Here is a 72,089-nt window from a genome sequence, read left to right on the forward strand (position 1 = left end):
ACCGGACTCGGAGGGGAACCAGAATTTGATCTCAGGAGTCTGACTCCACACATCAAGCATATCCACAGTGCCAGAGAGCAAGTTGTTCCTGTAAGTGGCTGGGTAGTAAATCTGTTCTGCTTTGCAGTCTCTGTCGCAGCTATTCAATTCTGCTCTTGTAGTGCAAAAGACAATATATAAAAGAATAAGGCTCTGTTCCAATAAAACTTTATTTCCAAAAACAGGCAGTGGGTCAGATTGAGCCCTTGGGTTGTATTTTGCCAACATCTGCTACAGATGTTTAGTTATTTTTATAATAAATAACATCTGCTATTTGATTATTGAGCAGGGCTGGAACTAGGGTGAGGCAAGGGAGGTGCCTAGGACACACAATTTAAGGAGACACTTCTATGACCCTGAAAGCGAGTGCCTTCTTAAATTTTGTGCCCTAAGTGCCTTTCTTGCCCCACCCTGGACCTGGCCCTATTACTGAGTCATCTGAACCAGATTTATGGATGTATTGATCAGAGTTCAGTTGTTCAAAACTGAACCCTTAAGCAGAAAGGAATTTAACACATGGAATCAAGAGCTTGCAAAATTGTTGGAAGGACTAAAGAGGCAGGCGAGGCAAGACAGCCAGTCTACCAGAGGATCTTCTACATGTGCCTCACTCAAGAATGTGGGGAATCAGTTGGGAGGCTGTCCATGGAACTATTGAGTTCAAAGATGCAGTGTCATAGGCATGACCCAGGATCAGAGCCACCAACACTGCGACTCTACCCCCAAGAAGTTAGTGAAGGGCACTAGAACACTGCTGCAAACAAACCCAACATCTTCAGGCTCATGCTTGCCAGAAGCAACAGCTGAAGCCACAGGATGATGCCCCTGCCTTTCTCCCTTCCACCTTCCAAACAGCACTTGTGTGGACCTGTGTGAACTAATTTTCTTCCAGAACCATAGCTGCAAAAGAGTCTGGGAATCATAGATTTTAGCTACCCAATTGATGACACTAGAAGAAGAATGAAACATGCTAAGTGACAGCTGACCGAATCCACCATAGCGGGTATCCTAGGAAACGCCTTATTTGATGAGAGCTTAAGGGGACCCACCCAACAGGCATGAGACTTCCCCACCATAATTCTGATCCCAACCAGATGTTCCTGCTGGTAAGGGAAACACAATTCCTGCCCCTCTCCACACACACAAACCTAGGATGGGATTGGTGAAAGGGATCAGAAGATTATAGCTGAGGCCTAGAGGATGAAGGTGTAAGATGCAGGGGCAGAATTGCAGCAAGGGTAAAGAATTAGATCAAGGAAAACCAGGAGGGCTCACAGCCAGTAGGAGAAGGAATAAAACTAGGAGTCCTACAGGACGATAGAAGGTTGGCAGTTGCTAAGGGGTGGATGCAAAGGGAAGGCTGAGAAAATGTCTTACGTGGGCCCTTCATCTTAAGGGAACCGTTGCTGTGTGGCCGCCATATCTATTACTCATGGAGGAAAAATACTGGCGTCATTCCCTGAGGTCGGAGATGTGTGCAATTAAGTAATACTAAGCGTGTTACAAATACACAGTGCTCCACGGACTGCAATTCGTAATCATTTCCATGGAAAAACAAAATTATGAGTCAATAAAAATGGAGTTATTTCTTTTTAAAAAACGTTTTGTGTTATGATATACATATATACAAACATATGTTACATATCTGTAATTATGAATTATAATAATGAAATACTCTTGAATCCACCATGTCACTTACGGCTACAGCTGAAGCTGCCTGTGTGTGCTTCCCCTGATATTTCTGACTCCTCCTCTTTCATCATCCCAAAGTTTATGATTTTTATCCCTTGCTTTAAAAAATATACTGTTTAATCACATATATATGCAACCTGAAATAATTTCAAGTTTGCACTCTTCAATTTATTTCTAATTGATAGAAATTAATGTTATTGTTAAGAAATGTTTTTCAAAACCTATTTATCAGAATTAGAAAATGAATGAAGTCTTGGGCAGTTCCAAAAGGATGGAAAAAAGAAAAGCTGCTATCTTCCATGAACACTTAATTCACCTTGTAATTTGAGCAAGTTTTCAATAGGAAAAAAATAGTTTAATCATAAAATACTTTTAGACTGCTAGCTCACTAAAACAGTGGCTAATTTTTTAACTGTTTTTCACAATGGTGAGCCAGTCGCAGAGTTAATGAAATTAAGCTTCCTTCATTTCTCTCAAATTCCCCCTACAAAGACGAACTGTAACGTACAAAATGCAGCATAAATACATGGCTGGTTTTCAGGACTTGAGCCACCACTGATTTGTCACACAGCCTCTTAACAACATATTTATATTTTGCAAAATGTGTAATTTTTTCTAGCCCCTGAACAAATATATTTACATAACTGTGTCTAACGAGAAATTACATTTAACTTCTCAGAAATGACAATAACTAAAACCTGAACTGCCAATTCCACTTCATTAGTGTGGTAGAAATGCATTCCAAATGTTAATAAAAATTCCAACATGCTGATAAATTAGAGCTTCTAAGGAGCATGTGACACCTTGGTTAATATATTCAACCTCAATTATATTTCTCTTCAGCACCCTGTTATCTGGAACCTTTGCTGGCAATCAGAGGTGCTGTTTTTCAGCGGCCAATTTTCTAGATAATGTAGCTTATCAACACTGTGGGTAAACTTGCCAATGGAATCAGGCGGCACTGAACCACACACACGCTAATTGCATCCCTTTTTTATGCATATTTACAGACTGTCACTTCAAAGAAATCAGTGGCCCATTGAGGCACCCAGTTAGCTGGAAGAATTGCCTCTTGCAAATGAAAATTAGCAAACAAGCTAGTGATAAATATGAAATGAACAAAGTATAAAAATACTGTTTTGTTCCGAAACTTCCTTGTCATCCCAATTTATACTCCCAAATAGAAGGAGTTTTGAACATAGGATGTGCCTTTTGTTTCAAATGAAGACAGAAAGAATTCTTCCTTAAACCCACTAACTAGGTAAAAGCCTATTAGCTCTTCCCTCTTCTCCCACGCCACCCCCACCCCAAATTTCTATTCACATAAACAGGTTATTAAATCCCATATTAGATTTGCTTTAGAGTTTGAATAGACAAATGACATGTTAACACTTCAGAAACAATTAACCCTGGGAACTTAATTAAGTTCTTCTGACTTTAAGGAAGCACATTTCAAAATAATGTGTCTAAACTCTCCAAGTTTGCTCAAGAATAGAAATGCTTTCCTTCTCTAAAGTATTCATAAGTTCTACTTAACAGCGGAAAGCTTTGCCTGGCTATATAAGGGTAAAGGTTATGGTGTTATGAGCCTGCTGTAATTTGACTCAGAGTGACTATTAAAAAAAAAGACAAGCATCAAAAAATAACAATAACTGAAAAAAAAATTTCCCCAAAGCCCCAAACACTGGCCATATATAAAAGGGAGAACAATGTGTGAGTAGGTCTTAGGAGAGCCACACAAGCAAACATACTGAGATATGGGCAGTGTGTTTGTCTGAAAGCCTTTCTTTGCTTTTTAGAAGAACATTTTGATATGTTTCACCACTACAACAATGTTTTTAAGGTAACATTAGGTTTTGGAAAGCAGGTCATTTTACTATAATTTAAAATAAACCACATACCAATTAAACTATAAATACTTTGAAAAGTCTGTGCCAAACTGAGCAATTTAAAGTGGCAAAATTCAACAAATAAATGTCACTGAAAGTCTTAGCTTACAGCTAAGGTTCAGTGATTATTTGATTTGGGGTACTGAGCATCATTCCTGTCGTCTGTCACAGTTTCAACAGACTCCTCAATTCCTCCCACTAACATTAGATATACAATATCATCTGAGAATTTTTGTTGTTGTTTTTTTTTAACAGAGCACAAGCAACAACATAAATATTGATACAAACACTGGGAAAACATTGCTATTTTAAGAAACACACTACACCTACATGCCGACTGCTCGTTTCTTACATGAGAAAAGCAGGGTTCTTTGTAAATTAGCGCTCATCTGTGTGCACTAATTTAGACAATTGTTTTATATCACTTTCCAGATTGAAATATAATTGCGTGTTTATATGTCTGTCTCCCTGCTCGGACTGGGAACTCCTTGAAGACAGGAAAACAGTTTCCTGGGAAGATGAATAAGACATAGATTCCACCATAAAGGAGTTCATGGTGAACGGGGGGCGGGGGGAGGGGAGAGACACTTACTTATGCAGCATCCTGTAGCAGGGAGAGGAACAAAGAGCTACGGGATCCAAAGGAAAGACCTGTTCAATCTGCCCAGGGGGATTGAGAAAGAAATCACACAGTCATTGACATTGGAATCAGATCTCGAAAGATAAGTAACATTTCAACCCGTCAGGGAACGGCATTTCAGGCACATTGAACCATGCAAGCAAAACAGAAGGCAGGAGAGTCAATGGACCATTCATGGAAGAGAGATTTTTTTGGTGATGCTAAATCTTAGGCTGTTGGGGGCAGAGAGCACTTTTCTTTTTCACTTCTGAAATAGAAAAGTGCTCATGAAGACTGACCAAAAGACATCCTGATTAAGGAGAAATGACTGACAATTTTAATTTGAAAGTTCACCTGCAGTGCTTTCAAATTATAGAAATATATGTTCACACAGCTCCTATATGGGGTTTGTCTATAATACTGTAAGACTGATTTCATGAAACACAAGAAAATCTCATCATGTTACTCCACATGGGGACACTGAGTAATGTGTCTCAGTTACTCCTGAATCAAGGTAAATGTTAACAAATGTCCCTGTCTCCTAAAGGGGCTAATTGAAATTGGGCTCAATCTTTAGTCCTCAAAATACTCAGAGGAAAAGACAGCAACTGTATCTATTGTGGCAGAGCCTTTAAGTGGTTGTCTAAAAACCTAGTTTATCAGAAATGGTTTTTAATTTTAACATCCAAAAACCCTGCTTTTGTGAATGGGCAAAAATAAACTAACGAAAGATAAGGAGTTACGTAATATCAAAGCTAGTAGGTTGTTTTTAGAGAAAATTTTTCAGTTAATTTATACAGCGTTCACTATTTCCTAGCTATTTTATAATATAGACGTTGCTCCTAGAACATAAAAGAAAAATAATAATAGTAGTAACAATGATAATATAGTAGCAGGCAACAATTTTAGCACAGTCACTCTCTGCCAGGAACGGAGCCAGCGACTTGACTTACAGTATGCCATCTAATCTTTAGAACATTCCTGTGAAGTAAGTATTTTTAGCCCTGTTTTTTTTTTTATAAAAGAAGAAACTGAGGTAATTCCTCTTGGCCATGGTTGTAAACTAGCTAATGGCAGAGCCAGGATTCTGCTCCGGGCCACCCTGCCAAGCCAATGGCTCTAACCACTGTGCTATGCTGCCTCTTCCTAAATAATGTTAGACTGTTTCTCTGTTTAAAATGATCGGGACTGAATTCTTGTTGGAAAAGAAAGATTGAGAGGGAAGGAGTAGAACAAAGAAGGAAGAAAAGGAGGAAAGAGAGAAGAAAGAGAAACAGAGAGAAGCGAGGAAACGGAGTGAGACTGGGAAAAGCCAACTAAAGCAAGAACCTCATTTTTTTTTTTGGTGCTCCTGTAACACTCACTACGCCCCTTTCATCACACTATCTTATTACTTTTTTTCCTGGGTCCATCTTTCTGCTAGATTGTAAGCTCCATGAGGGCAGGAACCATGTCTTGCCTAGTATATAGATATACTATCTATAGTATTATAGACAAGCCCTATATAGTGCTGCCTTGTGTATCCCCCATGGCTAGCACGGAAGCAGCAAATAAATGAGTACATGAAATACGACAATAGATTTTCTTTCTCCTCATGGCTTGAATATTTCACTTTTCAACTAGCTGTTTTCTTGCTCTCTGTGGCCTCTAAAAGAAATGTACAAACGCCTAAGACTACGAGGACACAACAACCTGCACATTTACAGTCACAAATTGTTTAGGTCTAAATAATATGATCTTGCGGTTGCCATTGTCATGGGCCTCATAACTATGACCACTGGAGTCCCGTACTCTAACGCTGTCCTAATTTTTTATTCATCTCCCACTCTGAAAATTTAAAATAAAGGATAGAGTTCTTCTGCCTTTTTGAACTTCAATAGGCTATTGCCTCATTTCATACTACCAATCAAGAAATCATGGGTTTCAACACATTAACATTTGCTCCACATTCAAATTTGTAGAAATACGTATTTCTTTCACAAATTAAAATAACCTGGCAGTTAAAAAGTGTGTCAAGTATGTGGCCTTTATATGCTGAGTTTATTTTGCCTATATACTTCATCAGATACCTGCTTTGTCCTGAAATCTTTATTAAAAGTTTTTTTATTTTTTTCTATTTTCACCTTTGCAGTTCTTTTTTTTTTTTTTTTTCCTTTCCTCTCTTTTCCCAAGCCCTTTGCTTTTTTGATTAAAGCTGAAATTTTTGTCCTTATTCTCAGATTCCTCTTTCTCTCACTGGTCAGAAAGAGAGTTTTCCTTTGTGCTAGAATTATTCTCGGGACCCACGGAATGAAGGCTCAGCACAAAATAAACTCCAGTTCAGAAAAAAAAACGTGTTGTTTGAAGAGGATAGCTTTGGAAAGTTCACTGAGCTCAGGACGGAATAAACAGAACTGGAACTAACTTGGAAGCAAGAATATTCTCAGAGCGAGCAGCCAAGCTGGTAGCCGGAGCAAAACAGAACGTCCTGAACATCTATTTTGTTTTCATTTCAGGAATTAAGAACACCTTAGTCCTCACTGATTGTTTTGATCTGGGTAGTCCGTTTGGAGTTTTGCTAAACCCAGAGAAAATTGGGACAACTTGGATAAAATGTGAAATGCAAAGAGTTTACTTAATATTTAAAAGAAAGAATAAAACAGAAAGAGGAGAGGAAAAGAGAGAGGTAGAGAAGAGAGAGGTAACTTTGAAAGTTTTAAAAAATCAGATAAAATGCAATTTATTCTGAATATTTTTGACACTAGTCACCCTATAATTGCCATTGCTGCAAGGTGTCTCAATTACGATAGTACAATGTGGCTGTTTAAATGCCTCTACATTTGTCTGAAGAGGAAAAAAAGCCACAACATTGTCTATTAAGTGTCAAAAAGCCTTTTCTTTAACTATAGAGGGCTTGGACAGAACTCAGGAAATACTTCAGCTGGAAAAGAAATGTTAAAAGCTACCCTTCAAGCTATTGGAAAACCTATTATCAAATGTTAAAGCCCTTAAAAAAAAATCCATGAGTGTCCCTAACATGATTACATATCTTTGTTTAGCAAAGGTTGATCATCATTGATAACCAAAGATGAAATAACAATGGATGCAATCTAACTGCTAATTAGGAACCACGATGCTTAAATTAAGAAACTCAAGGAGAGCAGGTATCTGATTACATCCGTTCTCTCCAGGCTGGAACCACATTTACTTACAGAAAATGCAGTACATGTTGCTCTTTATCACATCTCTAAGTCGTAATGTCAGCACTTTGGACGCTGGTAGCTGTCACTGTGTGTGAGAACCTAAGAAGGAGGGGGAAAAACAGCATAACTTTCCTTCAGAAGAAAAACAGTGTTGAAAATATACATAGTGTATATGCATATGTAGACAACCTTTCACTTATTTCTCTCGGTTCATAGGACATAATGAGAATTAATTAGCACATTCCTAAATCATTAGCCCCAATTTCCTCTCTAATGTGTGCATCTACGCATAACTGAAGATTTTGTAAAGAAAGGAGACAGAAACCAGAGCGCTGGGGTCAGAGGCAAATGCACAGATGTACATATAAATGGATGTTCTGTGATTGTGTCTCTTTGTGATGTATAATCACAAATGATTTTGATTCAACCCCTTCACTAGGAGCTATCCCTTTTTTTTTTCTGTTCTAAATACAGTAACTGCAAGCCCCCTAAATTCATCTCTTACAGACTTTGAAGATTTAAAAATTTCTCCAAAATGCCACATGTCAGTCAAAAAAGAAAATGATTGGCTTTTAAAATTATAATTTAAAGCACATTGACTAGAAGGTATGTTTTCATTAAAATTTAACCCCTTTTAAGCTCATGCCTCTGGGGTTTTGGGGAACATACTGAAAACTTGGGTTTTTACCTGCATATCCTTCTGAGAAAAAAGAGCTACAAAATAAAAAGCACGGAATTACAATGAACAGTAGCCCACGTTAATGTAAGGCCACGTCCTTCAGTACACACCTCAATATGGTAGTGACTGCTCATTGCATTTGAAATACACAGAAAAGTCAAGAGTTTGTCATTTCCCTCTGTAAATGTTTAGAAATGAAATCTAACAGGTAAGCTTTTAAGTCCTACGTGTATGGGAACCTTATTTTTTTTGATGGAATAATTTTATAACCTCTGAGGGGAGTCATTTTCCATATAGTGTAACTTTTTTGTACTATGGAAAAATCATTCTTGCATCATGGTAATATGCCATTAAAGCATGAATTATTTTAAAAGAGTTGACTATTCGGCAAAGTAATCCCCAAATATAACAATGCCAAACAACAAAGCAATTGATTGTTCAAAACATTTTACTTTCCTTTTTCTTTATACCAGCATGAAAAAGAGCTACCTTTAGGTGGTCACACAAATTCATAGATGTGATAAAATTTCACAGAACTATACACAACAGTAGTATGCATCTGAAAACTGATGAAATCCATGTAAGGACTATAGTCCTGCTAATAGTATTTTGTGAAAGTCAGTTTCCCACTTTAGATCTGCACTGTTACATAAAATGTTACCATTGCGGGAAGCTGGGTTAAGGGTATAGGGTACCTCTCGACTGTTCTTACAGCTTCTTATATATCCACAATTATTTCAAAAAAAAGTAAAAAAGGACACAAAAAACTTCTAAATGAGTTTTGTAAGTCTGAATTCCCAGACACTGTGTTGAATTTTCACAATGCAAGGAATCGAACAGATTCTCACTAAAATTCGGATCTACGACTTTTAGAAAAATTTCTGAAAGGTTCAAAACACATCCTTCAACTGACTCAGATTAAAGTCTGACATAAGCATTATCATTCTCAAAGTCCTCAACAAGACCATTTCTCTAACTTTCTTGGATGGCCTTATACACCTTCTTTGCCCCAATCTTTATAGCTACCCACCACTCCAGGGAGAAACAATGTCTTCTTCATATCATAGCATAGAGTTTAGTGGTTAAGAGCCTATGTTCAAATTGCTGCTCTGACACAACCTACGAGAACTTAGTCAAGGTGCTTAACCTCTCAGAGCCTCAGTTTGCTAATCTGCAAAATAGGCATAATATTATAACAGTATTTACTGCATTGGTTTACTGTGAGGATTAAGTGAAGCAATGGGTGCTAAGTGCCTGGCACATGGTAAGCACTGTATCAATGTCAGTTGTGACCTAGGGTAGTGCTTTGTACATACTTCTACCAGAGTGAGTGAGTGAAGTGTGAGGATGGAAGCCAGAACCACACAGACCTCCCTTTAAAGGCTGGCCCCTCCTCTTGTTAACTACACGATCTGACCTTTCTCCAAGCCACGGTTTCCTTGTCTATAAAAAAGAATATTGATGTAGTGCCTGGCATATGGTAAGCGACCAGCACCAGGCAATTTCATTAATGTTGCATTTACCACATCATAAATATTTCTGATAACTCTCTCTGTTTTGCTGCACTGTGAGATCCTGAAAGGCAGAAATCAAGTATTATGCCATTTCTCTATCTCCTCCACAGAAGAGATGCTCTGCAAACATTTGTTAAACTGTAATTTTCAAAAAGTTAATGAATGAAAAATAAAACATTAAAACTAACAGTTTGAACCACATCACAAAGGCCCGTTGGAGTGTAAGTGACATTACAGAGCCACGCTGTTGCTGAGAATTTTCCTTTTTCGATTGTGGGGTCTCTTTTAAGTAGTCAGAAATTGAATTTGTAACAGTAACCCTCAAGGAGAGTTGTAAGATTCTGGGTTCCTAAGCAGAGGAGACATTCTTCACTAATCCTTGCTGTGAAAACCCAAATACTGGAGTGACTAAGTAGGTGCGAGATATGCCTGTGAAGGACACCACAAATAAATAGCAATGCCTTACTTGTCTTTATTAACATATTCCAATGTGCTTTCGGTTAAATATAACAGATGCCCACAGTAATAGCCTTGGATGCTGCAGTCCTCTATGACAACCCTTATTCCTGTGCTCTCACCTCAGCGTCATAAAGGGGTCTTGCCATAATCCTGAAGGCATTTCAAGGACTGCAATATAGTATTCAGGAAATAGTTGGTTTTCTATCCTAAGTACTTATTGACTGTGACTTGAGAAACCCTCATCCCGGTAAATCTAGCACCATAATAATTCAATATTTTTTCTCCAAAACAAAACCATTAGCATTTTATTAGAAGAAATATTTCATCTCTCTCTCTCTCTCTATTTAAACACGCCACAGATGTAGCACTCTGCGTGGGTTGTTAGAAAGTCAAAGAATATAATTTCTTGATTAATTGCCATACACAGGATCCAAGTTATGCACAATTTTGGTAGTTAACCCCACCACCTCCCACAAGCAGTTACTGCTAAACCTTCCAAATAAGCACATTTATGATAAATCACTTGGAGCCGTTTAAGTGGATCAGGCCTTAAGTTATTCCTTGGGATGGATCCTGTCATTTTCAATGTGCACGAACTACAGGAGAGAAATTCCACTGTAAACCTCGGCCGCAGTATCTGCGTTTCCCTCGCAGGCTTCAGGGAGTCTCAGTCAATATTTCTTATCTTATTTTTAAATATCTTGTGGTCTCAGAAATGGTTGGTGATTCAGAAATTACATCAAGAGTCTAAAGATAGACTCCGGGCTTATGACTTCAATAAATGCAGCAGTTCTATAACAGGAAAAGAAAACGCCTGTTGGTTTTAAGACTATTGGGAATCAAAGAAGTATTCCGAGTTGGGCCGGTTTGAGTGGCTCTCTCCAAAACCAGGTTACCTCCTCTCCTCAACCATCCATCTACTTAAGTGGGTGCATGAATATAAATCACAAGGACCCCTAGATATTGATACGATGCTGAATTCTAAGCGATGGAGACCTTTTTAGAGGCTTCTTTTCCCCACCACAAAATTGTTTTGTGACACAGTTTCCATATTGGGTATTTCACCAATGAAGTAACTGATTTGCCCAAGACAACGGGCTGACAGCAGCAAAGGCAGGGGGACAAGGTCAGTCTCACGTGCCTCTGGAAGATTCTCCTTTCTGCCGTCCTACCTCAATGAGTTACTCATCCCACGTTTTTATAAGGCAGTCTTTGGCACGAACATTCTTTGCAGGTGACCCAATATTTCTCCACCATGCTCCTCCCTTTCCAGTACAAGCAAAACTATAAAAAGCATCTCATCTTATTTCACACAAGATTAGGCCACCAATGTATAAAAGTTCCCTCTCGCCTTTAGGGCCAATTCAGACCCACAGACATCTTCATTTCTCTGAAAGTTTATCTTTTAAGATTAGAGATGTGTTTCCCTAAAACTGAATTTATTTGGGACTTATCCAGATAACTCTCCCTTCTTTAGTTCCAAAAGCGTGAGGAGATACGAGAATTCTGTTGTGAATGGCAGTCAATTAATCGTGACTTTCTAGAAAAGAAAAAACAACACTCATTGTTACCCTTATCTTGAATCTTACACCCTTGTAATTTAGGGTCAATATCAGCTCATTTAAAATGAATAAAATTATATTTATTTTTAATATTTTCCTTAGTTTATATTATCTAAATGTCCTGTACTAAGCATGTAGCGCTTCTGCAATTAAAAATGTACTTTAAAATGAATTTGATGAAATGCTATATATATATATTTTCTTTTTAAAATAGAAAATACCATAAGGACGTCTCCCAAAAGCCTGTGCCAACTTTTGTTTGCTTTGATTTTTTTGTTTGTCTTTTTAGGTTTTGTTTTTGTTTTTTAAGTTTCCCCAACCACCTTGGTTTGTCTTATTACTAGACTACAATCCATTCAATAACTGACTACTGAAAACGGTTTCAGTGAATACACAAAATGAGAATGAAGGAGGAAAAAAAACATGAACAAAACTGTCCTCTAAGTTTTCCTACACATATCCTATAATTTTCCAGTTGGCTTAACCACTCAACATATTTAAATAACCAACCAACATATTTATTTAACATTCGGCAGATGGACATGATAGCAACATCATGATTTTCAGATGTATTTATAACGGCAAGGTTTTCGTCGTGCCAGGATCACAACAGGTTCGTAAGGTAAAGCTGCCCGTACCTGCTGTTTCTTCAGTGTGGGAGCAACGCTCCACCTAAACGTGTCCACTCAGATTAACTTAAATCCCTGACATTACAGTGGAAATCAAATCATTCTCTTCAATCTATTTTTTACCCACAGCCTAAAAGAGACTGTTTTACATGTTAATAGTAATCTGATGTGCTTGTGTAAATCTGATATAAATCTGATACTCTGTTTGGAAATGATGCTAATTTAGTTTAAAATGGAGATTACATTTCAACTTGTAAAAGAGCAGGAGGAATATTAGCATTCATGGCTGTTATATCATTTCCCCTTACACTACGCAAGTGTTACTCAAAATCTTTTCTGAGCCTCTTTGTCCAAAGATTTCCCATTCTTCCTATAAGAAAAAGGACTCCTCTATTTAACTACAAGTTAAGCAGGTGGTACAGACCCTTGAAAAAAGATTAACAACAACATTATAAATGCATTTTTGAAGAAACATTTAAAGTTACAATGTAATAAACTGAACAGAATGTCATAAGAATGTCAAACTGGGCACAGTAAAAATAAATGTTATTCCCAAGGAAAATAAAAAGTCTGTGTATTTATGTAACATTCAGCAGATGGACGTGATATTAATATAGGGTTTTCAGTTGTACTTTTATAGCTACTAGATTTTCTTGCCTAACTTGGCAACCAGAGCAACCATTTGAGTTTTGGATTTGGACAATACTGCAACAGATGTCCAGACCAATAAAATAAATTCCTTAAGGGCTATGCTTAATTTGTGTAATTGATCAATTTTGGTTACATAGGCCTCAGCTCACCAGCATGCAACTGCCTTCCACAAAAGCTTTGCTGTTGGGATTTCATTCCATATGTTCCAAGGGTTTATGGACTCTCTCTCTGACAGCACTGCAGATACATCAGGGCCTGTGGTGACACCTGTTGGCAACTAGCGGTGAAAAACAACAACTGGTAAAGTGGATGGTTCTGGGGCAGAGTTTCTGAATGTCAGCACTGTTGACATTTTGGGCCAATTCTGTGCTGTAGGGAGACTGTCCTGGGTATTGTAGGATGTTTAGCAGCATCCCTGGCCTCTACCCACTAGATACCAATAGCGTTCTCTTCCCAACCCCTAGTTGTGACAACCAAAATCTCTCTAGATGGTGCCAATGTCCCCTGGGTGACAACATCAGCCCAGGTGAGAACGGCAATGGAGCTGCAGTGGAGTGGATGCTTCTGGAAGAGCCACATATCGGAATGGCTTAAGATTTCTCACATTTTTTTTAAAGCAAAACACAAAACCCTTTTTAGCTCCTTGCCTTGAAGTCTCTCAATCGAATAATACTTTCACAGACTACTCACAGAAACTTTGGCCCGACAGAGGGTATCTGTAATACACGTGCTGGAATACCGCTTCATCACCGCATTCAGGCGGGTGGTAATTAAGACATGGATTTTGAAACCCAACTCTCAATGTTCATCACTCACCTATTAAACTTGCCAGAGTTGCTATGTTAATTATCTCCCCGTATCCTTGATTTAGCATAATAACGGCCTGCAGCCTGTGACAGAAATTAAAGGAAAGACCAGTGACCTCCTTTGTGATTGTGCTAATAACTACACGATAATAAATTAGTTTTCAATTTTCAGAAGACTTTACATGGTAGAAAAAAATGGAGCAAGTACATGATACACAAACTTGATAGGAGATGGCTGATCGGCACCAACTTTGAGTGTTCTGTTTAAATTAGTTTCCAATCGACGTAAACAAGAAATTTAAGTGGACTGCAATGTTATTTGCCTGGGTCAGTTCATTCCTGAAAACAAAAATAATGAGAAGATGACGTCAGTTTGGATTTTACGCCAGATATTTTAGGAATAAAAGCCTAGTCATGTGACTTTTTCAGGCATAGAGAAAACTTTGACACACATACACTGGACATACACCATGCATACATGCACCACGTGCAAAAGATTTTTCCAGTCAGACATGTTGACGTGAAGGATTCATACTAATATCAGAATGAAAACAGGCACAGGAAAATGACTCATCAGTAGCAAAGAAGTGCATGACTTCTTGGCGTGTTTTGTGCCTTTCTTACATCTGCTCCTGCCTCTAACGGCTTTCCTCCCTTGGCTGACAAAACACAAATAAGAACGTACAGGAAGCACGGCCCTACTCTGATGTACAATAATATTTAGCTAATTAGAAGAATCCTTCGGCTCATTATGTTAGGCAGTAGGAAGTAAGAAATTACATGAAAGATGACACTTGCTAAGCCCTAGGATGGTGTCAAAGCTGAATTGCCATCACTTTCTTCTATTTCTTTATAGACTTGGTCGGATGGCAATTTCGTCCCTTTAAAATTAGTTTTGACTTTCAGAGGGAACGATCCCTTGAACACTGCACCATCTTCTGGCCAAATGCTGAACTACAAGTTCTTAATTAAAGTGTCAAGTCCCAGTTTCCTGAGAATGTCTACTGGATTAGGACTTGGGATAGCTTATTAGTCCTATCTTAAGATAGCACAATAGATAAGATAAGAAACACGAAACATTTTCCTTCTGATTAAACACAAAGGGACTGGAACTCTGCTCTAAGACAGCTTTGTGCTTCACAGTCTTGGATAGTTTTTTACCCCACAAATATTCGTAGAAAGCCGTGTACATGTTTGGCACTTAGAATATGCTGATTGGGGCCCAAAGAGGTGTAAAACATGGTCCTGGCCCTCTGAAACCTCACAGCCTCGTCATATAATTATGAACTGTAAAGTGAGTGAGTTCTGAACAGCCCAGACAAGAAGCAGAGTAGGAATTTGAGGAGAGACCTGAGAACCAACCTTGTTGGAAAAGATTTATTGTAGACAGTGGGCCTTGAATCATGATGAAGAATAATGATGTTGATGCTAATGATGCTTAAAATATGCCAGGCACTGTGCTAAGCCCCTTACAAATATTAACTTAATTAGTCCTCAAAACAACCTCATCTTGCTGATGAGCGTCCCAGCAACCCAGTGGAAGAGATTAAGACTCAAGCTCGGTTTAGTCTGACTCACAGCTCATGTTCCGAACCACCCTGTGGTACTGTCTCCCATGAGAAGGATTAGATTACCAGAAAGGAGGACAGACAGGTTTCCAGAGGAATGAGATGAGTTTAGCAAAAGAGTGGAAGAAGGCAGGTGTGCTGGCAGCTCTAGGATTTCCCTGTAGGAGGGACTTAGGATGGAAATCTGTTTGTGGGGAAGGGATATCTCAGGGGCTTACATGTTTGAAGCTGTGTTTGCAGAGGAGGCATACAGACCAGACGCCTGCCTAGATAAAGAGGAGCCAATGGGCATCTTGGGAAGGGCTAACTTCCCAAGACACCCACAGCTGCTGCCACTGAGAATATGTGCTACCTACTCAAAGAACAAGGAAACCCATGGGGGTAAATAGCTAAGTAGTTCAGAGGGCAAGCAGAGGAAACAGGATTTGAAAAGCAGGTTGGAAAAAGACAAACACGTTCAGAAAGTTACCAAGAAAATGGGGATCCCAAAGAAATGAATGGTAATCGGTAGGTTCGATCACTCACATAATCATTCATTCATTCAGCAAAATAATTGAGTTACAGGACAAAGGATCATGGGCGGTGGCAGGATCAAGTGAAGATTTTGCAAGTTAGCGGAGACTTGTGTATATCCACAGCAGAAGAAAGTCAGTCTGGAGAGAGTAATGGGAGATGCTAAGCAAATAAGGCCCAACTGAGGAAGTACAGGTGGAAGGAATGTGCTAATGGGCAGAGGTTGAGGCGACCTGTCTCCAGAAAGCTCCCTCCAAAGACATGTAAGTGATGCAACCATAACCTAAAACAGGGGTTGCGAACTCAGATTCCAGGCAAGTAAAGTAAATGTGTGTGGTGGGCCGGCCAGGTGAAATTTAATAGGGAGTGGTGGGTTGTGACAACCTGGAGACGTCATGCCCTGTCTAAAGGTGGCAGCTGAGCCTTAGCTCAGGCTGCAGCAAGGCAACTATGAGATCTCAAAACTGCCAGATGCTCTGATATTTCAAGAGGAGCTAAAAAGATGGGTTTCTATATGCAGGCTCTCGATGTGTATGTTGTTAGAAATTTTAAAGAATTTTAAAACACTATGTGGGCCAAACAAAACACATCTGTAGTCCAGATGGGGCCTGCATGTTGTCAGTTTAGGACCTCTGGCTTAGAAGAAACATGTTAGCATGAGCCCCAGACCCGGTCATGGCTCTTGGCTCCTGAGCTCACCAGCGAGGCGGTCCAAACTGGAGGTCTTGCCAACATCTCAACCACAATGTGCCCAAACCCAAATTGATTTTATTTTCCCCAAAAGCCCTCTTCTTGCCATGCCTGTTTCTCATGAATGCCAGGGCTGCTGCCAAGTCCTCACCTTTGCAATGGCCTTCCCTCTTTCCTTCTCCTAACCTTTCCATAAGCCACATCCTAAAGCCATGGCTTCTGTAGCGTCTCGGTATACATCCTTCTTTGTTTCCTATCTCCATTGTCATCATCCTTAGTTTAAACTCCCATGACTTCCAATCTAGATAATTTCCCACCTCCACTCATTCCCTGTTCCTCTCATCCTACACATGTTGTAGACTCATCTTTCTAAAAGACAGTTCATTTTTGCCACCTGCTTCAGCCCCAACCTGGAAACTTGAAATGCCTTTCCCCATTGCTTATTAAAATAAGTACAAACAACTTCAGCTGAGCTGCATCCATGATTCTTTACAATAAGACATTTTTAACCTAACATTTCTTTCCAGCTGAAATGCCCTTCCACATCTGTACATATCCTAAGCTTTTGCCCTTGTGAACTACCCAGTTTCCCAAACTCAGCCCAAGTTTTCATATATCTAAATCAGAGTTTCTCATCCTCAGCGTTATTGACCTTTGGGGCCAGATAATTCTTTGTGGGGGAGTGGGGAGAGGCGCTGTCCCATTCATTGTAGGATGTTTAGCAGAATCCCTGGCCTCTACCCACTAGACGCCAGTAGCACCTCCTCCCAGTTTGTGACCACTAAATAGGAAGTGATGGAAACAATTGAGCCCTCATAATATCTTTCCCAGGACAACCTTCAAATAAACTTAAACTCTCTAGATAGTCACCAATAGTAGCAGAAAAGTTTGCTTAGAAATGGCCAAAGTGGCAGAGGAAGGTTGGACACTCATCAAAAGTTATTAGATATGAATTCTACTGCTCATAACCAGAGTCAGCTCATCTCTCGACTTTTTCATGTGATCCAAGCACTTCCCCCAGAAGGTTTTGCCTGCCTGACTCCCATGTTATGGCCAATTCCTTTGCTCTGGGCTGTCACAGCGCAGACTTTGTAACTGCTTGTTTAATGTTGGTTTATTCTCTACGCTGTACCATCCATGAGGGAGCAAACCTTGTGTATCATACTCACAGCTGTATCCCCAGCCTAGCACAGTGCCTCACATAGAGAGGGCACTTAATATGCTGGCAAAGAAAGATAAACCTTGCAATAATAGAGTGATTTCCGCCACATCTAATTCTCACCAAACCGCAATTCTCTTATTCCTTTCAAACACAGCTCGAGATCAGCCATCTCCATGAAGACATCCTTGACTAATGCCAACAGACAATGGTGGTTCTCTGCTTATGAATTTACACAGCACCTCCCCGTGTCTTGTTACTCATGATTTCCCATACAGCAGATCTTTACTACCAATGAAATTCTAGAACTTCAACAAAGTCTATCTTTGACTTTTTTATTATCACCCTTAATAATGAATATACAGTTGGCAATTCTAAATATTTGTAGGAGAAATGAATAACTGATTGTGTCATTCACTAAAACAGCTGAAAAGCCCTCTGTAACCAAATTGGACCTTGGAAACCAAATTTTGAATTTATGATCTCTGTCTAAAATGCTTACCTAATGTTCTTTTCCTGTATTTTAAAATTGAATTTGTATTGATTCAAGTTCAATCGTTATTTATTTGTACAATAAACATGTCACCTTACAAATAATACATAGAAAAACCTTCTAGCCAGCACACATTTTTATCATCTCACAAGTTCACAGTCTGGTGTAATGAGTTCTTTATTAAAAAACTAGAGACCTGTGAATTTAAGCGGGTCATTTAACCTCCTGGTTTCCTCAATCTATAAAATGGGTACATTAAAATCTGCCTGCTGGCAAGGACAGTGACAATTCCTGTCAGCTTAGGGTTTGGAGTGCTGCAGACCAGATTTAAATCTGTATGCTATCTCAGGACAGCTGTGTGCTCTTAGTCAATTATTTATTCTCTCTACCTTGGTTTCTTTAAATGTAAAATGAGATTTAAAATAAAACGTACCTATTGTGAGAAGTATATGACAGTATATACAGTCGTTGGTAAGTAGTAAGTTGTTCACTGAATGGAGGTCCTCTATTATTATAGAGAGCAGATGAGACCATGTAATTGGAAAAGAACTTTGGACAAGAATAGTTCCTACGGGGGCCGGCTCAGTGGCGAAGCAGTTAAGTTCCCACATTCCGCTTCAGGGGCCAGGATTCGCCGGTTCGGATCCCGGGTGTGGACCTATGCACCACTTGTCAAGCCATGCTGTGGCAGGCATCCCATATATAAAGTAGAGGAAGATGGGCACAGATGTTAGCTTAGGGCCAGTCTTCCTCAGCAAAAAGAAGAGGAGGATTGGCAGCTCAGGGCTAATCTTCCTCAAAAAAAAGAATATTTCCTAGGGATGACCTATTGTGTGACTATTGGAAAGTTAAGTGATAACAGTATCAATTACCTAATATCCATTTAAACAAAATTCTTACTTCTCAGTCTTGTGGCCACAAAGCCAGCGCTGGGTTTTTATGGACTGAGATTAGAACTGGGCCCAGGACATGCATTATACTTCAAAGTGTCTAAATCAGTAATTTTCCCCATAGCTCTTTGAATTTTTAGGAGACCCTTTTGTTAAATCTGGTGATTCTTTCCAGAATATCTAAATCTGTTCTGAGTTAGGTGGAACTTTTACTGCACCGAAACTGAGGAAAACGGGAACTGCATGTTCAAAATAAATCAAGCAGAAATGCGGCTTCATGCGATAGAGTTAAGCGCCCATTCTACTCTACGATGGCAGGACCCTCCTGCATTCCACAAACTGGGTTGGAGGCATTGGGCCCCTTGCTTCCATCCCTCTTGCTCTCCCAGGGCAGTACAAGCCTCAGTTGCCTCCATTTATGTGTAGCTGCCTTTCCCCATCGACTCTCTTCAGGCTGAATGAAGGTCAACCAAATTCACAGCTTCGATGGCCTTCTTCCCAAAAGGAAAAGAAATGAGAGATATTTTGACCAATGCAGATCCCAAATCTTTTTTTAGTGTATATTTTATTCAGTCAACAAATACTTATCTTCAACTGAAATATCAAATAAATGTCTCAAATTTTCCTTTCACTTTGGCTCTGAGGACCTGGATTTTGTTTGACCTTGAATGAGATTTTGCTCTCAAATTTTCCATCAATAAAGGAGAGATAATGACAGTATTTGCCCACTGAATGGGGGAATTGTAAAACTTAATTAATTGAAATCTTGGATGAAATGTGCTAGCAACACCAACATTCTGCATTACTTCCTGACCTGTATATGAATGAGTGTTAATTTAAAAAGACAAATTCTCCAATTTATAGCATGATTGTAGAGTGGAATTTTACACACACACACACACACACGCACGCACACACACGTGCTCATCCATATACATATGTATATGCATATGTATAGCTTGGCATTTATACGAATGTGTGATTTCAGCAGCAAATCAGCCAAAGGAAAAATTAGCTACAGTTTTTTCCAAGGGAAATAATTTTCTGTTCATGTTCTGTTATTTTCAAAAGACTCTAATGCTGTTATTTCAAAACTAAATGTCCTCAAACAAGGCAAAGACAATTCTTCGTTGAATTATGCTTGCAGATGCCAAATTTTCAGTGTTGTGCTAAAGTCCTACAAGAATAATCCAAAATTTTTTTAAATGTATATGGAAACATTCTTTTAAAATGAATTAAAAATATTCCACCCTTTTAAGATCAGATAACCTTAAAAAGAAGATAAATAAACATTCAACAAGAGAGGGAAGGAAGGAAGATAGAAGAGACGGGCGTAGTTAGAGTTCATTGTCATCACCTCCCTCTCCAATAAAAAAATAAAAATCCTCCATAAAATTTATTCTGCATTCTTGCTTGACTAAAATTGGGCAGGGTCATTCTGAGACAAAGTAATTGAAAAGAAGAGCTCTGATGTAACTTAGGTGGAGTATTAAGAAGCCATTTCTTTTTTCTTTGTTCAAGTCTCTTTGGCTAGCACATACACAAATTCCTGCCGCCCTTTTTTGGGACACAAACAGATTAGAAAAGTCTTGCAGAGAAATGTTTTCTCTAGATTCAGCTACTTTCATAGCTGATTAGTTGACTAAATGCCATAGTATTTTTAAACTAGCTCATTTATATAGATAAGGCTTTTATTCAATACAGCACCAGTTAACTTTGGCATCAAAACATCGCCTCCTGTCATAAGAAAAGCAAATGCAACTGATAAGGATTGAACACCGCCTAATACTCACAGTGGGAAGAAAAGACAAATTAGGGCTGTTTATCTTCTAACATGAATGAGAATCTTTTGTTAATTTAAATAACACTGTGTCTTAGACCTAATAAAACCGTTATATGTGAAATATAAACATTTTTATAGAGACACTATGAATTTTAATGTTATTTAACTTTATTTTATTAATTCATTATCTACCTAGACAGTATATTTCCATTAACATTTGTAAGGAAGAGAGAGAGAGATGATATGTGAAACATCAAATGGGTCTTAAAAAGAGGAAAAGAGGGAAGAGTTCTCTCTAAAGAAACGTTCAAAAGGAAAACAAAAATAGAAAATCGGAAAGGTACCATAATTGTCCATGAACAGATATAGGTTTTAAGAAGTTATGAAATCCTTCTTTCCATTGCTAAGATCCAGTTTTTATTCATCTTGCTCATTAATTTAAGGCAGGGATTTTTGTCTGTTTTGTTTACTACCAGCTCCTCACGTCTAGAACAGTGCCTGACACATGGTAGGCACTCAGTAAATCCTTGTTGAATAAAGGAACAAAGGAAGAGAGCTTGTCAAGGCAGGCTATAAAATTTGGGATTGGTAAAAAGCAAAAGGAATTTCAAGGAGCCCTCTGTCACTTTGAGGTTTGCTAAGAGGAATCAAAATTAATCAATAAATGGGAGCTGGACCAGTCTGTACAGTGCCTGGAGAGTAACAAAACAGCCATTACCCAAAGGAGCATTCAGATATTACTCTCCTCTTTTACAAGAATAAGACCTCACTTTTAGCAAAAAAGAAGCAGAGTTGAGAGAGTGAGAAGAAATAAGGAAAAAATTGCCGCAGAAGAAGACAGGTTCACTAAATCTCTCTGAATAGGTGAAAGGCTGTCCGTGCACTAGGCATTGGCTCGGCACCGGGATGGCAAACCACAATTGTCCACAAAGAGTTCACAGTCCAAAGAGGGAGGAATAAATAGGCAGACTGAGATCCTGATAGAGGAGAAAGGAGAAATAATTACGAAAGGTCACAAAATTAAAAGGGAAATTAATCTCTCCTTATCCTAACACATGACACCTTTGGAACTTGTGCAAAATCCCACGTGCCTTAGAAGAGACACATGGGTCACAAGAGAAAAGTTCCACGAAAAGCCTCTGAAATGCATGTTGATAAATTTGAGAACTTTTATACGAGGAGAGAATAACGAGAAACTAAAAATCTTCTGGAAAGAGGAAAGCTCAAGGGAATATGATTGGAGGTTTAAAAATTTACAAAATAAACAGGATGAACATGTACTTGTTCAAAAAAGTTCAAGACTTGTGGAATGAGGGACAGCTCACGTAGCATCAGAGTGGTACATTTATAATAAATTTTTTAAACTACTATAACCAAACATCGTGGCATATTGAAACATAAATAGATTGGGACATATATAGGAAAATTCATGGATCTGAGACCTCTCCTGAGGTCAAATCTGGCCTATGGTGATGTTGTTTTTTTAACTTTTTTTTTTTTTCTGCTTTATCTCCCCATCTCCCCTGTACATAGTTGTATATCTTAGTTGCAGGTCCTTCTAGCTGTGGGATGTGGGACGCCGCCTCAATGTGGCCTGACGAGTGGTGCCATGTCCGCACCCAGGATCTGAACCCTGGGCCGCCGCAGCAGAGCGCTCGAACTTAACCACTTGGCCATGGAGCCGGCCCCTTAGCTCTTTATTATGGAAACTTCAAACATATACAAATTTGGGGCCAGCCTGGTGGTGCAGCGGTTAAGTTCACATGTTCCACTTCGGCAGCCTGGGATTCACCAGTTCGGATCCCAGGTGCAGACCTATACACTGCTTGTCATGCCATGCTGTGGCAGGCATCCCACATATAAAGTAGAGGAAGATGGGCATGGATGTTAGCTCAGGGCCAGTCTTCCTCAGCAAAAAGAGGTGGATTGGCAGCAGATGTTCGCTCAGGGCTAGTCTTCCTCAAAAAAAAAAAAAAATACAAATTTAAATATGCATATATCCATCTATTATCCAGCTTCAATAATTATCAATCCACAGTCAATGTCGCATCATTTGTATCCCTTGTTTCATTAATATCCACTTCCCTACCTTAACCCCTGGATCATTTTGAAACAAATCTCAAACGTTACATCATTCACCTGTGAAGATTTCAGTGAATATTTCTAAAAAATAAGGACATTTTTTAAAAGGTGACTATAATCGTAATATCACACCAAAAAAGTTAATAATAATTCCTTAACATCATCAAATATCCAGTCAAATTTCAAAATTCCTTGATAAATATGTAATAGTGTTTTTTAAAGTTAGGAATTTATTGTCACATTTGGAAATAGAGATATTTCAACCAAAAGCCATGATTTCTCACTTTCTCTAAATAAAAATATCTGGCAACTCTGAGTATGCATTCCTAAATAGCAACACTGAGCAGAAATGGAGCAGCCACTTCTATTGCACAGGTCTTGCATGCTCCAGTTCACCACAGTCCTCACCACTCCCTATTGTCTTGCCCACTGCATATTCCATATGTCTACATTACCTGTCTGGCTTTTGGGCACAACTGAATGTGCAATCCTAAATCCAAGCTAAAAGAAATTGTGGGCGATTGGAACCCATCCTTTAGCTTTTGGGGTTAATGATGTCAGAAGTAGTGACCACAGTCATGGTTTAGCCTTACAGACTTAAGTCACAGATAGAACAGAAAGTCACAACCCTGAAGGCAAATAGTCAAATTTGAAGGTCAAATCAAGGGCAGAACAAGAGAAGATGTAAAGTCAACAGACAAGGGAGCCAAGGGGAGGAATGGAGGAGTTATGAGGCACAGACTGATTTGATTAGTTCAAGAATTATTTGGAGAACCAAATTATGTACTGGACTCTCTTCTATGCCGTGCATTCCAAGATCCAGAGATGGGTAAAGTTGCTTTTAAAGGAATTATGCCAAGTCCAACACTACATAAAGCCTTCCCTCCTTCCCCATTCATTCATCAGTTTTGAAATGTGAGAACATAAGCACAGTAGGATAAATTAAAAGCGTAGTCACTGGGGTGAAGTATTAATGCTCTTAAAATTGAAAGTAGAATTAAAATCTAAAGATGTCTTACCCTCACCTGTATCTATATGTTGACTCCCTTTTGGATACACTGGAACACTCAGTATTCAGTGTAAGAAAACAAAATGGTTGGGGTTGACAACCAGATGCTATTCAAAATTAAAGGAGCTTAATTTTAAGACTGGTGGAAGAGAAGATGTACAATTTGCTTGCTATGCACACAGTAAATTAAAAACTAAAAAAAGGCAATGAGTGTGAAATATTAAATATTTACTTCTCAGGGTATTTAGTGCACTCTGATATTAATGGGTAATAATAATTACTGTACCTTATCCAAGACACACCTAGACTGAGAAATTAAATTCCCAGCATATGGATATATGCACCAGCCGATGCACATGCTTAATTCCCATTATGTTAATAGAAGCATAGGAAATGCACCAATAAAAAAAAAGAGAGCCCAGAAACTTAATATAATGGGAAATCTGGGAGGGTCTGTTTCCCTTGGCAGTAGGTGAATTAATTCCACTAAAATTTCTCAAAATAAATATGCATCCAGGATAGAAAAGCTGAGTACATAAATGATTTCATAATTCACAAAATTGACACTTGTCAGTCTCCTTGTGTATTAAAAAATCTCAAGATGGCTTGGGACTCAGTGTGGGAGGTCAGTCAAGGAAATCAGTCGTCCATCTGAGACCCATCATTGCTCACGTCTTTAACGGGGAGATGCCTCGCCTTTCTGCTCTCTTCTGTATTTGTTAATTCTAGTTCCCCATTACAGTCCACCTAACCACAGGGATACGCACACCAGTCCCTGAGACAAACACAACTCAAAGCCAGGCCTACAGGTCACACATGGAACAGGCTATAGGCCCCAGAGCGTGGTTAATATAATTCAGGAGTCAAGAGGCTGGAGGTCTAGTGCAACATCTGCTATTTACCCACCTGGATGACCTTGATCTTGACCTCAGCATTTATATCTGTAAAGGAAGAAGGGAATAATCTCTATCCACCTGCTTCACAAAATCAAAGTCTCCAAAAGAATGATATGTGTGTGTGCAGGTGACTGCAAATTGCAACGCATTCTCCATCTCCAAGGGCCGTGAGCAATCTAAGACTGTATGTTCTGCTCTGCAGAGCTTTGATTCATTTATTATGGATTTCTTGCCTTTTGGTCTTTTTTCTAATATAAGAGCAATACACATCTAATCTACAAATTAGAACAAGACAAACAGAAAGGAGATATTTATGTGCTCATCACCTCAAACTAATATCCATTAACACTGTGGTACATGTATATCAATCTAAGCCAGTGCTTCTCCAGCGGGGGCAATTTTGCCCCTCCCCAGGTGACTTTTGGCAATTTCTGCAGACATTTTTGGTTGTTCACAATTCAGGGAGAGGAGGACAAGGAATGCTACCGGCATCTAGTGAATAGAGGCCAGGGATGCTGCTAAATAGCCTACGGGGCACAAGATAGCCCTCTACAATAGAGAATTACTCAGTCCAAAATGTCAACAGTACCCGGTCTGAGAAACTCAGATTTAACACACATGCATATATGTGTAAGTAGCATCTCATACAACATTAATGCCAGAATGCCATTCTAAAATGTCTTTCACTAAATTATGCTGGGTGGAATGGTATTCCCAGAATCTCACATTTAACCAATGCTTGCTACAATTATAACAACAAATATGCAATGCACAAATGAAATTTAATACTGAAATTATAAAATGTTTCTTCCTATACATTTAATGGAAGCAGTGTTCATGGTGACATGACATCATTTATCATTCACTCTCCCAACTTCTTCCATAACTGCAGGAAGCTGGTGGAGTGACAGGGCAGAGGCGAGATGGGATGGCTCTTACTTAAGTAGGTTTAGCGGTGCCTCTTTGCCACTTAATCCTACGAAATATGTTTCTTGACATTGCAGTGGAGTCACACTGATATTAGGCTGGCCATCCAAAGTACACAATAGACTCAGATTATTATGGGAACATTGCTAAAGTGGGAATATTCTTGTGGGCAATAATTTTTTTGCTTTTCTTGTGAATAAGTAGTTATAGAGTTAAGAAAATAAATAAGTTACATATTTTGAATTCTCTTTAATAAAATTAAATATTACATTTTACACAGCTAAGAAATCAAACATCAGAACTCGACCAAAATAAATTTAATAGTAAAGTTAATAGAAATGGAAAGAGGTCAAATAGGAAAGACACCACACAATTTTTTTTAACATAAAGAACATTGTACAAAAAGATACCAGTTAAATGTGATCATTAGTATAATCAAAATCAGACCTACCATCTTATTTTTTGCTTAGTAATATATTATGCACTTCTTTAAATGTCCATAAATATGCCTCTAAAAAACCCCTTTAACAGCACAAAAATACTTCATCGTATGGGTGTTTATAATCTAGTTAATCAATCCCTACTATAAATGTTTATATTATTTTCAATCTTTCATTAAAATAAACAATGCTACTCTGAACATCTTCACTGTTAAATTCTTATATACATCTTAAATCATGCTGTTAAATTGATAGAAGCTGAATTAGAAGTCAAAATGTAGGATTCCTATGGCCAAGTTTTCCTCCAAAAGATTTTATTGAAAGGCAAAATTCAAGTTCACCTTTATACTTGCTGTTTCACCTTCCCTAACAATCTGACTCTGTTCCTGCAAATAGTGCCCACTATCATTTTTCGTGAGCATTGTTGTTTTCAGTGGCATGGGTTACTCTGTGCAACAGGACATATGCCACGGCCTGTCCAAAGCTGCCTAAATGAAAGTGCCTTCCAGGTTTTGATTCAACCAACTGATTACTGATCACTGAATTATCATTCAGGTAAAAGTTCACAGGGACAGACCCATAGCAAATCTGATTCAGCCATGAGGGGAACCCTAATTAGCAGTTTGTCATTCCTTCAAACTAACCTTCTAACCTCATCCAATAGTCTATGTGTTAATTCAATTTACAGATGTAATGAATTTTTAAAATGTTCCCAAGCACCACATACAGGCATCCTCTTTCTGACAGGTTCTCAGCAAACACTCATGAAGACAGCCATTATCTGAAATTTCAGGCCTTTCTTTCGTTGTCCCTGTTGTCAAGAATTTAGTCTTTATTTTTTTTTCTGAGACTTGCTCTGCTAAACTGGAAGATATTGGAAATGGTTGGCCAACCCAACACCATGGCCTTGGGGGGAAATAACCACACCGTGTTTTTGTCATTACAGCAGACTACGTTTGTGCCTGGGCACATGTGCCATTTAAGCAAAATATTTTCAATCAAGTGTAAAGGGTTCCCAAAATGTGAAGAGGGCTCCATGTTTCAAAAATGCAGACCGTGCATGATGCCACGGTGCTGCAGTTCCTGTTTCTGGCCACTAGGGTGCAGTTTTCCGCTCCAAAAGGGAATTGGCTGGATGCGGCCTCTAGCCTGTAATACCTCCTTCCAAGTGTGAATTTATTCTTTCCCGCCTTGCTAGCAATTTTTACTTTTCCAGCTTGGCACATAGAATCTTGCAAGTCTCCCTGGAAGGTGACTCATATTCAAATATGAATGGGGCAGCTGGCTTCTGTTATCTTAAAGGGTTACATTATGTCATTGCACATTTTCAACTGGGGTAAAAACAAACTGTGCTCTTTCCACACGCCAGTTCCAGTAATATATATTTGTATGACTTCACGGGGACTTATAAAATGTCTGAAATTTTTCAAGCTTTAAAAATTAAGACCATGTGCTATGTTTCTTAATATTTCAGTAACAACTAAAAACTTCCTTTGTTACCTGTCCTGCTGTTTGGGACTTATTTCTGAAAAAATTATGATAAGGATGATGATGATGATGGTGACAACAATGACAAGAGAAATGATAACAAATGTCAACTTTTATCGACATTTACTATATGTCAACACTGTGCCAACAGTTTACATGTAGCCTCCACTACAATCCGAAAAAAAAGGTACTCTCATTATTCCCATCTTTCAGATGAGGACTCCAAGGACTTAATGGGGAAAAGTTCAGAGTTAGAAGATGGCAGAGGCAGGGTTTGAAAGTAGCTGGTTTTAACTCCAAAGCCTGTGCTCTTTACCATCGTGAACACGTTCATCCACACATGTTAATAAATAATTTTCTCAGGCTCTAGTGAGCAAATCTTGAATTTTCCTCAGGATGTATTCCTCTGGGTAACCTTTCCTGGCCACCGGGGGCCAGGGGAGATGCCCTGAACTTTCCCAAGTACCACATGCGCCGACCTCTGTTACACCCGGCAGCGTACTCTATGTTAACAACCTGTTCGTAGTCACCACCTGTCCCCACAATGGACTGAGAGTTCCTTGACGACACAAACAATCTCCTTTCACAGCGCCCAGAATTTGGGAGGCACTTAGAGAATGTCTGATCAGAGAATGAACATAATGAGCACACAACGTATATCTCTTTTTATCTTAGAGCAGCGAAGTGAAATTTCAGCCCTTCATTCCTCTTTTCCTTTCACATCATCCTCCACCCTGAAATTTATCTCATTGGAAAGTTATCCCACATCCCGCCTCCTTCCAAAGGATGGCGGACACTGGAGTCAGCCCGCCTGGGTTAGAATTCCGGCCACTCAGTCTGTTGATGTAGATCTAGGGCTCAACTCACCTGCCTCCATTTCTTTAGCAGTGAGATGGGTTCTACAACAGCACCTGATCCACCCTACAAGGCTGTGATGTGCATGAAATATAACGCAGGCACTGTGATTGGAACAGTGACTGACACAGAGCAACACCTCAGTAAGAGCTGAGGAGAGTAGCAAGAGCAATCGTAGTAATAGCTGTGCGTAGACGAGCAACAGCATTAGCAGCAATGGTATTCCGCAATTTGAGTCTGAGAGATTAGGGAGGGTAAGTTAGGACACAGTCTCACTTTTTCAATGTTTATTTGCTATTTGGTGCTTTCCCTGTCAAGGACATAACTTCCTCCTCAAAAATAGAACCATGTCCTCTTTAATTACCAAAATCAAAAAAAGTTATAAAATAATAATTCTTCTGTGCCAAGAACTATGCTAAACATTTATGTGCCCTATATAATTTAATCTTCATAACAATCTTTCAGGGAAGTCCCATGAACCTCAGTTACAGATGAGGAAATAGAGAATCAGAGAAGTACAGTCATCTGCCCAAGACCACACAGCGGGTAAGTTATGGCAGCAGGATATGAACCTTAATTTGTTTATTTACTTAATGGCCTCTCCCTTCCACTAGACTGCAAACTCTATGACGAAAGAGACCACATCTGTTCTGTTCATTATTGTATTCACAGCCTGTAGCGTGGTACATAATTAACAAAAGGGAATTTAGGAATGTGTGAAAAAAATGAATGAATAAGTGGATGAATAAATCCAGGGACTCAACTCTTAACCAAAGTGTGCCTACTTATCTGAGATGAATGATATTTTTGTATAACACATCACCAGGAAAATTAGAAGCTGGCTGAGAAATTTTATGAAAATAATAATAAAGGGGCTGGCCCAGTGACCGAGTTGTTAAGTTCGCACGCTCCGCTGCAGGCAGCCCAGTGTTTCGTTGGTTCGAATCCTGGGCATGGACATGGCACTGCCATCAAAGCACGCTGAGGCAGCGTCCCACATGCCACAACTAGAACGAACCGCAACAAAGAGTATACAACTATGTACCAGGGGGTTTTGGGTAGAAAAAGGAAAAAAATAAAATCTTAAAAAATAGCAATAATAATAAAAATACCTGCTATTTATTGAGTGCCTATTATATTCATTGTTCCTGTACTAACACCCTTATAAAGATATCTCTAATCCTTGCATCAATCCATAAGGCAGATATTGTTATCTCTATTTTACTCACGCTCTGTGTTACCCGGTTATACAAGATTTGAATGCAGATCTTTTGACCCAAATTTGAAGCGTTTTCCGCTTCAGGATACCGACTCTGAAGTAGAAAATAAGGCAGGTGCATGCTCTGTTTACTCACAAAGAGACACGTGAGGTTCATCCCATCCAAACCCCAGTAGTTACAAGAAGCTTCATGGCTCCATTGACCGTGGCCAAGAGGAATCGTCCACGATGCTGGATTACTCTGGGTGCCCCGTGTGTGCATAGCTTTGTTTTGTTCCCTCCTCGAATATTCCACAGGGTTGAAGGAACGACTCAGAGTCGTGTACTTTGTGCGGCCTATTTCCTTCAGGGAATGAGTAAACTGGTTGGCACTTTGACCTTTGAGCGTGAACAGTGACTTTATTCCAACACCTGACATTTATGTTACTGTATTCTCATGCCTCTGGCAAAATGTTACACCAAGCTGTGCATTTGCTTGTAAGCATCAGTAAATTCTTGTAAAACCTCTCCATTTCTCTGCTAGTAATCAATCCTGGAGTGCCTTCCCACTTCTGCTAAATGCTCCAAATAATGCCATCTGATGAATAAAGACAAGAATCAATCAATCCTTGGCTCATTCACTCATTCACTCAACAAATACTTATTGGGTGCCTACTATGCACCATACGTTGTCACCTTTGTAAAGAGCACAAAGGAGGCACCAAATAAAATAAACGACAGTAACTGCTATTGCTGTTGACTTTCTTCATCTTTCTGTGCATATAGGCAGAATAATGATCCCCTAAAGGTGTCTACATCCACATCCTCAGGACCTGTGAATATGTTACCTTACCTGGCAAAAGGGATTTTGCAGACGCTAAGGACCTTGAGATGGGAGATTAGCCTGGATCATCTGGGTGGGCCCAAGCTAATCACATGAGTTCTTTTCCTGCTGAGATGAGAGGAAGAGGAAGAGGTGACTACAGAAGAAGTGTCAGAGAGACGCAACATGGCTAGCTTTGACAGTGGAAGGATAGACACGAGCTAAGGCACGTGGGCAGCCTCTACAAGGTGAAAAAGACTAGGAAACAAGCTTCCAGAAGGGAACGAAGCCCTGCCGACACCTTGATTTCAGCTCAGTGAGACCTAGAATGGTAAGATAATAAATTTGTATTGTTTATTTGTGGTAATTTTTTACAATAGCAATAGGAAACCAATACACACTGCAACCAAAAAAGAAACAGTTTTCCTACTCTTCCAAATAGTGGGGAGACTGATTTCTTTAAGTGTTTCAAGAGTAAATATCAATTTTTGTGTCTAAAAATTGGAAAGTATAAGAACTCAATGAATAATAAAATAAATATTAGCATTGGATACACTTGGTGCCAGCTGAAAAAATATCTACGGCATGTATCATATTGCAAATCTTCCAAAATCAATACCCAACATCAATAGATTAAAATGAGCACCCTCACCATTTGGGGCAGATGATCATTCCTTATAACCAGTCAGCAGAACTCCAAACCACTCACCGAGAAGATCTCTGTCAATCACTTGATTTTCATTGTTTAACTTCAAATATTTTCATTGGTCACATTTACCTGTAAATCCGTTCTTTCAAAAAAAACCTGTGTTTTCCCCTCAGGTCATTTCACCCACTGGGAGGGGAAAGAAAAAAACTATTGGAGTTGTGCCAAAGAAGAAAAAAATCATTTTCTTGCAGTGGAGGATCTTATTGAAATGAAACATCTTTCCCTTGAAATGAAACATCTTTCCCATGAAATGGCTGCTAACACAACACGACAGAATACTAATACAGTCCTTTCATAATATTTTTTCTAAAGATTAGTTGCATTTTTAAAATTGCCTTTTATATTGCCCCCAAATGATGCTTAAAAAGATACATCACTTCTGAACAAGAGTTACTTTTTCCTTGCATTTCTGGTTAACTTACTTATGGTTTTGAGAAGTTATATTTACTCAAGGAAACTTACCAAAAGAAAAGATCATTTATAGGTAAAAGGGATAATTTGTGTGATTTAAAGAAGGGCTAACAAAGCTACAGATTTTCCCAAGATAACACACGTGCATGGCAGGCCCATATTTGTGTTCAACAACTGGGAAAAAGAACGCTTGTGTTTAATATTTCACAAACAATTTCTTCGTTTTATGTGCATTTAATACATGCACTTTTAAATGCAACCGTCTAAATATCCACTAGTCACCTTCATAATGAAAACTGAATGCATCATGCTTTTGGAACTTGGAGGGAGTGGGGATGTATGAATTTTTAAGAAAATGAGTATCTACTTTCCCCTCCCTCAAGAAAAAGGAGGGTAGATAAAGAAAATGTTGATGGTGTCAGGGTGTTGGACTGTTGGTGAGCAGGTGTGTGCTGCTGAATGGGCCTCTGGTGAATTGGAAGCTTTTAAAGAGATTGATTGTCTTGCTTAACTACTTATTTCAAACATGCTTTTAAAGGTATTAATTACTTGCGGAAAAGATTCTCCATTTGCTTCTAAATTGTTTCTTTGTGATTCCTTGCTTGCAAAAATGTCTGGGGTAAAAGTGAACATTCTGTCGCCATAATTTTAAATAACATATTTAAATAATATATTTAAATGTCGTATTTAAAATCATATAAATATACTTAAATTTAATTAAAATCCTTCAAAATTTATTTAAAATTATTTGTTTTATATGTAAAATTACACATATTTATATGTAAAATAATTACATGTATTTATATATTATACACATAAAATATGTGTAACCGTATTTATATAATATATAAATATATGTAAATGCTAGATTGAGCCTCTCTTAAAAGAACCTTGGTTTTTGTTGTTTGCATGCATGTGTGTAGGTGTATATTACATAATTCTATGAAAACTTCTCCTACTTAGTTTATCTTGCAGAATTGCATAAATTATAATCAGACACTAATCGATCTCTTCACTACCTTGGAAACCTGTCATCAATGCTACAAAGTTGTTTATGCATTGATTTTTCAGTTTGATCTGCAGAAAGCATTTGAATCTGCATCAGAAGCCATCTTTGGCTGGCCAAAGTATTTTTGAATACGTAGTATCTAATATCACAGGAGTAGGCATCGCTGTAACCAAGTCATTGGAATGTTACGCACAATTCCATACTGCCTTGGGCCTTAATTCTAGAGTTTTAGCAGCCTGGGGCATCCAGGTTCACATGAAAAAAATGTTTGCAGCCCTCAGGCACAGCATGTTCTCACTGTTCACGAGAGAGCATTTCCAGTGACAAGAGGCCATTTTACCAACTTGCTGTCCAGAACTCAGAATAGCAGACAGCAGAATAAAGAAACGCAACTCTCTTGCGTTAATGAGTAGAGTAAGGTTTAGACATTTTAAACGCCCCTTAGTAATGCCATAAAGCAACAAAATAGCACTTTAAAAAAAAAACCCAGACACCGTGTTGTATGAGCAACTACTTTATTTTAACCCAGCATCTGCCAAAATTTGTAGGAATATCTTCCCTACGCCAAGATTTCTATATCTTTTTCCACATAAACATTTGAAACAAAAAAATACATTAAAAAAAGTAATTGTATCAATTTTGTTGACTCCTGTTAGGTTTTATAATACTACTACAACTATTCACCGTCACCCATCCAGAGTTTTACAAGCTTTATCACTAATGTGAAATAGATACATAAGTGAAACACAGAAGGAAAAAAAACGACATCAAAAGTGCATCTTTGGTTGCTCCGAAATACATTTTAAGACACTGAATGAATATCTAATTGTTAAAACCAACACAAAAGACTGAAGCCTTTCTCTCAACGTTCCCAACAGGATAATGTAGTCTAACAGTTTATAAACACAAGCCAGGAATTAAAATTAAAAACTACGCCAGGTCAGAAATGAGACCACTTTATAATTAGAGAAAAAAACTACTAGTCCCTGGTGTAGATTAAGAAGTAGATGGTTTCTGAAAATGTACATAAGAGCGACAAAAATAAACAACTTCCACAGTCTGGTGGCTCAATTCCGTTCCCTTGTGATGGAAACACAAAAAAGAGTCTCTAACAAGCTCCAAAAATATGTGTATGTGTATTTTCAGTCAAATTTAGCTTTCCAGACAGCTACGTTTTTCTGCTGGAAATAATGAACTAACATAAAAATGATATAAGGATGTGTGTAAAAAGGACATTTAAGTGAAATAGGTTGAAGAACTTCATAAATTTACCAAAGATTAAATTAAAGCTGGATGTGTAAGCTGTAGTGATAAAAACAATTTGGGGTGGTTCCTTCTTTAAGCAAGGATGGTTTGGGCTTTATCAGAAACCAGGCTTGCATGACTAATCAGTGGCATGACCAGCCCAGGCTCAGAAACAGGAGTCCCAGGCAGCCCCTTACAATACATATATGTCCAAAACTCATTATGTTTGCTATGCCTTGTTCTTGACCTAAATGCAGTAGAAATTCTTCCTTGGGGTACATGATATACCTGAAAAAGTACAACTTCTTTTTAAAACGCCATTAGAATATTTTATTGTGTGTGGACATACACTCTTGTTACTCCTAAATGCTATTCTATTGAGTACAGTTTATATTCACTGGCAAAGAGAAATCTCCGGGGAAGCCAGAGAGGGAATGCAATTTCTAGTAATAACAGCTCACAACAGTGAATACTATCCACTTATCCCCACAATTTCCAGCTATTTTGGACTCCTTTCTGAATTAACCTTTCATATCAAAAGGAGCAATTCTGCACACTAGAGACTCCGGCACAATTTCATGCATAATTTATTCACTCAGTTCAACATTAAACGCACAGTCCTTGACTTTGTCAAGGTGGATTCTGTTGGCAGACTTCACAAGCAGCAAAACAGGAGAAATGAGATCTACAACTCAACCTCTTCACCTATTCTGTCTGGTGAGAGATGGCGGGTGGGGGTGGAGGGAAAAGAAAAATAAGGCAAGATTCTGGGACACTGTGTTGTCATCTATAGACTCTCTGGCCAGCACGCAGTATTGCCACACAGTAGTCTCTCAAAGATTTTTTTTTGGAAGTCCAAAAAAATTGAAAGAAGCTTGAATTCCGTTGCACCAACAAAAGTCTGGGGCAATTTGTTACCTTCCTGACAATTCCACCATTCATGGGAAAACAATACTTTTATCCCGGGTTACTTAGTAGGCACTGCTGGAAGAAATTACTCAAAGCTGTTATTCCAGCAGACCCACGCATTAGCTTGAGGTCACATGAGAGGGCTCGCTTTAGAAATTTAAATAACACAGACTTTCCAATGAGATCCCAAATCCAACATTTGCACTCCCAAATTGGCCTTCAAGAACATAGACATTCATTTTCTCTCCTAAACTACCCAACAGGACCCTCAAATGAGGGATGTGTGCAACCAGTTTTAAAAACGGAACCCTGATACACCATGAAACCGTTCCTCAGCCTTTTCAGTGTTGGCAGAAGCTCAGAGAAGACAAGACGTCCATTTTCTCTCCTTTCAAAGGCCACCTCATTCAGTCATTCAGTCAGGACACCAGAGTCCACTACTGTCCAAGTCAACCCACAGATTATTCTATTTCTCAATCTCATGCTTTACAGAAGATTTTGTTCATCCTGTAACAGACGACTTTTCTCCTGTTAATGATTGCTGTGTTAGCCCTCAATATATGCCAGCAACTTTGCTGAGGGCTTTGCAATCATTGTTGAATTTATTCCATCTAACATCACCATGAGGTAGTGATTGACATCCACGTGTTGCACATGAAGAAACCGAGGCTCCGAGATCCTAATCACTATGCATAGCAGCTCCCTTGCAGGCCTCAGTTTCCCTTGAGAGGCAAAAACTAAAATGATAATTAAATTTTAACACCAAAACAGATACTGATTTCCCAAATGCATTAGACAATGTGATTTGGTCCCTAACTTTAGCACTGGCCCTTTAAAACATCACCTTCCAGCTGTCACGGCCCACTTTCCAGACCCGTGGATGAGATGAGGCCTAGGAGGGTACCAGGAGATGCCTTTGGAAACACCACAAAATGCAGGAAATTTCCATGCGGGACACTTTGGCAAAAGTCTTTAAATCTAAACTTGCTTAGCCCGCTGCCCCCACAGTCTAGTTAGAAGAAGCCCGAAGCACATAAATTGGAGCCTTACCAAAACTGAGCCTTACTTTTATAATTTGCCTTTAAATTTATTGTAAGACCATGAAAATTAAACGCCTCTGGTACCTCGGTGAGAGTTGAGCCGTCCTGCTTGGTTCCCATTCAGCAGCCTTTTTATTGTCTCAAGATGGTTTCTGGATTTGGACCAAATCACTGAAATCTGTGAAGACTCAGAAGTGCAGCAGGTTTTCTGTTTGTGACCTTTTCGACCCCAGAGACGTGGATTCGCATCCTGAGGATGACATACCAAAAAGAACTTTAGAAGCGCCCTTTTGCCCTTGATTCTATTTACCCACCTCCTCAAGCCACCATGCAATTTGAGATGATTGGCAGGCGGTGGGAAGAGCATGAGGCACGTCGGACACGTTGGACTCAAGATGCAATGGCAACGGCTAGAATCCTTGACAGCCCCACTCCTCATCACCCTTGTTGCCGCATTCCCAAGGGCCGGGAGCGCCCACGGCAGTGGCCTATAATTTCAGATCCCTGGAGCAGGATCTTATGCCTGTGGAGTGACCAACTCTCAAGGCTTCTAGAATTTCTATTTGTCAGAAGCTGAACATTATCGCAGGGCTTTACTTCCGGACATACACTTGGAAGAATGCCAGCTCCTTCGCTTCCCAGCCTGGTGACCTTGGGCCTGTGTCTTAACGCGGCTGCACATCAGGTTCCACGTTAGGAAACAAGTTGAATAGTATCTACTTTAGAGAACCTTTGTGCGAATTTTACCTGATAACAATTTTAAGTTGTTTAACTCACTGTCCGGCACAGAAGAGCTCAGTATTCACAGGTGACATTTATTTGCTTTCCATATATGATATCAATTTTAATTTGAATCTTCATGGCACATCTGTGAGGTTATGGTAATATTTGTCATACAGACGTGGAATCAAAACCCAGAAATTAAGTTACACGTGTAAATGTTGCTCAGTGGGTCAGTGCGGGGCTGGAACTTGAACGTACGTCTCTTTGACTTCAAAGCCCAAAAAGTTTACACCACAGTATCATGCTGTCACACTAACAAATGTTGCTTCAAGGAGCCTCACAAGAACTGATAAAGTAGGGAGGAGGGATTTGTTAAGGGCCATAAACTTAACTTGCCACTGAATAATTGTAATTCACTACTGTTTATTCTTGCATCATTTTCCAAGCACTCCATGGAAGGGACGTCCAAATGCATGCGCCCTGAAGGAGACAGCTACTCCACCAAGATCGCCTTTCCCTGCTGGAGCTCAAAGCCATCAGTTGCTGCGAGGACTACTACAAAGGGCAATCTATACCCGTGACCTTTGCAGAAGACTTGCCCTTGGCAGATGGGAGCAAACTCCCCCGAGACAGAGACTTCCAGGAGGTGTATTATTCAGGATTCTCTAGAGAAATAAACCAATATGATGTGTATATAAAAGAAATTTCTTATAAGGAATTAGCTCACACAGTTATAGAGGCTAGCAAGTCCAAATCTGTAGTGTGAGCTAGCCAGCTGGAGACCCAGGAGAGCGGATGGTGCAGATGAAGTCTAAAGGTGGTCTGCTGGAGAATTCCCTCTTGCTCTAGAGCCAGTCTTTTTGTTGTATTTAGGCCTTCAACTGATTGGACAAGTCTCACCCACATTATGAAGGGCAATCTGCTTTGCTCAAAATTCATAGATTTAAATGTTAATCTCATCCAAAATCATTCTCCAAGTTGATGTATAAAATTAACCATCACAGGAGGTTATCCCCAGGCTCTCCACTCGCAGATGGCCAATGACTGATACAGGATTCAAAGGGCCCAGGCAGTACATCTTTATGGATTAGACTGTGGCTAAACTTTATATGACATCGTACCCTTGCTTGGATTTTCTCCTTCCCTATTCAGCTTCTATCTCTCTCACACAGGTTTGTCATAAGGAGCTGTCCCTCAAAAATCAAACAATACAACCGAATCCTTGTCTCAGGCTCTGCTTCCAGTGAAACCAACCCAAGAGACAATGCCTACTAGCTCCTGAACCATTTCACTCTTTTCCAGTTTTACTCAACTCCTCAGCCACCAACCTCTACTCGTGTTTGCCTCACCCTACATGTTCTCCTATTATAAGCTATGCTCTTCTGACTCCAGCTTCAGCTTTGTTTGACAGATTGCCCCTATTCACTCAACCCCTATTGATTCACAAAGGCTTTATCTGAATGTGTGTGGGGCACAAGAGTCTAATATAAAAACCAGTGCTTTAAGGAAATTTCATTTACTTCTAAATTTCCATCACAGTTTTTCAGCTTTTACTGAAACTACATCTGCAATGAATGACAGTTACCTGGACTCTCATTCTAAAGCTTTATTTGAGTCCGGGATGCCAAAATTCCTGTTTGTATAAATTACCTTACGCTAAGATCCGCAAGAAGTTTGTAGACTTCTCTTGAATGAGGTTAACAAGAAACTACCACAACTAAGAAATTTACCAGACACCCATGATATATTGCCACTCCATAGCAAATCAATAGATTAGCGTTTTAAACTTGCTAAGTCATATTCTCTGACCATTTTTCTCAACTGTAATAAATCTTAACATGGAATGCCAGGTTAATATAATCAAACACCTTAAGATGGCATTCACATAACCTTGGTGATGTTATACCACTGCTCCTCCACATTTTGAGCTCAACAACTTTATTAACTTTACCTGACAATCCAGCCCTCCACATAAGGATGGTGTCTTAGCATTTGGACTGCTGTAACAAAAATAACAGAGATTTGGTGGCTTAAACATTTAATTCCCACAGTTCTGTAGGCTGGAAAGTCCAAGATCAAGGCACCAGCAGATTCAGTGTCTGGTGAGGGCCAATTCCTGGTTCATAGACAGCCACCTTTTTGCTGTGTCCCCACATGGTGAAAAGGGTAACAGAGTTCTCTGAGTTCTCTTTTATAAGAACACTAAGAGGGCTCCACCCTCACAACCTAGTCACCTCCCAGAGGACCCACCTCCTAATACCGTCACCTAGGGGATTAGGTTTCAACAGAAAGAGGCATCATCATCCGCCTGATCTGACAAGCTAAAAATCTAAATGACAACTTCAACTTCACTCTCTCCTTCCGCCCCTCCATGTAATCACCAAGTCCATGGAGTCCACTGCTTCCACGTTTCTCCATGCTGTTTCCTCTTCCTCATTCATAACTGAATCTCCCTCATTTATCCTCTCTCACCTGGAGTGTTATGATGTCTCCTAACTGTTCACCCTGCCTCCTGTGTCTCACCTCTGAGCGTGACATCCCTGCTGAGCATGTTATCTGCTGTCACTTACAAGACAGCCCTGAATCCTTCCCACGCCTCGTAAGATTTTTCAAGATTGATCCCAACACACCTCTCCAGCCTCACCCCGTCCCCAGATCCCTCAGCCCAGCACACTCTGACCTTCCCACTGTTCCCCACACATCCTATCATCTTTCGGGCCTCCAAGAATCACTCCAGGACCTTGGTGATGTTATACCACTGCTCCATCCACCAGCTCAGACGTCACATTCTGTTCATTTGGGTTCTTCTAAAAGCAGAACCTGAGTCCAGGACTGGAGTTCAAATGGTATATTTGGGAAGTGATCACAGGAAGCAGGAGTGCACGGTGGGAAAATTGAAAATGGGAAGAAGAAAAAGTAAATAAAGCTGCAGTTTCAAGGTTGTTGCTATACGCCCTGTCAGGACCTCTGAAAACCACACAGAACACTTCTTAGAACTGGTCCTTTAAAGCTGGGGGGGACTGCAGCATTGGTCTATTGGCTTTCATTCCTCCTGGGCAGTGGGAGATTGCCCCTGAGGGCATTAACTACCTGGGCAGTCAGCACTATACTTCAATGTCCAGAGGCTTCAGAGAAAGCTCTCGGGCAGAACAGCTGAGAGGCACAGCCCACACTCTCAGGGCTGCAGAACCATGCACTGTCTGAGCAACCGAATCAGAGGGGAGGAGGGGAGGTGATGAAAGGTCCCCCAAAGCATCTGCTGCACCTTCCTCGCAAAGATTTCCCCTACTCCTCCAAAGGCGGGCGTTCTCGCAAACCCCTCCATGCTGAGTTCTCCTGCAGCATTTACTAGAATTTACTGTCCTTATTTGTTTACTGCTCTCTCTCCCTCCAGCTCTGAGCTCCGAGAGAGCGTGTCTCGCAAGCAGAGCCATTGGTCCACGCTAGAATTCCTCAAATGTGTGTGGAGCGAATCAATCCGTAAAGCTTTTCTTGAGCCATTCCATGATACTAAATGTCTAAGGCCACATTTGAACACAGATAAAAAGATAAGATACCAACTCATTAATGTGAAGTTTAAGATCTGCAACCCTAGCTGTCAAATATGGAACCAAATATTTTAGACTCGATTCGAAATGCTACAGTAAAGTTGTTTTCTTCCTGGCTTTTGTAATTTTAAAAGTAATAAGTAAAAGACACAGAGAGCAAAGTCCTCTAGGCTGAAGGAATTTAAAGTGGAGATTATATACATATATATATATATATATATGTATGTAAAGTCACTATCCAATACATCTTTATTATATTTTTTAAATTTTGTTGCCATAAACTCAATCGATAAAAAGTTACCCTTAAAATAATTTAAGCAAGTTCCTATATTTTTTTCTATTTCTGGCTTATTCAAATTAATCTTTTTCTGTACCCTTCTCCTCCTGTTTGCTTGATGTACCCTGACATAAATTCAATACAAATATGGGTGGTTGTTCGGAAGGGCAGCCTAGAAATGTTAATTGGCTGATCACAATAGCAGTCTCATCCTAATTCCAGGCATCTCTCAGCCCTAAAAGAATCATGTTCCCCAATTTCTATAAATTTAAAAGAGAATTCCCGTGCCTTTGATTGACTGTGCCAGTCTGTATTATTTTTCCATTTTATAAAACTGTGGCTTGGAAAAATGTGCATTGCACACAAAGATGTGCAACACACAACTCATAAATAATCTTTCAAATAAAATTATTATGCAGCTGTTGGTTTTCGGTAGAGTGAGACATCCATTCAACAGCTGTTTGTAGAGCACATACCCTGTGCTGGCCCCGTGCTGGTGGTCGTATTTATTGTTGAGCGCACAGTCATTCTGCCATGTCAGACTCCAAAAGCCCACGGTCTTTTAATATCTTGTAATCAAACTCTCTTGGAAAGTCAAATTGGTGCCATTTAGCAAAGCTTAGCAATAAGCCACTGGTCATGCATACACCTAAAGTAAGGATTCTTTTCCCTTCGGAAATATTTACCGTCTTTTAAAGCTGATAGCCACTATGGTTATAACAATGCCTGTACTTAGCTTTACGTTTCAGTTCTGACCTAGTCTTTTCTTTGCCAAGCAGTATTTTACCCACTTCTGTATGTGTGTGTGCATGTATATACATATAACATAAATTTACAATTTTAACAGTTTTAAGTGCACAATTCAGTGGCATTAACTACATTCACAATGTTAGACAATCATCACCACTACTTCCAGAGTGTTTTCAACATCCCAGACAGAAACTCTATACCCATTAAACACTAACTATCCATTCTCCTTCTCTCCCAGCCGCTAGTAACCTCTAGTCTACATTTGTCTCTACGAATTTGCCCATTTTCGGTAGAATCATACAGTATTTGTCCTTTTGTGTCTGGTTTATTTTACTTAGCATAATGTTTTCAGGGTTCATCTATGTTGTAGCATGTATCAGAATTCCATTCCTTTTCATGGCTGAATAATATTCCCTTGCGTGTATATATTATATTTTGTTTATCCATTCATCGGTTGATGGATGCTTGGGTTGCTTCCACCTTTTGGCTATTGGGACTAGTGCTGCTGTGAGCATTGGTGTATAAGTACCTGTTTGAGTTCCTGCTTTCAACTTCTCTAGGTTTATACTTAGGAGTGTAATTGCTGGATCATATGGTAACTCTGTTTAACTTTTTCAGGAACATCCAAACCAAAGTGTTTTCCACAGCAGCTGCACCATTCTACATTCCCATCAGGAATGCACAAAGTCTCCAATTTCTCCACATCCTTGACAATAATTATTTTCTATCTTTTTAATAATAGTTATCTGAATGGATATGAAGGGGTATCTCATTGTAGTTTTCATTTGCATTTTGCTAATGACTAATAAAGTCGAGCATCTTTTCATGTGCTTATTGGCCACTTGTATATCTTCTACAGAGAAATGCCCATTTAAGTTCTTTGCTCATTTTTGAATTGGGTTATTTTTTGTTGTTGTTGTTTTTGAGTTGTAGGAGCTTTTTATATATTCTGTGTATTAATCCCTTATCAGATATATGATTTGCAAATATTTTTTCCTATTCTCTGGGTAGCGTTTTCACTCTCTTGATAATGCCCTTTGATGCATAAAAGTTTCTAATTTTGATGAAGTCCAATTTATCTGTCTTCTTTTGTTGCAAATGCTTCTGGTGTCATATCTAAGAAGCCATTGCCAAATTCAATGTCATGAAGATTTTCCCTTATATTTTCTTCTAAGAGTTTTTAGATTTGGCCCTTAAATTTAGGTCTTTGATCCATTTTGAGTTAATTCTTGTATATGGTTTAAGGTAAGAGTCCAATTTCATTATTTTGCATTTGGATAGCCAGTTTTCTCAGCACCATATGTTGAAAGAACTGGTTTTTTCCCATTGAATGGTCTTGCATCCTTGTTGAAAACCAACTGACCACATATACGTGGAGCCCTCTTATATATTTGAATTTAGTCCCAGTGAGTCAGTTGTAAAAAATAAGCACTGGAGAGCAACAAAATTTCAATTACTCTACAGAATTTACCAATGTTGTTTAGAATCCTTATTTTGCAAAAGTCAGATATTACAAATACTATTGTTATTTAGATCCAGGTTTAAATATTTCACACCACACATGAGAAAGAGAAAAGGGTATTACCTCAGGTTTTCACTTCAAGGTAAGGGTCAGTTTCTTTGGATTCCTCTGCCGCAGTGATCGCCCTCTCAAGATGGCTCAGGAATGACTATAGTGGAAATGACTTTGAATCACCTTGGATAATTACGCTAATGAACAAAACCTGTTGTAGAATTCTGTGGCTAGAAGTTATAAATGGCAGTATCTTTCAAAATAATGGGTTCTAACTTCTGCATTTAGTTGACTCGATAGCCCAATTGAATTCAAACCATCCCTAATTATTAGCCAAGGGATTCCGTAGACAGGATTAGGTTCAAATTAGGTCACACAATTCTTCAGATCCAGAAGCAAGGGTAGAAGAAGAAATGGAAGCATCTCAGCTATCTTAAACATCATCTTGAACATGGTGTTTCCCTTTGATCACCTTTTCTGGCAAGAAAACATAAAAATAGAGGTCGTTATTGAAAGGAAAAGAAACAAATGAGGCAATTCATGGCCAGACTTGCCATAAATGAAGAGATTTAAAGCCTGTGGCTCAAACAGGTACATGAAAAGATGCTCGACATCACTAATCAACAGGGAAATGCAAATCAAAACCACAGTGAGCTATCACCTCACACCTGTTATGATAGCTATTGTCAAAAAGACAAGACATAACAAGTGTTGACAAAGGTGTGGAGAAAAGGGAACACTTGTATACGATTGGTGGAAATATAAATTGGTACAACTACTATGGAAAATAGTATAGACGTTCCTCAAAAAATTAAAAATAGAACCACCATACGATCCAGCAATCCCACATCTGGGTATATATCCAAAGGAAATGAAATAACTGTCTCAAAGAGATATCTGTACCCCCATGTTCATTGCAGCATTATTCACAATCGCCAAGATATAGAAACAACCTAAGTGTCCATCAATGGATGAATGGATAAAGAAGACACGGTGTTTGTACATACAAAAGAATACTACTCAGCCATTAAAAAAGACAAAATTGTGCCACTTGCAACAACCTGGATGGACTTTGAGGGCATTATATTAAGTGAAATAGACATAGAAAAACAAATACTTATACGTGGAATCTAAAAAAGCTGAACTCAGAAACAGAGAGCGGACTGGTGGTGGCCAGGGGCTGGGGAGCAGGGGAAATGGGGAGATGTTGGTCAAAGGATACAAACTTCCAATTATAAGATGAATAAGTTCTGGGGATCTAATGTACAATATGGTGACTATAGTTAATACTGTATTACATATTTGAAAGTTGCAAAGCGAGTGGATGATAAATGTTCTCATCACAAGAAAAAAATCCAATTATTATGTAAGGTGATGGTGATGTTAACCAACCTTATTGCGGAAATCTTTTTGCAATATATACATGTATCAAACCTTCACACTGTACGTCTTAAACTCACACAATATAATGTATCAATTATATATCAATAGAGCTGGGGGGAAGGGGAAGAAAGAAGGAAGGAAGGGAGGAAGACAGGAAGGAAGGAGGGAAGGAAGGAAGGCTGGAAGGAAGGAAGGGTGGGAGGGAGAGAGGAAGGAAGGAAGGGAGGAAGGAAGGAGGGCAGGAAGGAAGGATGGATGAGAGGGAGAGAGGAAGGAAGGGAGAAAGGAAGGGAGGAAGGGAGGAAGGAAGCCTGTGCCTCTTTAATAGTGCTTTGTGATTTGCTTGGGGGAAAGATACCAGGAGACCAAGTGTGATGGCAGCGGTAGAAACCAGGAAGAAAAAGACTTAATTGTTGATTTATACCATCCTTTGCATTATTTTTAGAAGGCAAACATCAAAATATTTTAAGATTTGTGACCTTAATGCATTAATGACTGAAAACATTTTTATTAAATATTTCAAATGTTTTTACTAATAAAGTTTAAAACATAATAAAATATTTTTATTAAATGTGCATTGCAAAACAAAACATGACAAGACTTTGTGCCATTATCCTTAGCTAAAGTTCCTGAACGATATCTCAAAAGCTGGTCACGTTGAACAATATCATCATGGGTTTTGGCCTTAGACAAACACATGTTTACAAGCTGTGCAGCCTAGTTAAAACACCCTGATCTTTAGTTTCCTTATTTGTAAAATGAGGTTGCTAATAACCACTTCATGGTATTGATGTAAGAAGTAAATGAGAAAACAATGTAGAATCAATCACTTAGTAGAATATGTAGCATATGGTCAGGACTAAACAAATGTAGCTATATTCTGAAAATGTTAGTGACCCCTCTCAGGGAGATGGTGAGATCCATACATATCTTCTCTGGTTATCTTTGTAGAAAGTGAAGCAAGATAATCACCCATCAGAACTAGTTGCTTAATATTGTCTCTGAAGGTGGCCCCCAGTATCAAGGTGGCCCCCAGTATCGTTCCAGTTTAAAGAAAATCAGTAAAGAAAGAAACAAAAGTCAGAGGCCAGTTCCCAGTTTCTTAATCACTTGAGTTACAAAACGGAAAATCTGATTAGGACAATAAACAAATAACATGTCAAATGAAAAACAAAGTTTATAAAACACTTGTCTTGCTACCTAAAACTAAGCACTCATAAGAGGTAACCATTTTTATTATTTTATTATTTATTTTTATTCACATCAGTTCAAATTGGCAAAAATATCAAATAAAACTTTACATGGTCATCCCATTTCAACTCTTTTGTGCTTTCATACAAGATAAATATTCTGTAAAGCATGAACCAAAATTAAGTTCATTTAAAAAGATTATTAAGGTTGGATTTTTTCCCTACAATTAAGGGAGCTAGAATAAATATGGATTCAGGAAAACAATTCTAGAAGTGAGAACTAATCAGGTAATAGATGGATAAAGAATGATTTCTGATGCAATCCACAAGCAAACCAAATCTTCCTGTTAGAAGAAGTTAAAATCACTACTCCAAAGGACTCAACTCAACACATAACCATTTTCATCAACAAATTAAGGCACCATTGGTAAAAATATATGCTGCCTTCCGGTTGAATGGGAAGTCTAGAGCCGCTCTTCTAGTTCTTAACAGAAAGAGGAGAACTTTAAAGGGACGTTAGAATAAGAAAATATTTCAAGGCTGGCCCCGTGGCTGAGTGGTTAAGTTCATGAGCTCCACGTCAGCAGCCTGGGGTTCACCAGTTCGGATCCTGGGCACAGACCTACACACTGCCATCAAGCCATGCTGTGGCAGCATCCCACATAGAAGAACTGGAATGACTTACAACTAGGATACACAACTATGTATTGGGACTTTGGGGAGAAAAAAATAAGAGGAAAATTGGCAACAGATGGTAGCTCAGGGCCAATCTTCCTCGCCAAAAAGCATACCTTCAAAAAAAAAAAGCAAGAAAATATTCCACACTGGTCTCACCCATTATTTAAAGGTGAAGGGTAATAGCATTTTTAAAACTCTTGAAATTTCATATGACATCTAGTTAAAGAGGAAAGAGTTGACTCTTATTGTGGACATGTTAGGCTGGAAAAAAGGATGGATTAAATGGATTATCATCTGGTAAAAGCCAATGAATTGGGCAATGAAATTATTTATTTTCAAATCCAGTCTATGGCTGGATGCTCATTATCTCTCATTGTGGTGTAGATGGAGACATAGAATTAATTTTAAAACTCATGAGCCTGCAAAATAGTTTAATGGTTTAGCTCATAGCCTCAGGAGTCAGAAGGTCCAATGCCAGATTTACCATGTCACCTGGAGCAAGTGACTTATCTTCTCCAAGCCCAAATTGCTCATCTGTCAAATGGGCTTAAAAATTGTACCTGCCTTAATACAGTGGGATAATGCAGGGAAGCATTCAGAGCAGTGGCCAGCAATGACCAATACATTTTAGCAATTGTCACTATCATTCTCATCAGTGAGGAAACTCCGTTGTGTAGATGATCTTTGGACTTACATTCTTCTCTTGGAAAAACATAAGACATATTTTACTTTGAATATGCCCAAAGAATGGGAATGACCCTATCTGGAGAGGCTTCACCCCCAAATATTAAGAAATGATTTGGTCACAGTTTTTGCTGTCTTTAGCACAAAGAGAATACACCACACTGACCAAAGGAATGGCTTCCACCAAAATATTCCATTAAATGTTTCATTTTGCCTCTCAATGCCTCAAGTTTAGAGTTGTTGCTTTCCCAACTAATGAATAACCAGACAATTTCTGGGCATGGATGTGACACAACTCTGTGGCACACACAGGAATTTGCCATCTACCCACATACCTTTTGCCAGAACAAAAGTCTCTCAGCCACAAATCCTGCCAGTTAGTCCATCCCTCTGGCTGCAATCACAGAAACAACGTCTTGGGAACATAACTTCTGCTTAAAGTAGAGAGCTCAGAGTAAACACTGCATATTCAAAGAAGCACAAGGCACATCATAGCCACAAAGAGAGAGAAACAACTTCAAGAGAGAAATATCCAAAACTGAAAAAAAAGACTTAATTCCCAAGAGGGAAAGCATTAAATGAATTTTAGCTGAAAATGCAAAGCCATTTACATTTGCCTTAATACTGCCAAAGTGTCTGTTGTGAAGGCCTTGAAATACTGTCTATTTCAATATTACCCTCAGGTGAAAATGGTTTTGAGATGTCCTCTGTATTCTTTGCTGGGGCCTGAAAAGAAATTACTGCATTACCTTGCATTTGCTCTTAGAGTCATTAGCCTTAGACAGCACCATCATTTAAGAAATTTATCATCAGTGCTGTCCTTCGCACAATGTATTAGTGCAATACATTATAAGAGCACCTCACTCTGATGATGTATGGCTCCAAAGATGGCAACATCTGGGAATGAATGGGTCTAAGAATAGATTTGGTGTAAGAGGATAAATGGATAGATCCACGTTGGTAATGTTATCCTGAAATAAACCAGTATTTGTTGTTCTCAACCAATCCCTCCAACACTCAACAATCTTTACAATTTCCCCGATTTAAAAAAAAAACAATTATTCATGACATTAAATTGATTTTTCAGGACAAAGAAGGAAGGTTCCTAAAATTAGTGGGTTGGTACATTGAGGGATAACCTAGCCCAAGCTTGATGATAAATTTCAATCATGGCTTTCAAGAAAACTCTAATTTAGTCCACCTCTCGCTCACTTAAATTTTTCAGTAGATTCGCCAAAGGAGAGAGGAGAGATTAACGTCTGATGTCTTCAAGGGTATTAGAACAAAAACTGAGTCACAATTAATTAGTCTATTCCAAATTCTAGCTTTCTACATGGCTGATGATACATTTTTTCTAAGCTCAATTCTCCCATTTCCATTCTTCAAAGTCCAGAGTGCTGTCCTCTCCATTACTTTGCCTAAATAGGATGCAAATATTTTAGTTAACTACTGAAATAAATCATTAGAAACATCCAACTTCAAAGAAAATTATGGCAAATGAAAATGCCTCAATAACTCGATTCCTGCACGCTAGAGTAATCTGCAGGGCCACAGACTTCTTTGTTAAAATGCGTTCACAACCGGCCCTCCTTTCCCATTTTAAGCACAGTGCCTCCAGGAGTCAGTGCTGAAGTGATGCTATTTCACCCTGCTACCCTATGCCACCGTCCCATGATGCTTTCTTCACTGGAGCTACTCAATGTTTCTTACGCTAAGAGAAAAAAGGTGAGAAGAGAGTGAGAGGGTAAAACAGCATGTGTGCACAATCCCACAATTATGTCCAATTAGTGTATTTCCTCCAACTATGTTGACCTGCCAACCAGTTCGAAATCTTAGTGTGATGAATTTAGCAGACACCAGCTCCTTTATACTCCATGCCCACCAACGTGAATTTCGAAAGAGACTTGGGGCTCTCAGCATCTCTCAGCCTACTATAAGATCATTGTATTATCTGACCTTAACAAGCAAACTATTTTCCTCCCACAGGATGCTGCGGAGCAAGAAAAAACCCTCGTCTAGACCACTTGTCTGTGGTGATCAGGGACTTGATATGTTTTCAACACTCCCGCAGTCTGTCATCTCTTCGTCTCTGCCCAGGCCATACCCTATGTTATTTGTTACAGATTTACTAAACCACCAGGGAATCTTGACTTTAGTGGGAAAGAAACGCAGAGGCAGAAAGAAACACAGACAAGTCAGAGAGACAGAGAGTGGCAGAAGGGAAGAAGGAGTGGAAAAGACATGGATAAAAGAAATAAATGGCTGAGCTTCAAATTGTTTTATATTTAATGAGCTAACAACTATCTTAAATCAGAAAGCCTATTCTCAGAAGTTAAAAGGGAACGTATTCAATGCCTGGAGAGCAGCACGGAATATCATCTTCCAATGACACTATTTCCTTTCATGAAATAAAGAAAGAACCTTGGCAAAATAAAATATTTAATTAAGGAACATATCATTGTGTCATTGAATAATATTCCAAAATCCTTTCCCCCTTTTTCACTTTTATGAATCACTGAACTTTCACTGCTTGTCATTTCCATTATACTAGTTTGTTCTCCTTTCTGTTGCCTGTTTTTTAAGTTCTTTCTGATAATAGGATTTCTGATTTAAGATGGTTGTTAGCCCATTAAATACAAAAACAACTGGAGGGTCAGTATTAACATAAAACCGCTGTAATTATTTCGAGATATCTTTTCCTCTAGACTCTTTTAAGCAAGTGTGCCTCAAAACTTTACCAACCCTCAAACATTACAGAATTTGGCCAATTTCATTCTAAAATAACAGATTCTTCTCACTTAAGTGGATCTTAGCTCATGGTGGCCTCTGTAGGAAGCCCAAGGCATCTTCCAGCACCTACTACACCTCTTTCACCAAGAATGGGACAAGCTCATGACAACAAAAGACTTCAGGCCATCTTTCTCTTACCTCTTTCCACATTGCCTGAACAGACCTGAGGATTCAAACATTCTCTAATTTTTCACCTCTCTCACTCCTTTTCCTTTGTATCTTCTTTTCTTTGCCATCAATGTAAGAACCAAGACTTGCATGAGATAAAGGAAAATAGATTAACTGATTTAGGCTTTCATCTCTGGAAAGCAAATCAGCCGTCCAGTGAGACCAGCCTAAATGGTGCAATTCTACATTGAGGTTTGAAGTCAAAGTCCCAGCTAATAAAAGAGCATTGTGATGCCTTCCTTTGCCTCTTCCATGCATATACCTTTCAGGGACCCTGTGGGGAATGACACGGATTAGAGCAAAGCAAGATTCAGCCAAGAGGCAACAGAGTGCAAGGCTGCGACTGGTTATCTGCATCAGACGCTTTGAGCTTTCTAGCTCTGTGCCTTTGGGCAAACATCTTACTTCCTCCATCCTCCATTTCATTTGGTGGCATATGATAAGTTGTTGATAAATATCAGCTAATTTTTTTTTTTTACTTTTTATTAAGATTATGAATCTCAGCTAATTTTACTACTATTCTTGGGATGCTGGTCTAATATGATCTATTAGCTTCTATTCCAATCAGAAAGGATACGTCTGCCTACTTTTTAGTTTGAGGCAAATAGAAGAGGTGACTTTGTGAAAAACAAGGAAGGTAAATCATGAAAAATTATAGCTAACTATTGTGTTTTTACCGTGGCATGTCAGCGAAAACTAGGAAGATCATGCATTGGTCCCATTTATCAGATACTTCTTTCATATTAAGCACCTACCATATGTCTAGACTTGTGCCAGTCACTATGGGGATACAAAAGAGATATGGGACATTGTTCTTTGAGTCAAAGAGCTGCCATTCTAGCTAAAGAAACTAAATGGACATAGCATAATGGGATTTGGACCTATTAGTGATTGAAATATATCTGAAACAAGGGACAGACCGGTGTGGATGATAATGGTTGGGAAGAGGATAGGAAGGAGAAGCTTGAAACAAAGCTGGATGGGAAGATCAGATTAAGACAGGCAGAAGGAAAAAGTGTGGACATTTTAGGAGAGGACTCAATGTGAGCAGAGAGACAGACGAACTGTGTATGCTAAGAGCTGGAAATGGGGAGCAAATCTTGCTTCAAAAGGCAAGCAGATATAGCTCAATTTGTGCCAGTGGACAAATGGGAGACATTGATAGCTACTGAGTCAAGGAGAAGCATGAGGGGACGGTACAGCAGAGTCAGAGTCAAATTTTTGTGTACTATGAACACTGCCTCCTTGATATGAGTTTTGAATGGCAGCTATAATGAGGAATAGCTACAGAAGAAAGCTGTGGCTACAAAAAATTAAGGAAAACACAGAAAAAATTATTATAAGTCTCCCAGCCTTGGAGACTGGAAATTATTTGGTAGTTTCTACTGAAATGAATAATGTTTAAGGAGCCAACTTCAGGAGAGAGATGATGAAATGACTTGAGATTTTGCTATTGTGATGTCATCTTGTAGAATCTAGTGGAATGTCACATCAAGAGGGAGCTTGGATTCAGTTCCTCTAACCTTTTTTTTTAATTCAAGGCAATCACATGAAAATTTCAACCCAACTTTTTCTTCGCAAGAATTCTATCCATGCAATCTTTCTCCATCTCCAGAATGAAAAATAAACAAATAAAAATAAAAGCTACTTAAAAATCACAGAAACTATTCCATTTGAAAACAATGGCAGCTACCATTTTGTTGCAAGAAAAGAAAGTTAAACCAAATGGAACTTAACGAGTCTTACAAGTCCTTTAGTTGTGTACCGAATTTAGTCAGAATCAGTGACTTCTTTAATGATATTCCTGAGAACTAATCTGGGAAGGCAAAGTGAAATGGTGAGATTCTTAAGTCCAAAGGGACCTTACTTCATCTGGTCAATTAGAATTGCCTTTGGAATTTACGACGCAAGCAACATACTACATAGATTTTGCCATAAGAAATGAAATTAGTCCCATAAATGTTCCCAATTGAAAGAGCAAAAGAACCAAAAAAACCCACGATGACTATTAGAAATAATTGGTTGTCTCTCTTTTGTACTGGCTATCTCACAACGCAATTCCTTAATGAAATCAAATTATGTACTTTTGGGGGCCAGCGAGGGGCATCATGTTGTCATTTGAATCTTCTGAGTTTTCGTAAAGAATCAGTTTGTAGAAATCTCCATATATTCCAGCCCCAACTCAAGGACAACAGATTACTGGAGGAAAAAAACTTTACATTGGCAAAAACAAAGGCCCTTATTGTGAACATGTTGCCTTCCAGCAAGCGCTCTCTCTCAGCAGGTGACAGGAGACTCTCACCTATGGTGGTGGCTAAATGTGTTTAGATCTCAAAGTCTTTCTTCTCTTGATAGGGACTACTTCTTTAAAAATGTTGATGCTTTCACAGGTCTCTTTGAAAATAATTATTAAAAAGAAATGGCTCCCAGGCTTTCTCCATGCATAGCAATAAACCTCAGCTGTGAGTAAGTTTTTTAAGTCAAGATTTTTGCTTCCAAAAAGCAGATTTGTAGAAACGCATTTAAAAGCCTTATTAATTGGAGCAGGCTACAGGCCAATTACTCCAGTGGCTTGAAAACAATCCAGACATAATAAAATATATAATAATGCTGATTTTTCTCCCCTGTTAATATTATCACAATCTGAGAAATCCTCTGAGATGTTGCGCCAAAAATTGTTTGGATCTTTAATGACAATTAATTACAGAATATCAAAGAGAGGTTTTGAAAAGTAAAAAAACTCAATCAGGTAGAGGAGACGTCCATTTGGCATTATTTAAACAAACTTTGTTTTTCTTGACTGCTCTTTTAGCATTTTGCTGCTTCTTTATTTTGCCACAGATGTTTTATTTTATAAGTGGATAAACTTTATCACTTCATAGATGAAATTTTTAAAAATAAGGTAAACAATTTAAAAACAGCAAAAGGTTAACAAGGCTGAAAGATAAGTCATATGCTAGCTTCTTTCTTAAAAAGTAAACATACCAAACAGAAATAAAAGAAAATTCGATACAAAAAAAAGGTACATTTTTAACTGAAAACAAAAACTCATTATAGAATGATACCAACGGGAAGTGTGTTTTGGTAGCCTCTTACTGAGTAAAGTTTCCTCATGTCTTCCTTCCCTTTCTACCCCTTTCACATAAACACACACGCACAGGGAATTCTTTCCATGAATAAATGATGTGGTAAAAAGAAAAACATCTCTAAAGTCATTTCCCATGAAAAAGAAAATTCGCACTTTTAGCTCCCTCCTTGATGCCAGGGAGTCATGATCTCCAGCATGCCGTTGCTGAAATACAAATATTATGAGTAGGTAGGTAAGACATTTCACTCATGATTACCAATTCTTTCAAAACTTGGTTCTGCCATTATCTCACTGCGGAACTGAGAAACTTGCTTGAATCTTCTAAATCCAAATCCCTTCATTGGTATACAACAATGTACGTTTATATAACAATACATATTTCAAATAGTTGTTGGGGAGAAGATATGAATGATGTCTATAAAGAGCTTACTTTGCATCATGCCTCATCAACTGGGCAAGGTGTTCAATCAAGAGTAGCTTCTACTGCTGTGATTATCATTATTTATTATTACTATTCCCATTAGCTAATGGGAAAGGAATGAGACCCAAGTCAACTCAATCAGATGGTTCGAAGGTGGAGAGAAATGCACGTATGGAAGCAGCAGAAGATGGGCAGTTTGAAGGCTCTGGGTCCCACACCGCACAGGGAGGGGGAGGGTCTGGGATAAACACCACCTCCTTGACAAGGTTGCCTGTGTTGACTTATTTGCCGCTGCCACAGATGCCACAATCTCCAGATGGGTGCACCAATGTTTTAGTCCATTTGGGTTGCTATAACAAAAATACTGTAAACTGGGTGGCTTAGTAACAACAGAAGTTTATTACTCATAGTTTTGGAGGCTGTGAAGTCCGAGGTCAAGGCACCAGCAGATTCAGTGTCTGGTGGGGGACCGCTTCCTGGTTCATAGATGGTCATCTTCTTGCCATGTCCACACATGATGTAAGGGGCAAGGGAGCTCTCTGGGGTCTCTTCTTATAGGGGCACCATTCCCATTCGTGATGGCTTCACCCTTATGAGCCAAAGACCCCACCTCCTCATACCATCACATTGATGCTTGGGTTTAAACAGACGAATTTGGTGACGGGGGACATAAATATTCAGTCTACAGCAGCAGGGTTAGTACAAGCAGATCTGTGCAAATATGGGGCATTTGGATGATTTCCACTTTTTTGGCCATTTCCCACGGCAAGTTGTACTCTTTCATCTAGGGTGACACTAAATCATCTTATTCCTGTTGAATTTTTAATCTTTTAGCTCTTTACTGGGAAAAAGAGTTGAGGGGACAAAAAGGAATAAAGGAAAGATTTAAAAATAAAGATGGGCTGGCCCCGTGGCCTAGTGGTTAAGTTTGGTGCATTCCACTTCAGCAGTCCAGGTTTGGATCCCAGGGGCGAATCTATACGACTTGCCAACGGCCATGCTTCGGGACGACCCACATACAAAATAGAGGAAGATTGGCACAGATGTTAGCTCAGGGCGAATCTTCCTCAAGCAAAAAGAGGCAGACTGGCAGCAGACATTAGGTCAGGGTAAATCTTTGCCGGCAAAAAAAAATAAATTAGATAAAGATGACTTTGAGACCCAAATTTATTATGCTTAGTGTTCAGGTATTTGCCTAATCACACACTCACAATCGGTGCTCAGCCCAGTGCCTTGTATGCTGCAGAAATGGCAGGCTTTGTCTGGCTGTGATGCACATGGTGTACTTTTGAACTCTCCCCTGAAAGTCTTTGGATACTCTTCGCCTATAACTGAGGACCTAAACAAGAATTTCCTGAGCTTCCGATCCTGGACTTGAGGCATCATTTCTTCACAGAAAGTGTTCCAAATTTTAATAGTTGTTATACAAGCTGTCAATCAGTGTGAGAAAGGCTATGTCAAACAAAGCCAAACAGGGACCCTTATTGCAAGACTTCTCAGAGTCTTTAACGTGCAGATACGAGACATAAATTCCCCAGAGAGGCACTTCTTTGATCATCCAACACTTTTTCACAGAGCATTTCATGAATTTAGTGGTGTCCTCAACACTTGGGAAAATGCTTGAGGAAGTCTCAAGATGGTTTTACATCTTGATTTGCTCTTTTTGTCTTAATTCATTTGGATTTGGTAACTCAAGTCCATCTTATCTATTTAAGGGAAGAATTTAGAAACCTGGTAATCATTCTTAGTAGTGCTGGTATGATGTTTAGGGCACAGACCTCTGGATCTTTAGCTGAAGCCACAAATCTTTGAGAGAAATAGGGAGATGGACAACTCATGCAAAATTATACACTTGACTTCTATGAATAAAATCTCTTTCTCTCAGTTCCAGTGCAGACCCTTGAGCATTAAGGCCAGAAGTTACATTGGGGGTTGGAGGAAAGTCAGGGCGATTGTTTCTGCCCCCAAACACATTCTCCATAAATGGCACCTTTTCAGACTCTGCAGAGAAGGAAGTCACAGGCAAGTGCCTCTTTTGTGTGTTCGTTCCCACTCCTACTCTACAGAGAAGAACCAATGCATTTGGATTTGGCTAGAATGTGTGGGCTCAGAGAATGGTAGTGATTTTGCCTAGACTGCAAGCAAATATGTCAAAGCATAGAATAAATTTATGTCCTGAGGAATCATGGTGCATGGTCCGCAGAAGCGAGCAACTTTTCTTGAAGTCTCCTCATGGTGGACTAGGGTTGGTTTTTCCTGAAATCGTCTCCTCCCTCTTCAGTTATCAGAATGTCTTTTATTTTCCTTTCAGACATTTCCATAACTGGGAGAGTATGGCAAGGTAAGGGCCTAGACACTCTACCCTACTGAAAGGCAGGTTACTTTAGCCAATTACATCTCCTCTGTCCCCTGGATAAAATCCTGTGTTGCAGGCCAAGATGGGGCACTAGGAGTGGGAGATTCTCTCTCCCCTTTAAAAATAGTAGATCTTGGAACAGAGACCATCATTGCCATCAGAGCAGAGAGGGCCTTCCTGCAAACGAAGCCAACACCAAGGAAAACAGACGTGGAAGATGGAAAAGTAAAGATTCCTGTTGACAATGTTAGACCCCTTGGGTCCAGCCATGCCTCTGAAATATAGCCCTCCGAAGTTCCAAATGGCAGGAGCAGTAATGTCTTTTCTGCTTAAGCTAGTTTGAGTTGGGTTTCTAAAGCTTCGATAAGAAAGTGGCTGAATAATCCACCCTATTCTTAAAAATTCATGCAAAATTTGCATTCTCCTTCATAATACATCCCTGTTTACTTTAAAAGAAAAATATGTTAAATTATTTACCTTTGAGTAAAGTTGACTTTCCAGGAAGATGTGCCACGTTTATATAGTGTCTTCTTACCCCCCTATCTCATTGCTGAGGACCCCAGTTTTAAGTTGCATGATTGTGGAATAAGAATATAATAGTACCTTTCTTAGTCTTTTCAATCTTAAAGGCAAGGCAAGGAAAGGCTAAATAAAAGAAGAGGAAGAAGAATTACGTCCTAGGGAAACTTAAGCACTGGCTCCTGGCCTCCTTTGCCTGGAGCCCCACTAATTGCAGTATGGCTGAAATTTACTGAGCACTTAACTGTGTGCCACATGCTATATAGGTAGGATCTTAGTTCTCATAACAACATTTGAGTTGGTTACTACTAAAATCTCTAGTTTATAGATGAAAAAAACTGAGATATACTCAGGTTTAAAAACATTGTGCAAGATTACTAACCTAATAAGAGAGCCAAAATCAAAATCTAGATAATTAATAATAATAAACACGTGTACTTTGTTCCAGGCATTGTTCAAGAGTTTTGCCTAAGTAGCTCCTCAGATAGACACTATTATCCTTTACTCAAAAATGAGAAGAAAAGGTTAACTGATTTGCCTAAAATATCACAGTTAGTATATTTCAAAACCAGATGGTCTTGCTCCAGAGACTGCAAGCTTGGCCAAGGTACAATCTTCTTTACTTGGCCTTTTTGTTTTTGGTGAGGAAGATTCACTCTGAGCTAACATCTGTTGCCAATCCTCCTCTTTTTTTGCTTGAGGAAAATGAGCCCTGAGCTAACATCTGTGCCCATCTTCCTCCACTTTTTTATATGTGAGTTACCACCACAGCATGGCTTGATGATGTAGCTGTGCACCTGGGATCCGAAGGGACGCACCATGGTGCTGACCCCTATTTGGCCTTTTAAGGTAGATATAAAGGAACAAATTCCTTAAAGATAAAAAAGAAGTGCCTCCTTCCAAGGTAGAACAGGCCCCAGGACCCTTATGCCATCCCAGCGACATAAGAAACCAGAACTTCTAAGAAACAAAAAATCATAACTTCCCACAGAAAACTAAAGGTAAGAAGCAGAAAACTTGCCACACAAAAGCCCACTTTTCCCTACATCGTACTCAAAGTTACACCTTCTAAAGTGTGGCCTGATACATGGCCTCTCATTCGACTGAGGAGGAACAAGTTTCTTCTCGCAGGTACAGGGGAAAGAGGCAAGAAGCCGTGTGAGTTTCCTGTTGCTGCTGTAACATATTACCGCAGCTCAGTGGCTCAAAACAACACAATTCCTCATCTTATATTTCTGGAGGTCAGACATCTAAAATGGGTCAGCAGGGCTGGGTTCCTTCTGGAGGGTCTAGGGCAGATTCTATTTCCTTACCTTTTTCAGCTTCCAAAGGCTGCCTGCACTCCCTGCCTTGTGGCCCGTTCCTCCATCTTCAAAGCCAGTGATGTCGTAGCTTCAAATCTCTCTCTGACTCAGATTCCCCCGCCTCTCTCTTTCACTTATCAGAACGCTTGTGATTACGTTGGGCCCTCCTGGATGATCCAGGGTCCCATCTCAGAATCCTTAACTTAATCACATCTGCAAAGTCCCTTTTACCAGGTAAGGTAACATATCCACAGACCCCAGGGATAAAGAGATGGACACCTTTAAGGAGCCATCATTCTGCCAACCACAGTAGGCAAAGGAGGTTTTAGCTTCCTCAGAAGCCAACAGATGCTACTTCTAGAAAATAACTACAAGCTTCATGATTTCCGCATTGAGTTGCGTCTCTCTACTCCAGCTCAGGATCTTGGGGTGGAACCAGCAGGCCCTCCTGCTCTGTCTGGAAGGGATCTCAGGTAAGGGGGTGGAGACAGTTCACCCAATTATCCCTGTCTCTTATGGGCCAAAGGTCATATTGCCTTTTAACTCAGAGCACTGCCATTTGTGGTTGCCAGGGTGCGGTCACCTGTGGGAATTAATTTCAATTACTACTTCCAGAATAAGTTTCCACAGGTCTCTCTTTAATAATTGTGTTCTAAAACATAATATGAATAGTGACTATTCCCTTGTTTAAGTCTGAGATCACTGTGCTTTCCACGTTTCATAAGAGCAAGGGACTTAGTTGTTTTATAGCTCGCTTTCTTGGATTCCTTCCCAGGTCATGTTTGAATGGGCACTATCAGATTTTCCCATTATTTGTTTTCTTTGCTATTAAAGAAATGGAACTGAAATACTCACGGTTTTCTTTTCAGACACCTCTTAACCAATTGACTTCACTTCTATAATAAAAAAACTTTTAATCTATGTTCATTTCAGTCTTATACACATTTCTGAGATCTCTTTCATCCCTCAAATTTCAGATTAAATGAAAGCAGTCATGGGCCAAAGTAGACTTTTGTTAAGATTACAGACAAATTATATACATTTTTAAAGACTAAGAGAAAAAAACGAACTCTCCCCACACATCTACTGGGGCTGGGAGAAGAAGGGCCCTAAATTTAAGAATGCTATTGGTCAGACCCTAACTATAGGTACTTTCAAAGCTTTGACCAAATCCTTAGATATTCAGAGACCTAGAATGGAGTTTAGAGGAAGAGCTAGGGAGAAGTGGGTTGTTCTGCTTAAGAAAATGGGAGACTTCGTTGTCTTTTTTTTAATCTCCTTAGAAAGCAGTCATAGACAATACATAAACGAATGAAAGCAGTAGTGTTCTAATCAACTTTGCAAAACTAGGTAAGGGGCAAAATTTGGCCATGGGCCATAGTTTGCTAATCCCTGGTCTAGTTATTTAAGCCAATAAGCTTATTCCTGCTCCTGACTTTTTTCTTTTTTGCTTGAGCTAAATTAAATTGGGGTACTAAGTTAAACTGTATTTCAATAAAATTGGTTTCCTTTGTATTTTAGTGTATGATTTAGAAACACTAATCTGAGGAGCCTTCCACCATACTGCTAAAGGAGGTTAAGAACGCCTGAGTAACACCCCAAAGTGTAAAAACCAGTGCTCTGCAGTACATACCAATTATTATGTACCAATTACTATGAGCCAATTATTCCTGAGAGATTATATATGAAGAAATTATGAATAGGTTATTCAAGGGAAGTTGGGGAGGTTTACCAGAAAAAATAAAACATGAGAAAGACATCAATGAGACTGAGCACCCATCCTCTCCCTGGTACCATGGTGAGACCACCAGGAGATGATAGAATAGGACAGGACCTTTGAGAGACAGATGGAAGCAGGAAATCAAGTGGACTTGGTTAAGAACTGAGTCCTGGGTCGGAACCCACTTCCATCTCTCAGTAGTTGTGGGTCGTTGGACTACTTACTTCATCTCTGTGAGTCTTAGTTTCCATTTTTGTCAAACTTCATAGGTCTCATAAGAAGAACAAAAGAGAAAATTCAATAAAGGAAGGGCAGGCTCGCAAATGTCTATCAAGTTCTCTTGCTCCTCCGTTTGCTGTGGTTAATGGTTTCCATTGGATGACGATTAAAAACAAGAGGCTGAAGCATTCCACAAATGTGTAAGAGCACAGCTGCTCATTTAGCATTTCAGGTTTTTATTAAGCAAACTGATAAGACTTATATTCTGTAATTGGTGCCTGTTCTTTTTTTGCCTAATGACACTAATCTGTTTTTATCTTAGTCATTTAACTGAGTTTCGTGATTAGCACAGGCAAGGTTTTAGGGAATTAAATCATTTGTTTGATGTTTTTGCTTTTAGGCATGTTTGATTATTTATTAAAATTGATAAAATCAGCTGTGTCAACTAGTTATTAAAACTATAATTCTTTTATTGGCTAATACCAGGAGGGCTGAAGCAAATGAAAAACTAAAACATTATATGAATTCCTGATTATAAAGCAAGCTTCTATAGGGGTGGCCTACATTCTTTGCATGAACTGCAGCCTGTTTAGAACAAGTCTGTTCTATCTTTAGTCAATAAGGAAAGGACCAAGTGGGTAAGCATATGCGCGACTCATGTTCTAATTTATGCTTTAAAATAAATATAAGTTTGAAAGAAGCAATGTGTTCTGGTCTTCAGAAAAGAAATACAAAATACTGCTAAGGGAGAGTGGTGAATAGTATCCAAAGATGGCTTCCATCAATTCCTTCCTTCCATGTACTTGCATGTCACTCCAACCATCAAAAGGTAGATTCTATTTCCCCTCCTCTGAATCTGGGCCTGCCCTGTGACCTGCTTTGGCCAGTAGAATATGGTAGAAGCGACACTCTGCCAGCTCTGGTCAGGGTCTTTAAGAGGCCTTTCACTTTCAGTGTAGGAAGCCAGATGCCAAACTCTAAAAGGGCTTAGGCCAGCATATTAAATGATGAGGCGTCACACAGAGAGAGAAAGGACACATGGAGAGGCACAGAGATGCAATGCCGGACAAGTAAGTAACATCTTCTTGGACCTTCCAGCTCAATCCTCCCCCTCCCCCATATAGAACAGAAGAAGTGCCCGGATGAGCTCTACCAGAATTCCGGATGTAAATACTGTGAAAAATAATAAACCACAATTCTTCTAAACCACTAAGTTTTAGGTTCTCTGTGACCCCAAAATTGATAACTTAAATGGAGGTAGAGTGGTAAGGGAATGAATATAACTTTTCATGGAAGTGCTCAGAATAAAATATCTGGTTGGAGTGAGTTTCTATTGACCTAGGATTATCTCTTCCCTTCAAAGCAATTTCAAAAGCAAAAGCTCTTCTTCTCAAACATTGCAGGGAAGAGAGAAATGCTCAAAGAATCTCATGGTTGAGGAAAAGATGTTGGTCCAGGAATTTGTCATGTGAAATCAGAATGACTGTCAAGAATTGTTTAGAAGTCATGGTAACATTAATAGTGTGCTTGTCCATATAAAGAGTTAATTTATTAGCCATACGTAACTCACATAGGTCCCTGTGTCTTTGTGTGTGCATGGACACACCGGCACAATAAGTAGATAAGTTACCAAAAACATATATCATACTTTAACCTCAGTTATGTGAATAATTTAGCCTTTCCTCATCTTCTGCCAAAAAAAAGATGCTATTAACCTTGTAAAAAATTAAGTACCTAAGAGAAGAAAGAGAATAGGTAGTAAATATATAAAATATATGCAAATTAAAGCAGTATAATACCATTATCACCTGTCAAGCTGGCAAATTAAAAACATTAATTCCCAATGAAGAGAAAATAAAGACATTTTCATTCAAAAAGACTAAAAGAATTTGTCACCAGCAGATGCTCACTAAAGAATATATTAAATGGAGATCTTTAAGCAGAAGAAAGTTTATCCCAGATGAAAAATGCAGAAAAGAGTGAAAAGCTACACAAATGGTAAATATGTGGATATGTCAAAACGGACATTAAATGTAAAAAACAGTAACACTGTTTTATTTGCTTTTGCAATACAGAAAATTAAAATGCACAATGTCATATTAATTGGTAGAGGATAAATAGCATCAAAGTGGCTAGCATTAAAGTCCTCAGATTACCCATAGAGAGGTTAGAAATACTAATATTTGATTTTTATAAGTCAAGGATGGATGTAATAACCATATAAAATAACAAAAGAATATGAGTAAAACTTCCAAGTTCTAGAGTAAACATGAGACAATTAAGGACTCTTTAATTCATCCAAAATAATAGCAAAAAAAGAAAAATAAAAAAAGAAGAAAGAGTAGGCTGGACAGATAGAAGACAATCTATTATATATCAATAATTACATTAAATATAAATGTACTAAATGCTTCATTTAAATGACAAAGACTATTTGACTGGATTTAAAAATAAAAGATTCTAAAGAGAAGAAAATTTTATGCCATACAAACTAACCAAAAGGAAGCTGTGAAATAACACAAAATAGATTTTAAGTCAAAAACACTAATAGAGTTGAAGAGGGACAATCTAAATAATAAATATTTACCACACCAGGAAAATACAACAATTCTAAATTTGCATGCACCTCACAACCGAGCCTCAAAACACATGAAGCAAAAACTGACAGAATTATAAGAAGAAATAGACAAATCCATAATCATAGTAGGGAATTTTAACGTACCTTTCTCTGTTACCAACAGATCAAGTAAGCAAAATCGGTAATGATGTAGAAGATTTGAATAGCACAACTTGTCACCCTAATTTAAAGCAAGGACAAAGAATATTGCCCAAAATTAGAGAAGACATTCTTCAAAGGCACACATAAATATAACCACTATTGATCATACAGTGGTCCTTGAAGCAAGTCCCAGTACATTTCAAAGCGTTGAAACCATACAGAGTATATTCTCTGACCACTAGCAATTAAATTAGAAATCTAAAACAAAATGTTAAGTAGAAAATCCCATATATTTGGAATTAAAGAAATATATTTAGTGGAGGAATTGACAGCTCCAGACCACTCAGTATCAGGTATCACCCATCTTCTTGTCTGGATGTTGGCGGTGCCCCTTAAACATTGTTTCAATCCTTGAGTCACTCTTGTTGAGATTCACTCGAAAGAGAGAAAACTTGGGTTGCATACCTAATCCTTGGCTTACCAGAGGACAAGGGACTTGACTTCCATTCCCAAGAGGAGCATGCAAAATGAGGAAGAGGTGATTCCCTCCCCCCAAAAGTCAAGGTGCTATTTGGAAAGGAGAAAGAATGCTATACAGTAAAACAATATGTCCTCTATATACTGTTAAAGGAATAAAACAAAACCTGACAATATATGCATAGTAAATCACCAGTTGTGTTCTTCAAAATGAGAAAGAGAACGAACACATATTACATGTATATACATACAGAAAGTATTCTTTAAAAAACATAGAAAACTAGAAACAACTTAACATCCTTATTCCCTTTTAGGACCTCAGTTCCCCAGGGGCAAGAACTGTTTCTGTCCTAGTCATTTCTGAATTTCCCATGGCTGACACACAGGAGGCTCACAATAAATAGTTGTGGAGTGGATAAAAGAAGGTAATTCTAAGGAAGAGAACAGGGAACCTAGGGAGAAAAAGAGATTTACTTTTCATATATATATATTTATCAAGGGCTTGTAGTTCTTTTGCAGTTAGAAAAGGGAGTAGAAAGAACTAATAAGTACAATTTTTTGGGGGGGGGGTGTTGAAAATTCCTCGCTCTACGAAGTTTGGGAATTGTTGTTACAAATGATCTGCCCCAACCCCCCGCCCCCCCAAACCATCTCATTGTGCACGTGGCCAGAGAGAGAGTCGAGCAGAAAAGGCCTCATTGTCCAATGGAACGAACCAGCTTCAGCACGGGAAGCTCCCCCCGCTGCCCTGCACACACTGCAACTCAGCTACTCTGGGGCCTCAGGAAATAATGACTGTGGAAAGATAAATAGTCAAGGGTTATGTGGTCATCACACTGGGGCTCCAGCTCTTTAGAAGTCTGCACTGATAGCAAAAACATTGCTGAGTGTCTAAATAAATTGAATGATATTAGTAGGGAGACCCTGGAAAGAGGAAAACCACAATGGCTTGATGACAGCAAGCTGACAATGGAACAGAACTTTGTGGGCTGAGATGATTGTAAGAGCAAACAATGGTGATATTGTCCTTCTGGTGTTATTGTGTAATGCTGTAATTTATGGATGAAGTGGAATTTCAAACAAAATAAACAGACTTGAATTTGTTAACTAATACAGTAAGCATAGAACATTCTGTTATGTGAGAAGAGAAATGGGAATGCTTTATATACTCTTGCTATTTGCTAAACAGAAATATGTTTATATTTGGCATAAAGTCTTGCTTTCCATTGTTTCTGCTAGCTTTTTGAGAATATCCTTTTTTACTTAATCACGAAAACAGATATAAAATATGGGTGAAAGAGGAATATTATCAATATATATCACTATACAATTATGCTATAGTTCTAGAAGTTAAAAAAAAAAAAAGATAGTGCATTTCAGCAGCTAGAGAAAACTCTTCTGTGAGTGTCAACTAATTTCCTCTTTTATTTGAAAATGTAATGCCTCTCTAATCACAGATACTAAGGTGATGTTATGGCAACAACAATAAGAGCTGCTTCTCCATCACAAGTACTTTATGACGTTGTGTAGAACACTTTGGCTTCAATTACGCTTGTGAAAGAGTAACCACTTCTCTCTAAACTACAAAAAGAAGGTTTATATTTCAGTAAGCATTGTTAATGGTACGTTATTACTATTTACGGAATTCTTGAATTAATCTTAGTATACTGGACAGAGGGCAAATTATATATCTTATATCTCAATGCTGGTAATAGTACCTGCCTGGCATGTAGTAAGTAATCAGTAGATATTTGTTGAATGAGTAAATATTTGATTCTTCTATGGGCAAGGTATTGTGCTAAGTTGGGGATACATCCGTCAGAGACAAAACTAAATCTGAGACAAAATTAACAAAGACTATTTATAAACTTGCAAGGGAACCGTTGGCTATCACTTTCATTTCAGTGGGAGTTCAAGGGTGTCAGAAAGGAGAGTAAGTTTCATGGCATGCAAAACGAAAGGCTAAGATAGCCTCTGATTGGCAAGTGTTCTATTAAGGTGGGATTTTGGGCAGCCAGGATGACTCTCTACAGGGACATTTGACAGTTCTTGGTTGGCTGCAAAGGGGCAAGTGAGCAATCCGGGGAGACTGGTGAGATGAATGTTAGGGGTGGAGGGTTGTCTGCGGCCAGCCATTGCCTGAAACACATGGTATTCAATGGCATACATTTTTCATGGTCAAACTGTCACGATGGTCCTTTATGAGAAGTTGCCTGGCACCTGGGTCCTCTCTCTCTCAAAAAAAAGAAAAAACCAAACAAACAAATTCTGTCTCTAAATTGACAAAAAAAAAAAAACCTCCTAGAAAATCTAAAAATAAATAAACAATATTTTAAATTTAAAAGAAAAAATACCACTATCACCCCAAAATCCTAAACTGAATAAAAATGAGTGATACAACTCCAACTGTTCATGAGAATTCACCTTATGTAAGTAAATTTGCATTTTTCTATTTCAGCCTTGTTTAATCATAGATGTGGTCTCAGGACAAAGAGAAACAAGGTCAATATTTTACTGAAATTTGGGTGATATCAGTGAAAGACTTTTCTGCAGATTCGAGAGCATGCTTTCTATGGGTGTCACTGTGTTTACTGTGCAAAATAACCAACTTAAAAAAAAAGCTTCCAAACATTATTCAGAAGTTAACTGTGAGGATTCACAACCTTTCTAATAGGTTTGTCTTTATTTATTAATTTATGAATCTGCCATTGAGGGACAGTGTTAGTGACCATGGGAAAGTTTTAAGAAATGAAACAGACCTTTGGCTTCATGCCCAGAAAAAAAAATGTCAGCCTTGCACAGAAAATCAGGCGAAAGATAAAAAAGATTCCATTATATCTATAATACAATCTTCTTATGGCTTTAGTACAAGTTTCTTCTCTGCTAACAGAAGTCCCTGCAGAAGGTTTAAACAATCTCAACAATTTCATTATGTGAGCGTAGCTAAATCCAATAATGTAAAAGGGCCTCGAGAGCCTTCCCATATGCTCAATTCCATACCCTTTCCTTCTAGGGGAAGTCAAAGAACTTGGCTCTCTGGAAACTGATTCTACTCCAACTGCCCGGAGCACAAATCTTGCTTTGTTGACATCAACGCAAGCTCTCCTGAGGACACACAAAGAAGAGAAGAAGCCATTAGAATTTCTCGTGACCCTGCTCCGAGACAAATCCAGCTTCGCTTAAATGAATGAAAATGCTTGTTACATGGCTCAAGAAGCTACTTTGTCCATTTGAAAATTAATTAGACCGTAGCTAGACGAACAACTGTAAGACGCTTTCACAATGTTCTTAGATGGATGACCCTGGCTGAGTTCCCAATTTTAACAAGTTTACCCTAAAGCGAAAACATGGCCTTTTGGCTAAGCTAGTGCCTACAATTATAATGCTTTCCTGAGTGGTAGCCAACTGTTCAGCACAGCCCCATCAGAGAAGGGAGTTAGGAAGAAAGTACTTAAAACTTTTACGTGTAATTGTAATCGATGTTCTTGAAAGAAATTTTTTGTCTTAAGGAGCCAATTTAGTTACACTTTTCACAACTGGACTTGGAGAAAATGTTAAAATCTTGTATCTGTCATGATCCACTCTAGATTCAGACTCCTTAAAGGTACAGATTCTATTGTTCCTCATATTACTTAAGTATAGTGGGACCACAGGGTCCGTAGATTGACTAGAAACATAAAGCACAGATCCACATGTAAATCTGTTTTTCAAAGTGTCAGGCTGAGGGTGTTCATGGCTGGCTCTGGACAAGAGAGAACCTTTGGATGTGTCAGATTCTGAGCTGCTCCACTCACAAAGAGACTAAAAGCTACTTTAAAAAGTAATTGGTACATTGCTACCTTTAGGAAGGTCCTTCATAAATATTAAAGTACGACAATACAATGGATGCTTAAGTATCTGTAATGTGGAGTTGAGGGCAGAGATAATAGGAATTAGACATAGTGTGGAAAATAAAATTCTAGAGACTACCAAAAGTAGAGAGATTTTGGAAAGTTTGCCTATTCCACAACTTCTTTATTGATAAAAAGTCTTGAGAGTTGACTGTCTTCAAGATAGCTGACTGGGGCAAGGATAGACATCTGACTCTGATGGAGCTGGTTCATTGGCTGACGCTCAATTACATTCATTCTCTGTCTCCATTGGGCTCTCTCAATCTCTTCTGCACAAGCTGTCTCTTTCTGGGGCAAACAATGGAGGGTCTTTAGCCATAAAGATGACTAAACAGATGCCACTTGGCCTTCATGGAGAAGGAGAATAGCTCAGGTGTTGAAAGAAGGTCAGAGACAAGAGCTCATGTCAGTTTTAGTTTCTTAATATGTAGGAAGGTTATAAAAGCCTAAGAAGAAAAACAATGGAGCAGGCCACCTTATACCCTTAAGACATCTTTCCTCTTTCCCACTCGCAATCAGGAATTTATATGTTTAAGTGCAGAGACATCGGTACATAATTGTACTTTTGGGGTTTTCTGAATGTAGTTAATCGTTTTAGGATGGCTCTCCTGCCCTCCCTAACTCCGGATCTTTTCTATGGCCTTGTATGACCTTAATAGTTGCCAATCATCATTCCTCTATACATTCCCCCCCCAATGAAAGTTATGTAGGTCTGGGCTCTGGAAAATCTAGCATGGTCAGAAATCTTCCAGTGGTGTGGACATCAGAGAGTGGATGACTCTGGAAAAAGAGGGCCATTAGATATACTTTTCCCTGGGCTGTTCACGGAGGGAAAGGCCTTGTGTTGATCTATATAAATCAGGTTTGACAGGTAATCCCTTGAATTGAGTTAGAGACGTCACAGAGTTTCCTCCTATGGAGTCACTTGCCTTCTCCAGGATGAAACACTTCCCAAGTTACATGACACGTTGGCCAGTTTTAGGTTATCTGGAACCCACAGGAGGTCACCCCTGCTAGCAAGGAGAATAACTTAGCTTCCTGAAGGCAGGCTGGCTATTCTGGATTTGCCAAGAAGCCATTCTATCATTTCAATGAACTCCCATTTAATTAGGCTCACTTACGTCAGATTCTGTCCCCAAGCATTCTGCTAATAGTTCGAATGTTTTCATCTTCTGCTCGAACAACTAAAACTTTCACAGAACGTCCAACAAGTACCCCAAACTGTAAGACGGTGTCAAGTTCCAGTCTTCTGTATTTTCTCTTGCATTTAGAGAACTGACAGAGGCACCGTATTCACAAGGTAGCTTAACCAACAAAGGACTATGAGAAGGCAACATAGAGACCCCCAGGCTGGTTACAAGGTCTGATAAAAAGCATAAAAGATTAAACAGAATGCCTTCTCTGACAAATCTGCAAACAAGACTCATCACAGGCAAATCAAAGTGTTGAATATAAAAACACAAATCAATAATAATAATAGCAATTTGTATTTCCTGTGATGCTTTACAGTTTTCGAAGCACTTTCAACTACCTCAGCACAGGCGAATCTCACAACGGGCTGTGAGTGAGGCAGTTTGGGATCATCACGCCCAGACTGCAGATGTAGACACTGATCCTCCAAGAGCTTAAGAGACTTTGCTAGAAGAGCAAAGCAGGACTGTGGGCAAGAGCACACACTAAGGAGGCAAAGAGACTTGGGTTGGAATTCTGGTTCCCACTTTTTATCGGCTAAGTGGACAGGGATGAGTTGTTCAATCTATGCCTCGATTTATTTATCTGTAAAATAAATAAAAGCTGTCGTAAAAGCTACAAATGCCTTAAATTATTGTTCTCACAACAGCCCTATAAAATAGAACTCTCATATTACAGATAAGAAAGGGGAGGCAAATAAAGATTACTTAACTTGCTTAAGATTACACAGCTAGTAAGCGGCAGAGGTGGGAATCACGCCCGGGCGGCGCAGCTCATGCTCATGCACTACCGCTGTGCATCCTCTGGAGCCTGCTTGTTAGGTGGTGTGAAGAGTCAATGGCATCAGGAGATGTGCTGTGTCTGGCAGAGTGAGAGTTCAATACATGGCAAACATCCATTTCTTTTTTAAAGAGCTTCTCTTATTTATTGGCTGTCTTTCACTGCAGAACGGAGGCTCAACAAATGCAGAAAAGTCCGTTTTGTGCACCATTATAGCCCTAAAAACATAGACTAGTGCCTGACACAAAATGGGGCTCAGAAATTCTTCACTGGGGGCTGGCCCGGTGCCGCAGCGGTTGAGTGTGCACGTTCCGCTTTGGCGGCCCAGGGTTCGCCGGTTTGAGTCCCAGGTGCGGACGTGGCACTGCTTGGCAGGCTATGCTGTGGTAGGCGTCCCACATATAAAATGGAGGAAGATGGGCACGGATGTTAGCTCAGGGCTAGTCTTCCTCAAAAAAAAGAAAAAGAAAAAAGAAAAGAAATTCTTCATTGGGTGAATGAATGAATAAGGTTCATATTCAGAAGGGTTTTGGGGAGTTGAGGGGGGAGGGGGCCAGAACAGATCAAGAGTTATTCCCTCTGAGTATATTCTTCAAAACTGGTGCATTCTCAACAACTTTAAAGAAATACCATTAATATGAAAGTGAAGACTCTGATGAAGAGGCATCTTTCGAAGCACAGTGAAATACATGATTGAAACTTCAGAGGTCAGACCTTGAGGCAGGTAGAGAGGTGGCGGAGCGCTGTTCTGAGTGTGTTTGCACTTGTTCATCTACCAATGCCTCCTTCCATTTTCCCCCTCCACCAGCCTTGCATGCACCCGACCCCAGCCTCCATTCTCCAGAGTTTAGGATCTGGCTGCAACCCTGCACACAGCTAGTGAGTTTGGGGGCTGAGTGGAACCTAACCTCCTGACTCTTATCTCAGTTTTCTGTCATCCCTGTGACCTTGAATGCCCCCAAAGGATTCCATAAACGGACTAGGATCCAAATGAAAGAACTAGATTGAATTTCGGCAGAAAAGTGAGAGTGTCCTTTAAATGCCAATAGGCACTGCCTTTGGCATAACAAAGGAGTTAAAACATAATTAAGATCTGAAGGCTGATTACAGGAACGTGTATGATTATTTTTATTATTTTTCCTCTTTCTATCTTTGTGATAGGATGTGATCAACCTCTGCCATGCTCCGTTGCTTAGTAGCAGACAGTCAGAGCTTTAATTATATACTAAAATAAGCTAAAGAACAGAAAACTGCTTTATGTCTAATACGTATATACCAAGAAAGGCATGTGACAGCATCTAAATTGCTTTAGTGCCTGATAAAGAGTGCCTGCGGTAGGGTTGTCATCAAAAGATCAGGAATGGAGCAGGAAAGGATTATTAATAAAGCTGCTACTCTATTTATATGTCCCCCATTGTTTGTGATTCCTTGTTAGAAGCTAGAAATGAATTTTTATCTACCACTAATTTCATCACGGTTTTTTTTTTTCCGAGTCTGAGGAAAAATAAAACTTTTGTCAATTGCACTGCCAACCCTAGTCCTCCAAATAGAATTCTTTTCACTCTTCCAGATCTGCAATTCCAAAAATATAGTATCTCACAATAAAAAATTAACGAATTAGTTCATTCATTCTTTCAACATTCAACAAAGTCGTGTTCCAGCGGCAAACCCCAGAGGTGTTCTCTGCCCTCACAGAGATTCGATTTTAAGGGGAGGGAAAGACAATAAGTAAGCAAAGCAATGAAAAGATAATCGCAGACTATAACAAGGGCTATAAAAGAAATAGAGTATATTACTTAGGATCAGGTTTAGCTGCAAGTGACAGAAGATTCGAAATCGTTTCACCTTAACCATGGCTGTGATTCAGCCACTATGTATTGGGGTAGCTACAACTACTTTTCAACACTGGCATTTATTCTGGTTGTTCAGTGCCCTCTTCTTTTTGGTTCAGGTTCATAGGCTGGACAAGTTGCCATATATGTTGAATATTGATTATGGCTTAAAAAGTTTATTTCTCTCTTTCTCTCACATTGAAGAAGTCTCTTCAGAATGGGCAAAGCAGCTTCATGAAGTCATCAAAGACTCAGATTTGTTGTTCACCATTCTCAACACATGGCTCTCACCTCATGGTACAAGATGACTGCTTGGGTTCCAGCCATTACAGTTACACAAAGGATGAAGGTGAGAAGAGGGCCATATCTCCTCCCTTTAAGGATAATTTAGTGTTTATCTCAATAGCCAGAATTTAGTCCATGGCTGCAAGGAAAGCTGGAATATGTAGTCTTCATTCTAGGTGGTTATCTGCCCACCTGGAAATTACACAGTAATTCTATCACTAAGGAAAAAGGGAGAGAAGATAGATGTGATAGAGAGGTGATGTGACAGAAAGTAAATGATACGGGGGTCTGCTTTAAACAGGGTATTCTAAGGCCTTCTCAGACGGTAACAATTGAGCTGAGGCCTAAAGGAAGCAAGTGAGATTGCCATATGACATGGGGCAAGAGGACGCCAGGCAGAAAGGTGGTCTTACTTCAAAAGATTGATTTCTGCTCACAGAATGATCTTGGCCTCATTTTATAAGTAATATTATGCAACTGTTAAGTTTTTCTGGGCTGGATGATAATCCATTTTCTTCCCTAATTCTTAGTTCTCCAAATCTCAATGCACGTTAATTATGAGAATGTTTGAGTTATTGAAACAGTCAACTGCTATCAACCTGTAATTTTGAACCTGGTAGGAAGATGGTTGAGAACATATTTAGTAGAAAAATACTACTTGATATATTAGGTGTGTGTCCATGAGGGGGTGGTTATCCAAGCCAAATAAAATGTGCATCTAGTATGTCTTAGAAACCACCACGAGTGGTATAAATAACATGCTAGATTCAGACAAAACTACTTACAAATTAGGATATTAAATCACAACTCACATTACAATAACATGATTTGGTTTGGTGTTCACTGGAATAGAACCGATCGTATGGAACTAATGTGGTGTTCGGTGTGAATGTCGCATTAGTTATGCATTTGTTAAGTGATTTTTGTAGGTGCCAGAACGTAATTCATTGAATAAACAGGAGAGCCTAGTGGCATTAAAGCCTGAAGCTATAAAGGGGAATTTGCCTTCATGAAGCCTTCCCATATTGTAACTAAGATGACATTACATCCAGTGCATTTTCTTAATGAGTATCTTACACTGACAACAGATGAAAGGAGAAATTGGTGATACTATTTATTTCTGTTGATTTCATGTGAAGAAAGATCATTGTAGAATGAGAGGATTTTGTCTAAATACATGGAGCAACGGCAACACGCCCTAGTACGAATACAGAGATGGTGTGTATGGGTACATGTGTGTGCACATGTGTTTCAAGCCTTTCTCTTGAGTCTGTTGACTAAACCAGAGAAGAGGGGAAGTGACATGGAGATGATTATTATGTGTTTGGAGGAAGAAACTCTAAGAATATACTTTATCTAAACTGACCAGATTCCCCACACACTTGTACATGTCTAGCTATGAACAAAGGAGTCTATGGGACCAGATATCATGCCTCTACTAAAGCTGGTAGAATGTGAGCTTCATTTTCAAGGGCAAAGACTCTGTCCATTTCTACCTCTGTAACTCCAACACCAAAAATGATGTCTGACATAGGGTAGGTGCTCACTAAGGTGTAAATGAATGAATGGTAACTCTCAGTCGCAACAATTTCCACTTACTCAACACCTAAGTCCCTATCAATGTATTTACAGAAGCCAGGATATAATAAAATTCCAAGACAAAAGAAATCAGAATTGATTACAAAGAAGCCAATGACATATAGTGCTCCATTGTATATATCCACCT

General features: G+C 39.0%; 2 long non-coding RNA genes across 4 annotated transcripts; one reads left to right on the forward strand and one right to left on the reverse strand.

Annotated features, from left to right (window-relative positions):
• Positions 1–4,212: 4,212 nt before the first annotated feature.
• LOC111768308 (uncharacterized) lies at positions 4,213–49,738 on the reverse strand. 3 transcript variants are annotated; one of them, XR_011427244.1, is made up of 7 exons: positions 49,533–49,738; positions 42,742–43,146; positions 35,943–36,108; positions 13,930–14,060; positions 13,732–13,805; positions 7,431–7,520; positions 4,213–4,280 (listed from the first exon to the last, which is right to left on the reverse strand). It is a non-coding gene; the product is annotated as an uncharacterized lncRNA (long non-coding RNA). The 3 variants fall into 3 exon arrangements; XR_011427243.1 differs by lacking the exons at positions 13,732–13,805; positions 13,930–14,060; XR_002800533.2 differs by lacking the exons at positions 4,213–4,280; positions 7,431–7,520; positions 13,732–13,805; positions 13,930–14,060 and having other exon boundaries at positions 35,885–36,108.
• Positions 49,739–63,934: 14,196 nt separating this feature from the next.
• LOC138918211 (uncharacterized) lies at positions 63,935–65,601 on the forward strand. Its single transcript, XR_011427245.1, has 2 exons — positions 63,935–64,007; positions 65,399–65,601. It is a non-coding gene; the product is annotated as an uncharacterized lncRNA (long non-coding RNA).
• Positions 65,602–72,089: the final 6,488 nt, after the last annotated feature.

The sequence above is a fragment of the Equus caballus genome, chromosome 16 (genome assembly GCF_041296265.1).
Source record: "Equus caballus isolate H_3958 breed thoroughbred chromosome 16, TB-T2T, whole genome shotgun sequence".
Taxonomy (NCBI): domain Eukaryota; kingdom Metazoa; phylum Chordata; class Mammalia; order Perissodactyla; family Equidae; genus Equus; species Equus caballus.